Source organism: Ursus maritimus, unplaced genomic scaffold (assembly GCF_017311325.1).
Source record: "Ursus maritimus isolate PB19 unplaced genomic scaffold, ASM1731132v1 scaffold_1, whole genome shotgun sequence".
NCBI classification, from domain to species: Eukaryota; Metazoa; Chordata; class Mammalia; order Carnivora; family Ursidae; genus Ursus; species Ursus maritimus.
Window position 1 is genome coordinate 38,548,711 of NW_024423343.1, and position 72,089 is coordinate 38,620,799.

At 39.1% G+C, this 72,089-nt stretch overlaps 1 long non-coding RNA gene across 1 annotated transcript; it reads right to left on the minus strand.

Moving 5' to 3' along the window:
• Positions 1-10,348: 10,348 nt before the first annotated feature.
• Positions 10,349-36,095, minus strand: LOC121105447. The gene is made up of 2 exons (XR_005837976.1): positions 35,977-36,095; positions 10,349-10,969 (listed from the first exon to the last, which is right to left on the minus strand). It is a non-coding gene; the product is annotated as an uncharacterized LOC121105447 (long non-coding RNA).
• Between the last annotated feature and the right edge of the window lie 35,994 nt (positions 36,096-72,089).

Sequence of the window (72,089 nt, forward strand, 5' to 3'; positions counted from 1 at the left end):
GGGATTGTAAATTCAAGCCCCATGTTGGGTATGGAGACTTCATACTTTGATACTTTAAGTATAAAAGTTAAAATATTTTAAAAAATACATTAAGTTTACGGAAAAAAAATACAAATGCCTCTTAAACATATCAAAAGATGTTTAACTTCACTCATAATAAGAAAGTTCTAAATTAAAACTATTAAGATATCTTTATTTGCACCTAGTAGAGCTAAACAAGTATCCAAAAAGTTGATAACACACTATTGAGGATGCAGGAGAGAAAGGGGCTTTCGTGTATTTCCAATGAGAATGTAAAATGATAAAATACTTTTGGAAGGTGGGTCGCCTGTGTGGCTCAGTCGGTTAAAGCATCTGCTTTCCCCTCAGGTCATGATCCCAGGGTCCTGGGATAGAGCCCCGCATCGGGCTCCCTGATCAGTAGGGAGCTGGCTTCTCCCTCTCCCTCTACCTCTCCCCCTGCTGGTGCTCTCTCTCTCTCTCAAATACATAAATAAATAAAATCTTTAAAAAAAATACTTTTGGAAGGCAATCTAACAATATCTCTCAAAATTACAAATGCATATGCTCGTAATTCAGCAATTTTTCTCCTGGAAAATGATCTTAAAGATATACTTTCAGGGGCGCCTGGGCGGCGCAGTGGTTAAGCGTCTGCCTTCGGCTCAGGGCGTGATCCCGACGTTATGGGATCAAGCCCCACATCAGGCTCCTCCGCTAGGAGCCTGCTTCTTCCTCTCCCACTCCCCCTGCTTGTGTTCCCTCTCTCACTGGCTGTCTCTCTCTCTGTCAAATAAATAAATAAAATCTTTAAAAAAAAAAAAGATATACTTTCATATGTGAAAAACGTCTAAAGTTCAAAATTATTCATTGTGGCATTGTTTGCAACAGCTGCCCAACTACTGGGGACACACTAGCTAATACAGCTACGTAACAGAATAATGTTCAGCTGTAAAAGAAGTTTTTCTTCACGAAAAAGAAAAGATATCTCTGTAATGAAAAGAAATAAAGAATAAATTATTAAGGGGGAAAAAAGCATAGTTCAGAGGTGAAAATTCAGTGCTTAGTATGCGTTTGCTTGAACATGCTTTAAGAGTCTGAAAGGATACACAAGAAATAGTCATTGTTGGCACCTCGCTGGAGACCTGAGTAGATGGAGCATAGAGGTAGGAAGATTTCTGATTGAAAAAAAATTATTTTTTTTCTAAAATTATTATATATATATATATCATTATGTATTCTTCAGATCTCAATCCTTTGCTCAAAAAAGACTTTCCTTCCAATCTGGAAGAGTTTCGATTCTGTCTCATCTTGAAGTCTTACGTTTGTTTTTGTAAATCATTTGTGCATATCGGTCTCCCTTATTTGACTGTTAAGCTCCTGGAGGGGGTAGGGAACATTATCTGGCTTGCCTCACCAGAGCCTGGCCTGCCTGGCACACAGCTCTGGGTGAATGCTTGCTGAATGAAGAAATGCATGCTCAGGGCACTGTGTGGGGGCACTGGTTGGGAAACCACAAAGAAAGATAAAAGAGGTGAGACAATGTCTGCCTTCAGGTAGTTTATCAACTGAGGCTAAGATAAATACACATATAATTAAAAGGCAGAATGTGGTCCTTGCCTTAGGAGTTACAAATAAAGCTGTATGGGATTCAGAGCAAGGTGAGCACTAGAAGAATTTTTAAAATGTGTTAAATATCTGAAAAAGGCTGTAGTATTTGAAAAGGGGCTTTGAAAGACTGATGTGATTTCCTCAAAAAAGGGAAGAGCATTTAATTCAGAAAAACAAGTGTCTACAGGGACCAGAGGGTTGATACATGTAAGTGAATGGTCCAAGCAGAAACTGACAAAACACAGGATCTAGAGGTTCTTAAACTTGGCTGAATAATAGCATCACTTGGGAGCTTTAAAAAGCCGCATACTCCAGCCATAACTCAAGGCCAGTTTGATGAGAAACTTAGAGCGGGACGGGGGAAGGGTGTTGGGGGATGGGATGGAGGTGAAACCCAAGGATTTGCAGTTTTAAAAAACTGCCCAGGTATAGACCGGTGATGGGTAGTAAGGAGGGCACGTATTGCATGGTGCACTGGGTGTTATACACAAAAATGAATCATCGAGCCTTACATCGGAAACCGGGGATGTACTGTATGGTGACTAACATAATATAATAAAAAATCATTAAAAAATAAATAAATAAATAAATAAAGAACTAAACAAAGAAAAAAAAAAAAAAACTGCCCAGGTGATAACATTGTAGACCAGCAGCATTCTCATCCCCTGTGACGTCTAAAAATCAGAACACTAGATCCCACCCTGGACTTACAGAACCAGAACCGCACTGTGACAGCATCTCCGGTATTCTCATATACGCCCGGAAGTTTGAGAAGGCCTCCTTGAGAGAACTTTGTCCCCTTCGGAGGGAGTGGCCACTCATTAGGCAGTATCAGCATTAGTTACCCTGAGGGAATTCAGACACCCTGGGGTCTCACTTTTCATTTGCAGTACAGGCAACAACCCAAATAGCTGAAATCAGGTAGAAGCCATCAGAAGATAGCAGGCCACTACGTTGTACACCTGAACCAATGTAACACTGTGTGTCAATTACACTTCAATTAAAAAACCCCAAATGTGGGGCTCCTGGGTGGCTCAGTCGGTTAAGCATCTGCCTTGGGCTCAGGTCATGATCCTGGGGTCCTGGGACTGAGCCCCGCAGGCTCCTTGCTCAGCGGGGAGTCTGCTTCTCCCTCTCCCTCTGCCTCTCCCCCTGCTTGTGCTCTCTCTTTCAAATAAATAAATAAAATCTCTAAAAAAAAAAAAAAAGAAAGAAAGAAAGAAAAAAAACCAAATGACTGGGGCCTAGTGGTTCACTAGAGATGGAATGGTTTATTAGTGGAGTTTGTCTAAAGCTTAGGTTGTGTTTTTTTTTTTTAAGATTTTATTTATTTATGTGACAGAGAGACAGCCAGCTAGAGAGGGAACACAGCACGGGAGTGGGAGAGGAAGAAGCAGACTCCCAGCAGAGGAGCCCGATGTGGGACTCGATCCCAGAACGCCGGGATCACGCCCTAAGCCGAAGGCAGATGCCTAACGACTGCGCCACCCAGGCGCCCAAAGCTTAGGTTGTTTTAACCAGTAATGTTAATGTGGACTTCTGGTATTTATTTTTAAAATGTTTTTTGAGCAGCGAATGCATCCCTGACAACAATACTATATGGCAAAGTTCAACATACAACCTTGCTCTTCCTTAGAGGTATAGAGGTCCTGGAGACCCATCGGCTCAGTGTCGTGCCTTGCCATCTCCCATAAGCAAAATTTAAAGGGTATGTTGGAAATACAGCTACAAAGGTTTGGAGGGCTTGAAATGATTAAGTAAATTAAGTCAAGCTTATTTACTTAATTTTGGCAATGTCCATTCACTCAATATTTTACAAGTCCGAATTATAACTGCAACACAAACAAAAAAGCGAGCTTGCCCCCTCATGATCTGATTGGAGATATAATTGGCATGAAGGAAACAGTTGATGACTTTTATCCAACAAATATTTATCGAGCCCCTGCTGTGTACCACTGCTATTTCAAGTCCTTTAACTTCATCCCTTCTGTGGTATCCCTAGCCAGCCAGCCTGCCTCCTGGAAAATTAATGTCATTACGCCTAGAATGAATGATCTCACAGGATAGACGTGCGGGTGACTCAGCGCAGCCCATCGCTCCAGCGGGAGACTGCCAGCAGCCTGAGCATTGTCGTTGAATAGGAAGGACCTCTGAGATTGTGGACAGAACAGAGGAGGAAAGCAAGTTCAGAGGAGGTAAAGAGCCACACTAGAAAGTCCCTTCCTCCATTGCTGAGGAGTCGGACAACAGTTACAAAATCTCAAATAGCAATGCTAGGACATAGCTTTCAAAATATCAGCAACCATTTTCTCTTGCTCCCACAATTCTCATCTGTTACTCTTTTTTCAAGTTAAGTTGTTGCACTGAGTCATGTTTGTATCTACCTCTGCAGAAAGATTACTTAAAAAACATCACTTCTCTGGATAAATATCTAAAATTAATTGCAAATGAAAAATCAGTCTAAAGCTTTAACTTGTTGAACTTTCACAGCACTGAAACATGCACAGGTATTTCTGAAACACACTAGGTATTTTTGTAAACCACCCATAAAAGCAAAAATCAAAAACTTTACAAAATGGGTTTCTGTAAGAAGTTTTTCGATAGCTTTTGTTAAAAAGAAATTTCTAAGCACTTTCAAAATTTTAGATGCTCAAAGAATATAACCACTGAGGACAGCTCTACCCTTCCTTTATAATTTTAGAGAGCATGCACTTATTTTGTTTTGATACAAAGCTCAGGTTTGTTTTTAAGATGTGAAGTAGTAACAAAGGAGAAGAAAAACAATGTAATGTATTAGAAAAGGCACACAGACGTGACAAAAAAGGGAAAAAATCTCCTTTAGACCTAAAAAGAAAGAGAAAAAAAAGCTATCAACAAGGAAGAAGAAAGTCATCTCTGAACAAGAAAGGAGTATTTCCCCAGCCTTGAGCTAGGGGGGCTTTGCGGGTGGGGTGGAGAAAGAGAAGGTACCAGGTGAGAAAGTATTGTTTATGGTCCCTGCGAACAGAACTTTGATTTACATAACAAATCAATCCACTTACAGGACGTGCTTAACTTCACCTGTTGGGAGGTAAGTTCAGTCCCTTTCTCCTCCTTTGAATGAATGGGGAAGGCTTTCTGTTCACCCTCCGCCTCACCACAGGAATGAGCGCTATCTACAGCCTTCTTGTGAAATCCACAGCGCTTAAAGGAGCTGTATCAACAGGTTTCTTCTTCTCCCTAACATTGAGCCAATTGTAAAGGCTGAGTAAGAATCTTGAACACATTAAACACTATCCTAGGAATTCAAAACCAGCTCTAGCTAGAGTGTTGTTTTTTTTAAACAGAATCATAATTTATATTTTTTATCACTTCAGCCTTTTTTGAGCCCAGAACCATAGAGCTAAACAAAGGGCTATTTCCTGACAGCTTAATACAAAAAGCACCTTTTAAGGAAAGCCTGAACGTTGGCCTTGGAATGTGGGTTAGGGCAGAGAACTCTTCCTCAGATGGAGCTGCTAATGTGGTTTTCAAGAAAACTCAGGAGACTCCAAAATATCCTTCCAAGCAATGTAATAAATGCCAAACCTTTTATATACTTACTGTCTAATGCATTTCTATGGCCACCGCCCTACAACGCAAATATTTATCTTTTCTCTCTCAACTTTGGCCTATATACTTTGCATTCTGCCTTAAAATAAAACTACTTCCAGCCTGTGAGTGGGAAGGTCAAACAACCATCGTAGAAGCTTCACTCATCTCAGCCCTAACTGCTACAGGGGAAAAAAAAAATCACAGACAAATATTTCAAACTTCTACCTATGATGGTTAAAAACAGTAAAGTGAGAAGTCATTCGCATTTTCTTCTTTAAAACTCTTTTTGATTAAAGGGTTGTCCAGAACTTGGCTTGCCATGTTTGCACGGTTCACTATTTTTTTTTAAAAAAAAGATTTTATTTATTCATTTGACAGAGACAGAGAGAAAGAGCACAGCAGGTGGACCAGCAGGCAGAGGGAGAGGGAGAAGCAGGCTCCCAGATAAGCAGGGAGCTGGACATGGGGCTCGATTCCAGGACCCTGGGATCATGAACTGGGTGAAGGTAGCCGCTTAACTGACTGAGCCACCCGGGTGCTCCCATGTGTCACTATTTTAATATCATTTCCAATTTATTCCACAATACCAAGTGGCTACTTGTAAGAAGTTCTAAGAGCTGATATAATTTATCATGAAGCCTCTCAAAGTTCATTTGGCATGAACTTAATTGAAAACGATTATAATCTGATTTCAAATATTAATCAATTATGTTATAAAGAATGTGTATATTTCCCCATAACTAAACAAAAATACAATTAAAAATAAGCCAGCATTCCCAAAACGAAAAAACACACCCAAAAAAAGTACTTTTTTTTTTTTTTTAAGATTTTAATCTCTACACCCAACATGTGGCTCAAACTCATGACCCCAAGATCAAGAGTCACGTGTCCACTGACTGAGCCAGACAAGCCCCTAAAAAACTAAATTTTTTTTTTTAAGGGAGAGAGAGAGAGAGAGGGATGAGCATGCAGGGGAGGGGCAGAGGGAGAGAAAGAATCTGAAGCAGGTTCCATGCCCAGCTTGGAGCACCACGTGGGGCTCAGTCTCATGACCCTGAGATCAGGACCTGAAATGAAATCAAGAGTCTGACACTTAACCCACTGAGCCACCCAGGCGCCCCATCCTAAAAAACTATTCCTAATCTTGATGATAGAAATTAAAATCTCTGTAATAAACTGCTGAGTAAATAATTTGCTAATTACCATGCCCTGATGATTTTAACTGACCAGTTTCTTAGTGATCTATGTATCAAAATTTTTGAAAAGGGACAGGTTAGGTAATTGTCTAGGTAATTTATTAATGTAGATTCTAGGGCTTAAAGGAACAAACTTGAATGTCTGATGGCTTTCCACATTTGAGGAAGCAAATTACGTAACAACGAATGCAGAGAAATCTAGGGGAAGTGGGATCAGGAATCAAAGGATCCGAGTCAGCAATAAAGACGGCTAGCAACAGTGCCCAAAACAGTGAAAACTTAAAGATGCATTTCATTGTTTTCCTCAGTCTCCCTGGGTTTTGTTCAAGAGCGTGGATTCTTGGGGCACCTGGGTGCCTGGGTGGCTTAGATGGTTAGGCGTCTGCCTTTGGCTCAGGTCAGGATCCCAGAGTCTTGGGATTGAGCCCCTTGCAGGCAGCCTGCTTCTCCCTCTCCCTCTGCCCTACCCCCTGCTTGTGCTCTGTCAGATAATAACAGCTTAAAAAAAAAAAAAAAAAGACCGTGGATTCTTCATGAAGTTTAAAAAAGAAAAACAACTTTTAGGAAAAATACTCAAAAGTCAACTGCACTTCTCAGTGAAGATGGCTGAAACTGGCACTCGACGCTGTGATTTCATCACTACTTAAAGGGATGTGACAACGCTCTTAAAATATTTCCAGAGGACATGGAGTATTTCCAAGAGTGAAGTAAAGAATCATGTAATCATATAAGCATTACTTATTTAGTTATTGCAAATTAAGATGATCAGATACCCCATTATAAAATAAGAATTATGAATTAAAAGTCACACCTATACATTTTCTCCCTCCCTTCCTTTTCTTTCCTTCCTCCCATCCTCCTGCCTTCCCTTTAGGTCTGTCTGTTTCTGTCCCTCTCTCTCTCTCTCAAATTTAGGCAACAGAGGATTTTTATCTTCCTTTGAATTCTGGTGCCAAAATAACTTGAAAAACTAACATGAGGCAGAATTAACTGGTCTTGGAAACACTCTCCACAGTTCTATTCACCATTTCCACAGAGAGGCCTGGAGAAACTGGAGAATGCATAATGGGAGGGGCCCCTGGCTGGCTCAGTCTGTAGAGCATGCGACTCATCTTGGGGTTTCAAGTTCGAGTCTCGTGTTGGGTGTAGCAATTACTTAAAAAAAAAAAAAAAAAAAAAAAAAGAACACACAGTGGGATCAAGCAGATTTACTTAAATAGCCAAACAATGAAAACAATTATTCATCAACAGGGAAGAATAAATTGTGTTATATTCATGCAATAGAACACTTTGTAACTAAAACCACAGGGGTGCCCGGCTGGCTCAGTCAGAGAAACATGTGGCTCTTGATCTTGGGGTCATGAGATAGAACCCCAAGTGTAGAGATTACTTACATAAATAAGCTTTTTTTAAAAAGTGAGACAGTATGAAAAAAAAAAGATGGGAAAATGACCAACCTGTTTTCCTTTCAACCTTGCCTCCCTCATCATGCATGGAATGTGGAGAGAGGAGGGGAACTGAAGAATAAGAAAAACCAAATCGCTTGTAGGGTTTGGGGACTTCAGTTAAGTTTTAGAATTTCTTGATTAGGGAGACCCTTCAGTCTCCTCATTCTTTTAGGAAATACCGTGATCATTTTTTGAGGGAGACACTGTGGCAAGGAGTGATCAGGTGGACAGTGTTGGTTGACTATCTGGGTTTCAGGTAGAGAATTAAAGCTTGGTCTCAAATTTACTTTATTGTTCTACACGGTTCAACAGAATGGGAAAGGAGGGAGGGCTGAAGGCAGAAGCGCTGTCTAGGAATGAAAGGTGTGCACGTGATTGGACTTGCCTTCTGTTCTCCCTGTGAAAAACCACAAAATGGATCCTGTGGATTGGAAGCAGAAGGCTGAGGAACACCAGTATCTATTCCTAGTCAAAGTCTCTCGGTATCATTTATGTGCTCTTCTTTTTTATAGAATCTTGGCAAAACAAATCGCTATCTCCTTAGCCTTTTTTTTTTTCCCCTTCCAGGCTTTTTAGAAACACCACAAATCCATTATTCCTGTTCTCCTCCCTCTGGACACTTCTCAGCCCTGGAAGATCCTTTCTAACAGCAGAGGCTGTGTGTGACTGGTGATGAATGTGTGGAAGGACCGAGGCATTCCTATATTGTCTCTTGAAAATTTTTAACAACAAAATTGCTGCCTCATTCACCACCACCCAAAGTGCTGCTAAGTAGAACCTGACGGCATTTATGAACTTATTTAAAATTTTAAATTATTTCATTATTGTAAAATAATACTAGATAAAAATGAATGGAGACAGTTATAGAAATGCTAAAGCTGACCACATCATTTAAATAATATATATGGGGTGCAGGGCTATTAAAATAAAAATTTAGGGCTTATCTATGGGATAGGCATTTTTTAGACATTATTACATTTAACCCCATGAAACCTCTGTAAGCTAAAAATTAGTATTCCTGTTTTAATAGTGAACTCTCAGACTTCAAGGATCAAGTACTAAGCCCTGATGCATCCGACTCCAAAATCATTTTATCTCACTACTGCTCAGGCAAGGTGCTTACTCAACATAAGCAGAACTTAATTATTCTTTCATCCTATGAAAAAAACAGATACAGTTAAATTACATCAGCTAAAATAGATGGTAATCTCCCTGAGGGCAAAAGCTGATGCCTTATCTTTTTGTTGGCGGAGAACTGAACCTCAGTGTGGTAGACGCATACTTCCAAATAGGTGCACAGGGAAAAATGTTGATTTTTTTTAAAAGGTTACATACATACTTTTTCAAAGCATGTGTAAGCATCTACATTGTCATTAATGGATTCAAATACCTGCAGAAAAAATACAATTTACCCATCTAAATAAAAAGTGAGGTCCGTAGAAAGGAAAGCTGAAAATGCCAAATAATAACATAACCCAAAAAATTAAAAACTTGGGTACTGAATTATATTTACAGATCTTTTAAGCTTTAAGGGCACATCAGCTAATATTTCTGTTATTCCAGGAATAACAAGCAAGCATAAGAACTTTTATGGTACAACTGACCTAAACATGAAATCACTTTTGAAAAACATACGAATGCAAGCTGTTCTCCTTATATAACACGGAACCCAAAGGAGCAGAGTGAAATCCGACTGTTAGTAGAATTACACTCTGCTGACCAGTCCTTTATACCAAAGAATTCAAAACCTGACTGAACACTTTTTCTTTACTGGGCTTTTCTTCTCCCTTCTCATTTTAGTTTCTCTATGCGGAAGAAAAGCCCAGAACAAGATTTTAAATTCTTAATTCCTCATTTTTTTCTGAAATTAGTTTATTTACTTTCAAATTAAGTCAGAATTTGTTTCTGAAAGAACTATACTGTATCTTTAGTTGCTGCATTGTTAATGATTCTTTGCAGTTAAAGACATGCGGAATTCCAAGGTGGGGTGCTTTGTTATTTACTTTTTACAAGTAACTCAGTTGGCCGGATGTTGAGTACTTCGGAACTTAAAAGTTTTTTTTCATAGAATAAAAGGACTTCTTTCAATAATGGAGGTCCTTTTGGCTTTCAGGTAGAATTATTCAGGTTTTCAGGTTTGTGAGTGCTGTTATTTCTGCTTCAGAATTTTCTAGGAAGAGTTTATTTGTGAGCCTAAACATACCCATAAATAATCTCTCTTAACTCTCAACATGTCTGGTTGGGTCCATGTCTGAGATTATTAAAAAAAAAAAAAAATTATTTCTTTCTTTCTAGATTTGTCTCCCTAATTTTGTTCATGTTACTTGTTACAGTAAATGGACATTCCTGACATTTTAATAATGTATACCTATGCACTGTAAATTTCTTCATTACTCCAAAATGTTTACTGTTTACTTTTGTGGTTCTGCACATTTTTTTTGAGCAGTCATTACCTGCACAAGAAATGTCTACATTGGCTCCTTTTTTTTTTTTTTTTTTTAGCCAAATACCTCATTTCCATCATTTTGGGTTATTTTTGAGAACGATCTCCAACTCATTCCTGCATAAAATCCCTTGTCCACATTATGGTCCTTAAGGTAATGTCTTTACAAATAAATCTCCCTATACCTGCTTCTCTGCTTTCAATGCTTTCCATAGTCTCGGCATTCTTTTGACTTTAATTCACACTTTTTTATTCCTTTGTATGAATTTACATATTTCTTCCTTTTGACTGGTATCTACCTCATTCTATTTTAAAGTCTTTAGTTTTTACTTTTGGTCCCCATGAAGTTCCCTGGTGATGCCAATTCATGAAATGGCATCACAGGTTTGTTGCATGGCACCCTCCCTGAATGTGAGACTTCCTGGTATTGGGGGGAGGGGAGCACACCTGTCACTCATTGTACTGATGATCCCTGCACTACTGACGACACTGTTACCCAAAAATGAAATCTTTAAACATCCAACTGTTTAGCCAATAGCATATACTTTACTAAGTAACTGTACCATTTTTTAAAAAATGGTAAATAAATGAAACTTACCCTTTAAAGAAGATTTCAATAGATGATTTGGGATCCTTCCCTCTTTATTTCAGCTTAATCCAATTCAGGGAAATTATAGAAGCCTGTCACGTCCGTCCAGAGGCTGTGGAGACCACAAATGCAAGGATAAAACAAGTCCCTCCTCCTAAATTTACATTCATTTAGATCAGCTGCAGCTAGAGTTTTCAGATCCCAAGCTTTATGTAAGGTGTTTTCCTTGATGAGTGAGTAGTAACTGTTTTCCCCAGCCTGTGAGGATCTTAGGTTTCCCCCTTTTAAAGCTTCAGGTTGTTCTTCAACTCTTCTTTTTATATTGCATAACCCTCAGGGCTTTATATCCGACTTGCATATTTAATGTATTTTAATTCAGCCTCGTGATGATCTGTATACACATTCATGAGCTCATCTTTCCCTTAGGACTTACACAGGTAGCATTCTTCACTACTTCCTGGCAACTCCAAGTCTGACTTCATGAATACCTTTATTTCTGCTCTTGCCATCCAAAAGTGTCGGAGAGAGTGTGATTACTTGATTAAATAAATAAAACAAGGTCTTTTGGACCGGTCCTTTCCTAACACCGTAACTACAGTAACTGGCAACACACACATCCTGTCTTTGCCTCTTCTTCATATGCTCCCCCTCGTGTTTTCATTCCTGTGAATGCTTCCCTTCACAATCTGGGAAGTTTTGTCTCACTTTCTCACTGTGCATTATGCCTCATCCTACAAGTATATTCCTCTACCATACCCACCCAGGACAGAACAATACAGTTTGCATTTGAAGAGGAAGAAAATTATTTTCCTTCTGTTTCTTTCTTCTTTGGGCAAGGGCAGGGAGGTGGAAGAGAAAGGTGTGAGTGGGAGAGAAGTAATGGCCAAAACAGAAACCGGTGAGGCTTGATCCAGCTGTATGGGTCACCTTGGAGGTGGTCATGGTCTAGAGTAATTTTTATTTATCTTTTTTATTTTTTATTTTTTTAAGATTATTTATTTATTTATTCGACAGAGATAGAGACAGACAGCGAGAGAGGGAACACAAGAGGGGGAGTGGGAGAGGAAGAAGCAGGCTCATAGTGGAAGAGCCTGATGTGGGGCTCGATACCAGAACGCTGGGATCACGCCCTGAGCCGAAGGCAGACGCTTAACCGCTGTGCCACCCAGGCGCCCCTAGAGTAATTTTTAATTGAAATGATATCATACACCACCTCCTGTCACCAAATATTTCCCATAATACCCCTCCCCTAGCTGCAAATCTCCTCATTTAATAATTGCCCTACTCTATAACACTGTCATTTCTGTATTGTCTCGGCTCCCCACAAGGATCCCGCTACTTTTTGTACTCTGCCTATAGCACCTAGCCTGGTCCTAGGCTTTTGATAAATGCTTGCTGGACTGAAATAAATTGCTTGGCCTTGCTCAGATTTCCTATTTCTAGCATGGAGAAGAACCTTGTCTCGATGAACACGTTCATCTTTACTGCACACTAAGGTAGAGTGACCAAAAACAACATAAAGAAAAGTAACATGGTGGACTTTTAAATTGCAGCATAAAACATTTTAATACTTTTTTTTTTTCCTGAAAGAGCTCATGATGAACCATTCTTAATGTTTGTTGGTACAAATCTCAAGATGCAGGCAGAAATGTTTCTGTGATTTTAAATACTTTCCACCTAGCATAGATAATAATCAAGGATAATTAAAATACATTAATGTTTTTGTGCAATTTTCACAAGTTCACAAAATAAAATGCAGCTTAAACTTGAGCCTGACTTCAGTCGTATCTACACAGTATACAGGATCATAAAATATTTGGACAATCACCAGATCGTAGGTCTCCATGTTACCCCACATTTAGATCTGGAAAAGCCACAGATTAACTTGCCCAATTTTTTTTTTTTTCATCTGCAAAACTGAGCTGGGCCAGGGGAGGGAGAGACAGAGGAGGGGAAGAGGGGAATTAATAACTGTGCAGCATTTATCTGTATCCTATTCTGTTCTTGCATATGCAAGGTGTGAGCTAGCAAACCATCAGCAGCAGGGGCAAGGAAATGAAAGCACATGTCTTAGGGGTAGGAGGCTGCTGTGTTAGATTAGTTGAGGATGGGATGTTAGGATTTTTTTTTTTTAAAGATTTTATTTATTTATTTGACAGAGAGAGAGACAGCCAGGGAGAGAGGGAACACAAGCAGGGGGAGTGGGAGAGGAAGAAGCAGGCTCATAGCGGAGGAGCCTGATGTGGGGCTCGATCCCATAACGCCAGGATCACTCCCTGGGCCGAAGGCAGATGCTTAACCGCTGTGCCACCCAGGCGCCCCAGGATGTTAGGATTTAAAAAAGAAGACCAAGATATCCCACTGTATCTGTGTCTTGCTCTAAATAATTACAATTAGATTTTTAACCTCTTGGAGTCAACTTATGCATCTTTTTTTCTTCCCTTTCCCTCGGCTTTGAACACGTATGTTTAAATGAGGAATTTTAAGTTATAATGCAACTTGCATGTATTGAAATACCACACATATCTTAAATAATTACCATAATGTTCTACCCAGCAAGTAAATCTGTAACATAGATGTTATAAAATTGGTTATGAAAATTTTTTGATCACGTGGGGTGAGAAAATTTAATAACCATTTTCTTTAAACATTTCTGATTATTAGGTTCAGGGAGCAGTTGCTTATGCTTTTTTCTGGGAGTGGCTGATAGTCCCAAGCTGACAGGGCTCTGGGACACCAAGGACAACAGTCTCAAAGCTGAAAAAGGTAGGGGGCCTGGGTGGTTCAGTGGGTTAATTGTCTGCCTTCTGCTCAGGTCATGATCTCGGGTCCTGGGATCCAGGCCTGTGTCAGGCTCCCTGCTCAGGTGGGGAGTCTGCTTCTCCCTCTCCCTCTGCCTCTCCCCCTGCTTGTGCTCTCTCTCTCTCTCAAATAAATAAATAAAATCTTAAAAAAACAAAAACAAAAACAAAAACTGAAAAAAGGCTCAGAAGGTTACCATTTTAAGGCGTCATTAAAACTTTGGGGGGAAAAAACTCCACCAGAGACTGAGCATTCTTGCTGCTGAGCTAAATGACGAGCCCTCTCCTCCCTTGCTGAGGGTGAGTGACAGCCTTACCTAGCCAGGGATGCGGAAACCATGAGGCAGACCGCTGTCTGCCCACAGTGTGGAGTGTGAGCCCCAAGGAAGCAAAATGAGATAATGGAATATGGAGACTGTGATTTACTAGATGAGGACACAGGTAGAATTGGAAATCCTCCACTGTCTGGAAAGACCAGATGAAGACTGGGCCAGGAGACCAAGGCTAGGGGAGTTTTAACAGGTGCTCGCACTTTGCACCTCTTTCCACCTTACTGTGTGCAGGATAAAGGCGTATTTAATAATGTTTATTAAGAATGGAGAAAAAACACCGTGTCAAGAGTTGGATAGTCGGGGTCAAAGAGACCTGAGTTCAAGTCCTGACTCTGTCATTGATTATGTTATATAACTAATGCCATCAGCCCCATACGTAATCTCAGTTTGCTTATTTGTGAAATGGAATAATAATCACACCGACTTCATAGAGGACTTGTTGTACAGGTTGGATGACATAATGTGTGTAAACAAAACACTTAGCACAGTGCCTGGCATTCTCAGTGAATGTTAGCTAAAAACAAACAATGAAACATCAAAAACATCAATTGCCCGGCCTCTCTTTATCTGTAAAAAGGTGAGAGTGAAGGAAAGCTGCAGGATGGGAAATCAAATCGACTGTCCCTCTGATCAAGGGCTGCTGTCCACCCTGTCTTCTTCCTATTTTGGATGGCCTTCATACCTCTCATCCTTGCCACTGTCAGAGGTTGCTAAAGACATTCCTTCCTTCCAATGTTTATCAGGTGCCAACGCTGTGTCAAGTAGTAGCTATGTGATGGGGGTGTATTGGTGAACACCTCACAAAGACTGTTGAAAAGATAGGTAATAAACGAAATAAACACACAAATACTTGTCACCTGGAAGGAGAAAAAAATGGGACTCCACTCCCGAGGGGTTGGCAAAGGAAGCCCCCCCTCTCTAAGGAAGCAAATTTAAGCTAAGGGACCAAAGATAAACAGCAGACATGGTTTCTGTCCACACCTTATGGCCTCTCTCTGCAGCACCTGTGACAATTGCCAGGCTTATGTGTCTTGTAACTCCCCAGTAGTTCTAGCTATCATAATCCAGAAGTGATCTCAAGGGACATTCGGGACAGACTATTTCCTGCCAAGAGGGATGCTAGGGGCATGGTCATAGATGGAGCAGCCAGGCAACCACACACGGACTTGTGCGGGCTGCGAGTACATGAGGACACTGGGACAGCAGGGTCCTGGCACAGGGCTGCATTCCCCTGCTTCTGAGGAAGGGGTGCCTTTTCTACTCTACACAACCAGCTAATGGCCCTATGCAGCCTCAAAATAAAAGCACACTTATAAATCAGTGAAAGGTTCTTTAAAAGCAGGCTGGCATCAGGGACTCCAGGTACCATCCAGGAACAGCTCAACTTAATCCTGAAGTATAGGTGACATAGAGGACTCATCACTATAAACCTGCACCATGATTTATAACCACTTTTTAAGAGAAACGTACATTTCCTCCTCTTGGCATCAGAAGGATCATGGTTTGGGGGCACCTGGGTGGTTCAGTCGGTTAAGTGTCTTGAGTCTTGATTTCGGCTCAGGTCATGATCTCAGGGTCTGAGACCGAGCCTCGTATCAGGCTCCATGCTCAGCGGGGAGTCTGCTAGAGATTCTTTCTCTCCCTCTCCCTCTGCCCCTTTCCCTGCACACCAGGGGAACAGCAGCTCAGGAACCCCTGCCTGAGGCCTCACACAAGCCACTTCTTCTAGTAACTGCTCCCACAGGGCAGTGCTGGTCCCCAAAACTGTGATAATGGCCTCCTCAGGCTCTCAAATCTAAGCAGTTCTTTTTGTATTCAGAATGATTCTCCTTCATACCAGAGTGGAATCATTCTTCCTGAATATCTAAAAATAAGCCACAAAGAATCCCTTTGTGGGAGTAATATGAGAAAAAAATAGTCAAAGGGAAAATGTAGGAGACCATGAGCTAAAAACAAGAATATGTCAAGTTAATGTTTGCATACTCAGAGCACTATCTAATTAAAATATTTCAGAGGGTAGAGGGAAGTTTTTATAGCGAATTGTGTTAAATTGGTTTCAATAGGTTTAACCCAAAAAATCCACATCTAATATTCTTTTGGCTAGCTTTCTTACATATTAAAACTTAAAATTATGTAGAGAAATTCTCAGGCTAAGACATGTTTTGGCCTAATTAGCAGCACTTGAGACTAGCAAGCAGAATTCTGATTTTAAAGATAGCACTTATACTTGAGGGAAGAACTAACAAAACTGGCCAGACTTGATTTCCATCAAGGTTTCCTTGGAGGGAGTTAAAGAAAAAGAAGAAAAAGGACTGAAATGACAGGAAGCAGAGTGGTCATTAATAGTGCACAAATTTTATGTGGACTTAGATGCATTAATTTAGGAAAATACAATGCTCTCACCACTTCTGGAGATGATACAAATTATAACTCTAGTTAATAGTTTCACAGTTATAAAACAGTTACAAACCCAATCCAGAAATCCTGGTTTTCTGACATGCAGTGTATCCATAGTAATTTCAAAGGGTTTTGTAAAAGTCTCAAAATAAAATTAATGTTTATTTGCCTGGAACTTGAAAAGAAATAAACATGAAATATAACTTCTGGTGGGGGGAACTGTGAGGCTATCCTAAAAAGACTGATAATCTTGATTGTAAGGACTGCCATTTTTATTCCTGGGCCACAGACATGACTGACATCTCTTGTAAAAGACTCATGCAAAGAAACAAACTTTTTGTAAAGAGAAAGTACATTAAATAATTGTCATCACTGGGTGCTTGGGTGGCTCAGTCAGTTAAGCATCTGCCTTCGCCTAGGGTCGAGTCCCTCATCAGTCTTCCTGCTCTGCCGAGAGCCTGCTTCTCCCTCTGCCCCCCTCCCTCTCTCTCTCTCTCAATTTGTCTGTCCTGAGTAAATGAATAAAATCTTTTAAAACATTGCAATCACTTATGTTCTAAAAATTTCGGTGCCACAATTGCCCTTTCCTCTGGCCCTTCCCTTACCCGTCCTCAGCGGTCCCACCTCGAAATCAAATTTGGGCTGACTCTCCTTATATGTATAAGTTCCTTTCCTCTGGATGTTTTCTTTCAGAACATTAATGAAAGGCAGTTTCCATGCACAAAGCAATGATCAGCAATGTCTTGAAGTTTGAGTAACCAGGAATACTGTACACGGCAAATCTTGCAATGATAGCGCTAGAACTGACGTAAGGGAAGCCGTGCAGTCTGAATGGCCTTTCACCCTACTGCTCCAATGTGATTGTCTGGATGCTAGGGAGATAGACGCACTGATTAGTTTTGAGATTATCCTCCAGCCAGGCCACTGTGCAGAATTCCAAGCGGGGGATAAAAACAACAGTCATAGTCACGATACAGGTCATGTATTCATTCATTCACTCAACAAATATTTATAGAGAACTGACAGTTCTAGGCACTTGGGATGCAATAGTAAACAAACTATTAGTACCATCAGCCAGCTTGACCTAATTGACATATACAGAGCACACTGTCCAGAAACAGCAGAATTCACATTTTTGTCACTTTACATGGAACGTTCCAAGACGCATCAAATTTTAGATTTAAAATAAATCTCAATAAATTTAATAGGATTGAAAATTTAAAAAAAAACTGTCTCTGACCAAAAGGGAAGGATACAAGAAAGCAGTTAATTTTCTAGATACATAGAAAATTCTCAAATAAAAAGAAAATATTTTGAAATCAATAAAAATAAAAACACAAGGTAGCAAAATGTATGTAACGCGGCTAAGGTAGAGTTTGACGAGAAATTTACAATACTAAATGCTCATATTAGAAGAGAAGAAAGATCTAAAATGAACAAGGACTGGCTCAGTTGTTAGAGCATATGACTCTTAATCTCCAGGTCGTGAATTCAAGCCCTACACTGGGCACAGAGATTACTTTAAAAAAAATAAATATATAAATAATATGAATGATGTAAGAGCTTGCACATTAAGCAACCAAATTAAGAATTAAGGATTGATGCCTACATTATCCATAAAAAAACAAAGAAAATAAAACAGAATTAATAATAAGATCAAAATAAACCAAAGTAAAACAGAAAAAAGAATAAAGAGTAGAAATCAGTGAATCAGAAAATGGACAGCAGAAAAGAAAAACAAATGAAACCAACGGTTTTTTCAGACAAAGTAAACATCATTATTCATTTGGTTAATACAAATTAAAGTCACGTAAGTCACCACTACAAGAACTAAAATTTAAAATATTGATAATATAGGGGCCGCTGGGTGGCTCAGTTGGTTAAGCGACTGCCTTCAGCTCAGGTCATGATCCTTGAGTCCCAGTATGGAGTCCCAGATCCGCTCCCTGCTCAGCAGGGAGTCTGCTTCTCCCTCTAACCCTCCCCACCCCACCCCCGTTGCGTGCACTCTCTCTCATTCTCTCTCAAATAAATAAATAAAATCTTTAAAAATAAAAATTTAAAAAAATAAAATATTGAAAACATAGTATTAAGTTTTAGCAATTATGTGAAACAACCAAAACCCTTATACACTGCTAGTGGGAATGCAAGTGGTCAAGTCCCTTTGAAAAACTATTTGTAGTTCCTTAAAAAAATTAAAAATACATAGGGGGTCCTGGGTGGCTCAGTTGGTTAAGCATCTGCCTTCAGTTTAGGTCATGATCCCGGGCTCCTGGGATGGAGGCCCGCATCAGGCTCTCTGCTCAGTGGGGAGCCCGCTTCTCCCTCCCTCTGCCTGCTGTTCCCCTCCTTGTGCTGTCAAATAGATGAATAAAGTCTTTATAAAAAAAAAAAATCAAACATACATTTACCATATGATCCAGCAATCCCTCTCCTAGGTATCTACCCAAAGAAAACAAAAACTTATATTCACACAAAGATTTCTCTGAGATGTTTGTAGAAGCTTATTTGTAACATCCAACAAATGAAAACAGCCCAAATGTCCATCAGCTAGGATAAACTGATAAACAACTTGCGGTAGATTGATAACAATGGAAAACTATTTAACAATAAAGCAATAAATACGGATACACGTGACAACGAAAAGAAACAAGTTCACTGGCCACGGACAAATCTTGAAAGCATTTTCCTGAGTGAAAGAAGCCAAAGACAAAAGAATGCACACAACACGACTCCATTTATATGAAATTCTAAAAAGGGAGCTGTAGTGACAGAAAGATGAGTGGGCCTTCCAGGGGGCTGAGGGGGTGGGGGAAGGAGAGGATTAACAGCAGAGGGGCAGGAAGGAAGCCCTGGGGGATGGAAGTGTTCTGTATGTTGATTTTGGTTAGTGGTTACAGGGCATTATACATTTGTTAGAACTCTTCCAAATGTATGCTTAAAATTATTAAATTTTATGTAGATTATGCCTCAATAAAGCTGAAAGAAATAGAAGCTATAAGAATGACATGAAAAAATCCAGTATAATCAAAGGAAGATTTAAAAAAAAAAAAAAACATGTTGCTAAGTCAGTTTCTGACATGCTAAGGAAATCCATCAAATCCTATCACTTTTGAAAAAGAGTGTTTGAAAACATGAGCATATTCATATTTAAAATTGAAGTTATATAATTACCAAGGAAAATAAAATGGGAAAAGCAAACAAAAAATTTAAAAATGAAAAATGAAAACAACTTTGGTATAAAGCATTTAAGACAGTAAGAAAAAATACCCCCCCCCCTCAAAAAAAGGAGAGAAAGAAAAGAAACCAAGAGAAAGACTGTTGTTCAAAAGTCATGATGGGGGGGCGCCTGGGTGGCTCAGTGGGTTGAGGGGCTGACTTCAGCTGGGGTCATGGTCTCAGGATCCTGGGATAGAGCCCCAGCCCAGAGCCCCAGCATCCTCGTAGGTCTGGGCTGCCAGCTCAGTGGGGAGTCTATTTTTCTCTCTCCCCCTGCCCCACCCCAGGCTTATGCTCTCTCTCTCTCTCTCTCAAATAAATAAATAAATAAGATCTTAAAAAAAACCATGATGGAAGAACTGTTTATAGAGAGAAAGAAAAAGCTTGATCTCTTGATCAAGAAGCAGAATAGAAGAGAAAAGTCCAACCAGATCGACAGGACTCTGAACAGCCTCAGTGTCAGGTTTGTGGCTGACAAAGAGTATAGGCCACTTCCAGAAAGTAAGTTCTGTATTATATGAGATGTATTATCTAGAGATCATGGATATTAATTAAATTTCGGTTTTTGCAACAAACCTTGAGTTCAGAGCAGACTTCTTATTTACACAGAACAGCCAGCCACCAAAATCATATTCAAGGGAAGTTGTCTTCTACTTGAGGACTAGAACTGTGTTCCCCTTTTTGGCAGTTAAACCTACAAACTCTCTGGGGAACGAAGATTCATTCCCTGGGGATTCCCAACAATGACCCTGACTTGCCTAGCACCACATCGCCACTGTCTGACACTCCCCAGCTGATTGGATGGGTGCATCAGCTCTGCTACTCAGGTCTGATGAGACCATAAGCCGTTATGAGAGAGAAGGAATCCAAAAGACAGTGTGTTGCAGACTTAGGAAATTTCGTTTTCTCCTTAAATGTAGGTATTCTTTTTTCTCTTTAATAAAACTTACTTATTTGAGAGAGAGAGAAAGTGCGAGAGAGAGTGAGAGGAAGAATCTGAAACAGACTCCACTGAGCATGGAGCCCAATGTGGGGCTGGATCCCAGGACCCTGAGATCATGACCTGAGTCAAAACCAAGAGTCAGCTGCCTAACTGACTGGGCCACTCAGGTTTCCCAAAATATAGGTATTCTTTTAACCTAGATCCACTGTACCAGAACTTTTCCTTCTATTTCTTAGACTGGTTAAAAGGAGGCACTGTATATCAATTTTTTTTCCCTAAAACACAATGATTTTGAAGAATGCTTATTCCTGAAATACCTGCTGTCCTAAATCCTTGAGGGCAAAAGATTCTGAGACAGTCTGATCCATGTCCAGCGAAAACGAGCACATTCTTGACAAAACTACAGAGCATGCAGGGAAATAAGTAATCCTGATGCCACAAAATTCCAGCTGTTCATGAGCTTCCTGAGAACCCTCAGCAGCTTGTGGGGAATGACATCCAGAGGAGGCAGATCCCTTCCCTAAACCTGAGTCCAGTGGGACTGAACAGCCCACTGCACTGATGGGCAATGGATTCCAAAGGGGCAAAGTGTGTCAGAAGTGGAGTCAAATGTGAGGCTGTAAGAAGCTGTTAACGTTGAACTTCCAGGAGCCTCTTTGACAGAAGTACCATGACAGTCAAATTCACGGCTACTCAGGCTGCTGCCCAGAGAATGCTCTCCAGAGGCTAAAGGGCCAATGCATCCAACGTTTTGGCTATGTAACCCAAATTAAATGTGTTCTCAGGCCATAGCTCCTGTTCAGCTGAAGTCTTGTGACTAGTTGTCTGAGATGTGTCACAACCAACTAGTTGTTCTTAAGTCCTGAAATGGGCATAAATGTACTGAAGTTTACTTAAAATATTCACAAGAGTGGATTCATAGTTCTATTTACTTGCAGTCTACAAGCCAGAGTGTGGTTGCATTGTAGTCAGTGGATTCTGGGATTATGTTCAACCTTGGGCACACCCCATGCGAACATCACCCAATAGGTACATCAGCAGAAAGATGGAGAAGGACTGTGATAAGGCAATGGTACAATTGTAAATCCATTTGTTCTACTTTTTAAAAAGATTGGCTAAGACCCAAGAAAAAGTACCACACTCTCCAGACTTGAACAGTGAGACAAGAGACTTGGCTAAATTAGAATCACAACTAGACTTTTAATTCAAAAAAACACCTTTCCTCTGTTTAAAGCAAGCCCAAAAAGTATTCTTATAGCTTTTTCATTAATTCAAGAGGAATGAAGTCTCAGAAGAAACATATCTGAATGCTTCCTTCTTTTCGCCATTTTCCCAGCACATTAAGCCACAGACAGTTTGACAAATAAGGTCAGAATTTGAATTTGCACACACTGATCATTAATTTCTCTGAAAGAAAATTGCTGATCAAGTGGGAGTGTCTAGTTCCCATGGGGTTGAAACCAGGGCATTTCCATTTGTGTTATGTAAAAGGAAATCTAACAGCAAATATCATTGAAAAGTTTTCCGTTTTCTTGGGAAGAGATTAGTTCTAAGTATCACAATAACCCTTGTTTTTCTTTGTGTATCTTTGTCTTTTTGTTAGTCCTAACATTAAGAAATCTGGTCTCTGGGGTACCTGGGTGGCTCAGGTCATGATCCCAACGTCCTGGGATTGAGCCCCTAGTCGGGCTCCCTGCTCAGCGGGGAGTCTGCTTCTCTCCCTCCTTCTGCCCCTCCTCCCCACGGTTGTGCACGCTTGCTCTTTCTCTCAAATAAATAAATAAAATCTTTTAAAAAATAAATTAAAATAATAATAATAAAAAAGAAATCTGGTCTCTGCATTTTTATGCACCTATGGCAGAACAATGAACTCTTATTAGAACACTCCCATTAGTGAAGTATTAATATGATTCATGTTTTAAATTTAGATAACCCAGGCTGCCATTACAGTGGGGATCATGGCTACAGTTCTCTGTGAAGAACCAAGTAGTAAATAATTTAGGCCATATGGTCTCTGTAACACCTACTTAACTCTGCTCTTAACAGCGAGAAAGCAGTCCCAAACAATGCAGAAACAAATGCATGGCAGTGTCCCAATAAAACTTTATTTGCAGCTGAAATTGCATTTCATTTAATTTTCATGTCATGAATATTCTTCTTTTGATCTTTTCCAACCATTGGAAAATGTAAAAATCATTCTTAGCTTGAAGACTATAGAAAAACAGGTGGTGAACCTGATTTGGCACATGGAGAGTAGAGTGTTGACCTCTGACTTAGAGTCACACTGGCCCACACAGCACCTTATAATTATTGTAAAAAGACAAGTCACAATGCCTCAAACCATGTGTAAATAATTAAATAGTAATTTGGGGGTACTTGGGCATTGCATGTTTGGATTCATCCTCAGGAATCCCCAGGAGACTGCTGGAATCACAGCTTCTCTGTTTTCCAATAAGTCTTAATAGTGAAAATCACAGGGGGTGGGGGAGTTCAGCACAGGTTGGCACGAAGGTGTCCCGTCCCAAACAGGATAGGTCTTTTTAGTTTTATTTTGTCTCAAATGTTATTTTGAATTTGGCAGTCTATTCTAATAATCTCTTTTCACCAAAAATTTCTGGGGAAGCTAAACCTTTGGGAAGGAGTGCCTGTTTGTACAGAGCCCTGTTCCTCCAAGGATACCGTACTTCAATCTGAAAAGACAGAGGCAGGTTTAGGGATTGCCACAAAGGAAAAAACAGATAAAAATTTATATCATATTTACTTATTTGAGAGACAGAGTGTGAGAGCAGGGGGAGGAGCAGAGGGAGAGGGTGACAGCAGACTCCTCTCTGAGCTCAGAACCTGCCGTGGGGCTGGATCCCACGACCTTGACATCATGACCTGAGAGGATACCAAGAGCCCGATGTTCAACCGACTGAGCCACCCAGGTGCCCCAATAAATAAATGTTAAAAAAATAATAAACTGCTACAGTGAAACCAACTTATTTCATTTAAACTTTTCTGTAAGAAGGGTAAAAGCTGTATAAGATTGTTAACATATAGGAAGAATGATTTCAGAATGAAAATAGTGGAAAACTGCAGGATCAAATCCATTGACACGGAGCCTTCCATCCCTAATACCAAGATAACAAGAGAGAAGCTAACAGCTGAGGGCAATTTCTCTAATTCTTAAACAAATGTGTATATTTAAATTACCGAATGGCTCCCGTTGTTTTTCACTTTCAGATTCTTTTAGTTTTGCTATCTGGTATGAATCTCTGCTTCTGAGTCCCAACCCCCACCGAACCCCTTGATGTAGGAAGATTTACCAACTGACATGTTTCTGTTGTTTTCTCCCAAGACACCCACTCTCTCAAAGGTCCAAACCAAAATCTTAAGTCAGTCCAATCCACTTCCAAAAGATTCTTCTGTTAACTCTTAATGCAAGCACCGATGCCCTCTTTTAAGAATGTAACCCAAAATTATACCCTGAAGCTACAACAGTCTATACCCTTGTGAGTTACCATGACAACCCTCAGATTAGCTTCAGGAAAACAGTAACGAGTTTCATCCTATTTCCATCACTGTGTTACACAGCCCCATATTGCCCTTTGGGTCCTATCAGGGGAAAGATCAGGACTAATTCTTCTCCTTCGATTTGCTTCTTCAAAAAGATGAGATTGGAGAAAAAGGCTCCCCTCTCTTTGAAATGATTGCAGTCAAGGAAAGAAAACTTGCCAAAATTCTGCGGTCAGATTTTGCTTTGCAGCCTAGTTTTTGTTTGGCTTTTCTGTTTTTTGTACATTTTCTTTTCTTTTTTTTTTTTTTTTTTAACATTATGGGTATGGCTACAAATCTCAAGTTATGTCTTACAATACTGGATGTCCCACCTTCATAGCTTTACAAATGCAGCCAATGACTCACTTTGGAAGGTCGCTGGTTTACCTTGAGAAGAGTTTGGATCTGACTAGGTACAGCAGCTCAATACTTTCGTTTTATTTTTAACACAAACCAGATTTCCAGTCAAAAGCAAAACAATGCCCTTTTCCCCCCTCCTCTCCCCCGTGCTCCAAATCTTCAGTTAGCATATCTAGAAATGTCTGGCAACTAAGCTGTCAGGGCATTGGGCCAAAAAGATGGTAAGGCAGAAATTGTTTATCTCTGGGCCAGGGTTCAGCCTTAATTTATTATTATTATTATTATTATCATTATTATTATTATTAGAAAAAAGGAATGAATTGCTAAGGCGGTTCTATTGGAAGGCGTTTAGAATCACATACTAAATACAATAAGCTCTGGGCAGATTTCAGATATTTTATTTTAGAGCTCTATAGAAGTGTTTAAAATTTAGGGATTCGAACAGTGCAAAATACAGCTTCGCCCACTGAAGTACTGCAGTTGTAATCAGGGACCTGCTGACAAGTGTCCGGAATATTTCTGTCCATTGTTGTCCTTTGGGCACTGCGTACAGGGAGCGCTGTCTGTGGTTCACCTGTTACACACCCACCCTTCAGTCCTTGAAACCTCAATCAATCGTTTGAGTTTCACAGCCAACAATGGGCTATTTACTTATAGCAGCGTAATGATTCTCCTACCCGAAGTGCCCTTATGAGAAAATCTATTACACACACAGCTTTATTTATGGATACTATTTCCTAAAGCATGAACATTTCGGTGTTGGACTTGGAGAACTGAAAAGTACTTCTGTTTGGGGTAATTAAAAAGAGAAGGACATGGGGGTTGTGAATAGAAACCCGACTCGAAGAGGACCGCACATTAGGAAAAAGAAAGGAGGTTGAAGCGGTAGAAGAAATTCCAAGCCCCCAGGGCACATTTGGATGGTGTTCTCAGTAAAAAGGCAATTGAGACTTGACTAAAAATCTCAGGGACTGAGCTTCAGCGTGAAGTTATCAGTAAAGAGTTTAAGACTAGATCAGGTTTTGGAGAAAATGAAGATACAGCTCCTTGGCTTTATGGAGTAGGTTACATGAAGATAATTCAGAACTTAAATTTGTATTAATTATTACAATTATTGTACGTTAAAAGAGGATTGGGATCCAGAATCAAAGATGCAAGAACAAACCTACCACCCATGTCAACAGAAGAAAAATAAAACTCAAGATTCACATAATCTGGAACAAGAGAGCCAATCTCACTGAAGCTCTGTAGAGCTGAGACCTCAAATAGTTTCAAGCATACAGCAAGGTACAATAAAAAAAAATGAATCCTACAAACGCCCTTTACTACTGATGTGTCACAGATACTCGGTTTATTTAGCGCGCTCATGACATTGCTTTATTTTAGTGAGTGGCAAAGCAATCATAACGGCTTCTACATAGATACTTCTGACCTCCGTTTCCTGAACACTGTTTCTCCTTAAGGTTTTAATCTTCTAGGGGCGCCTGGGTGGCTCAGTTGGTTAAGCATCTGCCTTGGGCTCAGGTCATGATCCCAGGGTCCTGGGATCGAGTCCCAGGTGGGGCTCTCAGCTCAGCAGGGAGCCTGATTCTCCCTCTTCCTCAGCTGCTCCCCCTGCTTGTGCTCTCTCGCTCTGTCAAATAAATAAATAAAATCTTAAAAAACAAACAAACAAAAAAACAAAAAAACCTCCGCTATTTCTCAAGGTTTTAATCTTCTAAATCACATACGTTCTAAGAGAGAAGTTTCCAGAAATCTAAACTTGGCTTGGGCCTCCTACATTGGGGAGTTGAGAGTATTTCAAACTGGAAGAGGGTTTGCACCAACAGAGTTAATTCACACATCAGGCCTTCCTATAGCCTGGATTCTGAGCTTCTATCCCAGGGAGTGGACACCCTCCAGTACACTTCCAAGTTGGCACTGACCCTACTTGGCATTGGCCTACTGATCTGTCTGGGCCTGTGAGTAATTTTCTTTTATGTTTAAAATTGTACCCTTGGCACAGGTAATCTAAAGGTGCAACATATTAGAAAAAAATTAAGATCACGAAGCAATTCCAGCAGAGAATATATAACATAAGGCAGGACTTGCAAAGTCGTTACACATCTTCTAAGTTCAATATTAGGTCCCAGGAAACACATCCACTGTTTCATCACCTCATCTTAGTCTTTGTATTATACGACTTGTATAGTAAGATATAACTTATCTTTGATTCTTCCACTTCCCCTTTTCCAATGTGGTCAGCGTTATAAAAACGGCACATGCTTTTTAAATGTCTGAAGGTGCCTATTTACACTATATGGAAATTTACCTGCATTTATTTTCATTGTTTACTGTCCCCCTAACTTCCTTTCACATTTCATTTACTATTCCATTTAATCATTTCCTAAAAGTGTTTTGCAATTCGAATCAGTCCTTCTAATTGACTGGTTTAGCATAGTTACTTTTTTTTAGCGTTCAGTTTGCCCCTTGATTTTTCCGAATATATTCCCTCATCACATCATTCAAGTATTTTGGAATTAATGATCCATTCAAAGAGATAAGGTCATGCTAGCTATGTATCTTTTCCATTACAATGTTATGTATCTAACTGATTTAACAATTTACTAGTTCAATTTTCTGATCAGCCTGAAAATCTTTGCTGATCAAATTGCTTATTTTCTGACTAAATTACACACAAGCCTCAGACTATTTATCTGGCTGTTAACTGAAGGACTAAAGTGTGTTTACTCTGCAAATTACCGAGACGTTATGAACAATCCGCATACCTATGCACAGCTATCTGTGGCTACAAAATTATTTCACAGTAGGAATTAAAAGATTTCTGTTGTTGAAAGTTTCCTTTTTTCTAGTTTGGAAAAGTTTATCAGGTGAAGGGATTAAGAACATGCCACCCCAAAATATACCTCTTTGGCATACTGATTATTTTGAACTGAAGGCACTTGAGAAATAGAAGATGCAGGAAGGACTGTTGAGCCTCCCTCTTTCTATCTAAAAGCAGGTATTGAATGTTCAAGGTGAAAAGCACCCTCCCTCCAGCAGCAAGAACAGTCTTATCATTAGAGACTGGGAGTCATTGTGGAACGGACCTTACTAAAATAGCCCTTATCTTCCATTAGTCTCCCCTCTCATAGAATCCTAATCACTGTCCCACAATTCACCACCCCAGCCCATTCCCCTTTTTGTCTTTTCCTATGCTCACAACTTATGGTTTGTGTAAAAACCATATATAAGCTTTCGGGCCTGATGGCTTATAAGCTTTCCGGCCTGATGGCTTCTTCAGGTCTTCGTTTTCTATCCGAAGACTCTCATGCATTTGTAAAAAAAAAAAAAAAGAGAGAGAGAGAGAGAGAAAGAAAAATTTAAAAATTTGCATGTTATTTTCCCATTAATCTGTCTTATGTCGGATTGATTCTTAGGCCAGCCCCAGAATTTAAGAGGGTAAAAGAAACGTTCCTCCCTGACACAGCAAATCACACACACACTTTCACGTTTTTGCCTATTACTTTATATAACGTTGCCTGACAATTGTGTCATATATCCAACATTCTACATCGTCCTAGAAACTAGCTGCTCAGAATTGAATCTTGAATCTTGAGAGGATCACATCAAACATGTAATCTCTGTCTTATTGGTTCTTCACAATTATAATTATGTGGACCACACTATTGACTCCTAAGACCTTAGATGAAGGGTTAACCTTGCTTAGAAATATGGCAAAGAGCCAGTCACCTGACTTTTTCTTCTTATGACTTCCTTTGAAAAGCGCAGACCTAACAATTTAAAGCTTCAAATGCATGATTCCCTGTGTATACAACAAACATTAATAATTTAATTTTCTATGTGCCAAACACTTACATTCTTCATTACAGTCAGCAGTTGCTACGTCTGTTAATTCTGGTAAGAACATGAGAGGTCTGGAGGGGGGAAAGGGACAAAGTACATGAATCTCAAGCTTAAAGGCAGCAGAATTTCTCCTTGGAGGGTCAGTTTCTAGTATGTAGAAATTCAAGTTAATGTCTTCAAGAAAATATTCCACTAATACCCCAGAAGCACTCTGCCATTCTTGATTCTTGGTCCACTGACATTCCCCATGATATCAGTTCAGATGCTTAAATAATAAGGAAATACGCACTACCACACTAAATATCCTTTCCATGGCCGCAAAAGTCATTTGTCTTAATCCTAGGTTGGATTGAACATAAGACTTACCCCAGCAACAGCTTTCAGGGTGCGCCGGGTTGAAAGAAAAAGGATGCAGTTTTGCTCTCCCTTCAATGATTCTATCTTCGCCGGAGGCTGGGGTGAGGAAGTCAAAGGGTCTCACCCTGCCTCAGTCTAAAGTATTCCTGCCAGGCTCTTTGGGAGGGGTTTGCTGTTCTAATTATCATCACAATGGCTCCCCATCTAATCCTAATCCATTGCGTATTTCTAGCTTTTGTGATTTTTATAGACTGCTAATTCTCTTTGTTTTTCTTAGTATAGATCTGCTGAACTTCCAAACTTCACTTCTTAAGTGTATGGAATTCTTTAGGACAGTAGTTGCACATTTGATATATAACTGACTTCAAGATTTCCAGCTTTGAAGTGATGACTTTCAAGACTTTGCCCTGTAGTGTTGACTGTAAAGTGAACACATCTCAGAGAAAACAGTGCTGGCATTGTGGGTTCTCTCCCTTCAAATGTGGCTCCCACAAACTCAGGGCTGGCTTTTTCCTTCTTGGAGTCTACATAGTTCCTTAGAACTACTGAGATGTGAAAGTGTCAGGAATGGGAGAGTGTAATGCTAACATTTTACTTCTGTATAGATACTGAGTTCTCAGGAAGAACATGAAAGAGGGGTGGTGCTTCCCTTCTAGTCCCAGATAAAACTAAACTCTCAGGAGGAAGTTTAAAACGCTGAATAGGCATTGTCATTTGCACCAACGTCAATAACAACATTATTGCAACTGGTAATTTCTAGCATGACTGCTGTGTCTCAGACATTGCACTATGCATGAATTATCTCATTTAATGCTCTGAACAACACTGTGAAGAAGGGGCTGTTACCATTTCCATTTATAAAGGAGAAAATTGGGTGGCTCGGTCAGCTAAGTCTCCGACTCTTGGTTTCGGCTCAGGTCATGATCTCATGGGTCATGGGATCAAGCCCCCCATCCCGCTCTGCGCTCAATGGGGAGTCTGCTTAAAGATTCTTTCTCTGCCCCTCCCTCCATTCACGCCTGCACACTCTCTCTCTAAAATAAATAAATAGATAGATAGACAGACAGACAGACAGATAGATAGATAGATAGATAGATAGGGGCCCCTGGGTAGCACAGTTGGTTAAGATACCCACCCTTGATTTTGGCTCAGGTCATGATCTCAGGGTTGTGAGATCAAGCCCCGTGTCAATCTCAGCACTCAGCAAGAAGTTTGCTTGAGATTCTTCCTCACTCTCCCTCTGCCCCTCCCATTCCTACTCCCTCTAAAATAAATAAATCTTAACCAATAATTTTAATAAAAATAAATTTTAAAAAAATAAAGAAGAGGGGTGCCTGGGTGGCTCAGTTGGTTAAGCGTCTGCCTTCTGCTGGTGTCATGATCCCAGGGTCCTGAGATCAGAGTCCCTTATCAGGCTCCTTGCTCAGCGGGGAGACTGCTTCTCCCTCTTCTCCCCACCTGTGCTCACTCTCACTATTTTTTGTCTCTCTCTTTCAAATAAATAAAATAAATTTAAAATATTTTTAAAAAATAAAGGAGAAAACTACAGTTTACTAGAATAAATTGGCCTAACTTACTAGAGATAGTAACGAGTGGTACTACTATACTATAATCTAAATACAGACTAACTGGTTCAGCAGTTCCTGCTCTTTACGCATTCACCATCTACAACGGGACCTGCTGAGCAATTGACTTTTAGAGATAAGAGCGGTCTTAGATGTTGAGTATCTCCTTGAATTTGAAGGATTATCATGGCCACATATTTTATTTATAAAGGCTTTTTAAAAATTATTTATCTGTTATCTAATTCTTTGCCCGGACTGCTATTGATAGTGAATCAAGAGTATCAGATAATTTATCAATTCTTTACTTGTGGAAAATATATTTAAAAAAAACATAAATCAAAAATTAAGGAGAGGATGTACTGGTGATCATTTTTACAGCAAAATTATTTTGCAAAGTGTTTGTTGTTTTATGGAAGAAGGAGAAAACATTCCTTTTCGATAGTTACCCATTTTTATTTCAGTTTTATAAATTTATAGAAGTATCAGTCAAGAAAACCTAATCATTTTAGCTATTGTGCCAGAAAATCTCCTGCATTTAAAACTTATTTTTGCCCTAGAATGCATTCTAAAAATTGACTTTTCTAATTATCGTTGGTCTTCTCAGATATCCCATTAATATCTTTGATGCATTTGCTCATCAAATTACACAGATTTCCAAGTGGGATTACCAGTCTTAACAATTTTGGTATTAGCCCCACCAACAGCAACCTTGGAAGATATTTTGCTTATCTTTCGCTTTAGCAAATGTTTTATTGTTTTGGTATCATTTGGTATGAGTAACAATCTGGAATTTGCCTCTGAAACGTATAAATTTCTTACTTTTAAAAAAGGCATACATAAATCGTTAATGATAATAATAAATGCTTGAAGGAATTTATTTTTACAATATTTATCCCAATTACTGAAATGTTTTTTTAAAAAAGCAGTCACATCTTCCTTAAACATTTATATCTATGCATATATAATTTAAATTGTGTATATATATAGATATATTAAATGATATACACATTTATATTTAAGGAAGATTTTATAGAATCTGAGAAAGAAAGCCAACACATTTCTTTTTTACAGATATAGAAATATATAACTTCTTTCAAGAATTGAAGGACAAATTCCAAGATAAGGTTTGTCTTTTCTTGGTGAGAAAATATATTCTCATTTCTAATAAACTGTCCTTCTCACAATAATACAGAAAACAGAATTGTTGCTGAAATTTTTTTCCACTTTAAATAGTGCCCTCTTTCAATATACAGTATTACTTAAAAAAAAAAAAAAACTTTGAGTACATTACCTTTAAAAATGCTTTTGTTATTTATTTTGAGATCATACTTACATCTTTAGCATTCCATTAATCTGTACCTACTTTTCAAAAACTAACGTGAGTTACTTTTTATACTAAGTGATTTGCTTAAAAACAATTTTTTTTTCTGGTTTCAGGAAGCAACAGGTATTCAGATTATTGACTCTTCCAAGTAGTTTTTTCTTACTTTTGAGGCAGGAGGGAAGGGAGCCTTGGGAGACAAGTTGACCAAGGTAAAGCCATTTGGGTTTTAGGGTAACCCTTATTCCAAAAGTCAGCAGGTCATAAAAAGAGTCACAGGATCCGACTCATGGAAGACCACAAGACCGCACTTCCAACCAACTGAGCCAGCCGGGTACCCCTATGGTTACCTAATTAAAAAAACAAAAACAAAAATACCTTATAAAACCCCTTGTTAGAGGCAAAGGGAAAATCCCTCTTCCTCACCTGGGAGGAGAGACTACTACTTTGTCTATGAAGTAGCTTCTTTCTGACTCTAATACTTAATAAATCTTTGCCCCTTCTCTAAACGACTTGCTCTTGAATTCTTTCTTCCTCAAAGCCAAGAACCCACTTGGTGAGGAGCCTGAGGCCCTCCCGTTTGGAGCCTTGGCCAGTCTGGCATCACTTGGTAGTGATGGCCTTCTCGCTCTACTCCAATTTTTCTTTCTTTCCTTCCTTCCTCTCTTCCTCCTACATTTTCTCTTTTCTTTTCTGTTTCCTTCCTTCCTTCCTTCCTTCCTTCCTTCCCTCCTTCTTTCCCTCCTTAGTTTTTCACTTTTTCTCTTTTTTGAAGGAAGGTGTCTTAAAGGAGGCATTACAGAGTCCTGACTCTGTTAAGAGCTGTTAATAACTTTTAGTAAAACGCTGGGGCCATTTAAAGGCAACATGTAGCTTTTTACTTGTATTTGAGATGAGGAATATTCTCTTGACATCAATACCAGGCTCCTGGCTAGGTAACTGAAGTTTTGAAAATCCCAACCTTTGTCGGAGACCATAGATCAATGTAAAGGACCTTAGGGAAATTGAGCTTTGATAATCCTACTCTAAACACACATGGTGGGAGGGAGTAAAAATGTTCTTCACCGTGTCAAAAGGAGAAGTCCATCATCTTACTTTTTGAGAGCCTAGCATGGTTAGAGGTCAAAACAGGAAGTGCCATTGTTTAGAGGCAGAAACATGAAAGTTCTGTTCTTAAAAACACCTTCAACCTTCTTCCCCATGAGGACATTTTGAATGCAGGAACTCTGGGTGGGACCATATGGCTTCCTGTATTCTCTTTAATCAAAGTGGTAAAGTTTGTTTTTGTTTAAAAATGCAGTTAAAGGAAAGATATTTTGCCGTGTCAGAAGAGAACAACATTCAGTTCCTTTTAGATTTTTATGAGCATCTGTGATCATTTGTCATATGTGGCTAAAAAATGACCAGTGCTGATGAAATGCCATTTTATTTTTAGAGAAAAGCTTCAGCACACTTTCCCAAAATAATTTTTTAAAAAATCTCTGCTGCTTTCCAGGGACGTTTTGTCCATGGCTAAATGTAGGTGCATACACTTTTATAAAAACCATCTTTTAACCCAAATATACTGATGGCAAAAGACTTAAATGCCATGGTCTCTGGAACTGATGATACAGAATTCCACTTTCTAGGTTTCTGCACAAATACTAATAAGTCATTCTTAAGACACTTGTTGGCTTGAGTTAATATTTTAAAAAAGCGGAAAATGTTACAAACCTAAAAAATGAAGGGGAAGCCAGAAAACAAATAATATGGTAAATAGATATATCGGTCTCTAACCTTTTATTTCCAACCTTTAAAGTTTTCTCCCAACCCATGTTTGATGGCAAATGAATATTCTAGAACCAAACTAATCATTCAAAGTAAGGATAGGCATAATTTTCTACAGGGAGAATGAACCCAAATAATATTTTTCTCTTTTCCTAATGAAATAAGACTATTTCAAACAAGGATATACTGATATATTGAGGGAATATTTTCAGCCCAAATGCTTAATTTGAAGTTTATCTTTATTGGTAAGCTGTCATGACACCAAAAAGGCAACTTAGTAGAGTAACAAAATAAAAGACAAAGTCCTCAGATAATAAACTAAGAAATTAAGATAAACACCTCTCTACTCATCCAGATCCAGTCAAGGACTTGATAAAGGACACCATTTTGTGTGTTCTTCATTGTGGTCTTAAATATATATGAATTTGGAATTCCTTCCATATTGATTTCTGCATACAATCTCTGGAAAAAGAAGTTTTCTGACTTCCCTATCAGAGAATATGAAATGACTGGCCATAATGAAAAGTAAGAAGCATTTTGCAAAATTATCAAATAAGTCTAAGAATAGGTGGTGTTATACTGAATCTCCTAATCCAACCAGCAACTACGTCTTTTTTTTTTCTACCAGCAGAGTGTAAAAGAGGTAAAGTTATAGGACCAGAATGAAACTTTCTAGAGGTCTCTTTATCCCACATGTGTTATTGTAACAGAATGTGCTTGAGATTCCATTTCTCATCTGCAAAAACCAAAGGAAGCAGCAAGAATTAGCAGAGTAGAAGATGGGAAAGTGATCATCCCAGCGTCTTAATGTTTCAGAGTGTGATGTGATCACAGGGCTATTCAGTTTAGCCTCCTACATTTTCACTCTCCAAGATCATGGTGTTTCTGGCTTGTTTTACAAGGTGAGTTGGAAATTTAATGGGGTTTATTTATGCAGTTGGAATTTTGAAATAGAGGGTAAATTAAAAGGAAGTAAGACTTGATTGCAGGATCAAAGTTCTATTTGAAAACTGTGGGGTTCTTACAGGAAGAAATTAGAAAGCTTTAAAAAGCTGTACATTTAAAAAGTATTTTACAGTTTACAAAACACTTTTATATAAAATTATTTCATTTACACATACAATGAGGGAGCTCCGAGTCTACTAGCAGAGCAGTGACCATAACAGCGCATCTCTTTGCCTCATCTAAGACTCTGCATTTTCTCTTTTTCTTTCTCTTTCCCGCTCTCCTTCTCTCCTTCCTCCCACTACCCCCAATGATTGAGTCTGAAACTTACTATATGGATGCTTAACAACACAAAACTTTTTGAGGCCAAATTTAGTGCCCTATTTATTTTTGCATCTCTAGTATCTAATCCAACATAGGTATTCAGCTAATATTTGTTCAATGAATGAATAGAATAAGATAAAAAGACAAATTGAAATACATCTGTCTTTCCAGATAGTAAATAAGTAAATGAAAATAGAAAATTAATATTATAGATTTTAAACAATTATTTAGAATATCAAGTACTAAATTAGATGCTATCTATCAACTGATCTGTTCTCTATCTTGTTAGCCTCACTCCAAATAATACATTTTGTCATCTATTATGGTTTACAAATTTTCAGGTCATTAAGTCATAATTAAAATTTAGAAAGATTTGTCTTATTTTACTGATAGCATAAGAGTTAGACCCCATTCTTCAGTAACATAAGGTTCATTGAAATACAACAAATAAAAATGGTCATTGACAATTATTTCTCAATAAAACTGGGGAACAATGGTCATCATTACTTGTCACATCTGGGAAAGTATTAAGACTGTGACCATTAAGCCAGGCTGTTGGAATAATATAAAAATGATCATTTGATGCTTTTGGAAAACTGTGAAATTTATAAAAGAAATATAATAACAATAAATAAGGAAACCTGCCATAAATAGAATAAGAGTTAATGGTCACAGTCTTATACTTTCCCAGATGTGACAGGTAATGATGACCATTTTTTCCTGAGTTTTATTATATTATTCTATCAATCTGGCTTATCCATGAGTAGATTTCAACTGGCAACTGGCCATACTTAGAGAAAACAAGATTTCACACATATATTTTGTTCTGCCTGCATGTCTAGGTAAAGATCCTGGATGTGTTGAGCTTTATTTTATCTCTGCAAAGTCTCTCTAAGTAAATATTTGTGTGTGTGACTTGGAAGAAAATTTAGAGGAAGAACTAATTTATTATTTATTTAAGATTCAGAATCATTGAGGTCCCATCCTAGCAAGACATACCGAGAAGAAGAATCTCAAAGAATATACATATTTTACAAAACCAAACCCATCAAGCAAATAAAGATGAAACATCCAGTATCCAATTTAGATTCTCTAGATCCATACCAAAGAAGAAAATACGGAAAAAAATGGCCCACGCTGTAATTTTGCCAACTCAGTTAACTGCTGTTAAGAAACACTACATGATGCCATCTAGTGACAGGTGACCAACATATGATTAATCACATAGAAATGATGGGGTGAGGAGGTGAATTTCCCAGGGTTTTGTATGTAAGGAGAAAATCCTTCTGAGAGAATTACATTGGATAGATTCGTTTTATTTCTCTGGGTACACGGAGTGTATGAAAATTTATCAGAGAGCTGCAGCGTGGGGATTTTTATTTTGAAAGACTGCATTGCCACCTACCTCCAAATCTGCACCTCCACCTCCTTCTGCCGCTGCCCTTCACCATCCAGTCCGCAGCTGAGCTCAGAACTGGTGCGTGTCCTCAAGTCGTAGCCCCCCGTAGAGTGACAGGTGGTGGAGGTGGAGCACTTTAGAAACCAGTCTCAAAAAAAAAAACAAAACAAAACAAAACCCAACTTCAAAAAAGGAACCAAGATGATTCCTAAAACAATCTGTACCCAATTAAAAATAACAACAACAATAATAAATAAACTGCTGGAAGTTCAAAGAGTAAAACTAAAATAAGGACTAGAGGAAATCATCTTTGTTTTTCTCAGTCAACGACTGTGCAGACCTGATGCTGTCTTGTTCTTCTACCAAAGCCTCTCGGAAAATGCCAGAGACCTCTCTCTAAATGGCTGTAGCATTATGCCCTAAGGGAAATAATTTTCTCCAACATTTCTCATCTTTTGTAAACAGATGGCATAGTTTTTTTTTTTTTTAAGCGAAAGACCAACAATCTGTCAACTGTGGAATTCTCATAGTCCAATAGTTTCTTTTTGGTTAATTTTTCACAACTAGATTAACCAGTGCTGCTGCCATAGATACATTTAAGAAAATGAGACGCTTCCCTGTATTCACCTATATCCTATTAAAGCTCAATAGGACGATCTCAGTTGCCTCAGAAAAATATCACGTTAAAAACCCTTGTGAAATGAAAAGAAACGCTTATCAAAATCTCCAGCTTCAAGTGCATCTCGTTGTTTTCTTTTTATTGTTGCCTACATGCTGTGATTGGAGCACAATGTGTGGAAATTGCATAACCATTATTTCCACAAATCAAAGCTATTGAGAAATGGGAAGGCCGCGCAGGAGCTGCTGCATGAAATGCTGATTAAAAAAAAAAAATTCAGCCTTTATGTCAAAAGTCTTCCCTTCTTTCTTTTAACTATTGGTTAGTTTTAACCATCACCGGGCTTCGATTTGTTTTTTAACTAAAATCAGAATTAGCTACAGGCCAAATAACATTTTTTGATAAGTGTTGTCTCTCTGTTTCTTATATTTCTCTTTTGTACGACTTCATTTTATTATTTTTTGATATCTGGACTAGTCTAGGCAAAAGGTTCTGAATTCAAGTATTGGAACCATCAAGATAAACTTCAGTGCAATTTCCATGCCTCCGGGGGAAGTTTTGGTGCCCTCAGCCCAACCCGCTCCAGGTTTGGGGGTCAGGGTGGGGTTAAAAGAGTCCTTTTTCTATTTCCTTCACATTTAAAATAGTAATCAGTTAGGTGGTCATTTGGGTCTGACCCAAGTGACCTAAACACAAGTGAGCCTGAACGCATTACTAGCAAGTAAAGCAAAACAGGTCTCATTCGTCTCCTCCCAGCCCTCTCTACCTCTTGTCCATCAGAATTCTTGTTGTACTACTCTGATTGATGTCCACACACTTCTTTCCTCAGAGCCACAGGTACTGCTGAAAACTTAAAAACTTCCCTTTTCCAGCAAATATATCAGGAGTTAGGCTGGGTATGGGGTGGGAACTTCTAACACCTTTTTGGAAATCTGGAGGAGCAAATGCGTAATTTACCTAAGAATGAAATGCACTGTTGTTGCGAGAAGTTCTACTGGAGTTATTCTATTAGCTCTGTCCCTTTTAAACTCATTTTGAGGAAACAATAGTCTGCAAAAAGGCATAAAATTTAGCGATGTGTTAACACTTTCCAACACCTGGGATATAATGAGCATAGATACCTTTTTAGGTTCTAGATTATGATCAAAGATTGTTTTCTTCTGTGGTATTTCTCCTTGAAGTAGTATTTTGGTGTTTTTAAAAGCAAATTCCAGAGATTATAAGGTTAAAATGTGAGTAAAGCAAACATCTATGGTCAGTCACACAACCTAATTTTGAATCAAGCTTTTCTTTTATCTTTACATTTGGGGCCTTTTTTTTCTATCCTTTTCACCCCTGGGATTTTTCTGGTTAGAGAAGTATATAATTGCCTTTCTGCCCACATTCCCTTCTAAAAGAATCTGTTTCCACCCACAAACCCTGCTGAACAGATGGGCCTAGTCATCCATGATTATATCAGATGACCCTGCTCCTCTGGCTATACGAGATGGGGACCAGCGTGTGGAGACCCACAATGCAAGTCAATCCATGGGTTAGGCCAAGCCAATTATATTTGAGACTTTTGAACTAAAGCACAAAAATCACAGGTGGATGATGGGAATTGGATTTGCAGAGTCACAGATACTTGGCTTTAGAGTTGTCCCATGGCGAACCTCAGCCATGTGTAAATCAAATTTATGAGGGAACCCAAAGTGAAAACCTTATACATGGAGCCAGCCCAAGAGAGCAACATAGAATTGACATGCAGAGAGAAGGAGTAGCAAGAGCTCTAGTTGATATTTGTGAGGTCCCTCCTCACCATCCAGGCCTCTTTTTACTTTCTAAGTAAACATTATGTTTCCCAGCATGGTTTGGGTTAGATCGCCCAGCTCCAGGGCTAATTGCTGATTGGCTTAAGTCATTATCCCCCAGTTAGGGACAATGAGGTTGAGAAGACAGTAGCAGGAGCTTGGGGAAAGAAAATTTCACTCTAACCCATGGGAGTTAACTCAAAAGTACCCTCTACTTTTGTAGATATGAACTAGGAAGCTTTGGTTGTTTCTGACTACCTCCTTGAGACCACTAGAAGAGACAAGATTTAGGTGAAAACAACATCATGGAAAAAAGAGTGCAGCAATGGAAAAAAAAAGTAGGTCTTGATATTATAGAGCCATTGGTTTTTTGCTTTATTTTTTTTCATTTGAAGTAGGCTCTACACCCAGTGTGGGGCTCAAACTCATGACCCCGAGAGCAAGAGTTGATTGCCCTACCTATGCAGCCAACCAGGTGCCCTTAGAGCCATCAGTTTTTTAAAGCCTGCCTGATTTTTTGATTTCTCAGTCCTATGAACAATACATACCTGTAATTCTTTAAATTGTTTAGTTGGATCTTTTTTTTTTCACTGATAACTGAAATCTTAAATTTGAGGGAGACTAATGACTTTCTAGGTCTCAGAAGACCCAGCAGTCCCTTGAATTTCACCAATCCCTAAGGAGAGCAGTCCTTTCACCATTTTCTCCATTGTGTTTTGCCTGGTCTGTCACTTAACAAAGTGCCTGCTACATGCTAATTGCATCATGCCTACCTCTCTTACTCTTTCAATAATTTTTTCTGCATATAGTCTTTGAAAGTAGTGCATTTCGAGGAGGCATCTGATTTTCAGGTTGTGTAAAGTGGTCTTGGAGAAGATTAAAGACACCTACTAGTGAAATGAGGAAGAGGCCAGTCAACTTCTTCCAGGCTGGGAAAAGTAAGTGACAGAGCTGTGAAAACAGACATCATGACACATACTTTCTTATTGTATGTATTCTGTAGACGTCTTCATTTCTACTGTGGTAACAGTTTGTCTTCTGCGTTTGAAATGAAAATAGATAGGAAAAAAAGATGATATTTTTCCACAGTCAGTATCAAGGGGTGTGTCTGAAACTTCAGTACATTACCTTACTTAATCCTGACAATCCTGCCCAGCAGGGATCATCAGTTCTACCACATGAATGGAGAAAATGAGGAAGAAAGATTAATTAACTTGTCCATGATAGTAAGTGCAGAGCTGATAGATACTGGAATTGGAAGATTCACTCACTACTTTATGATCATTATCCAATTGTGATTAATTTACGAGCTCTCTGGTCTTGCCAGGTCTGGAGTTCTTGCTGAAAGGATGTCATAGCATATATAAAATATCTCTGGAAAAATCATAAGAAGCTGGTAGCAATGGTTCCCCCAGGGATGCTAACTGGGTAACTGGGAAATATTTATTTTCCACTGCCCAATATTTTGTGCCTTTTGACATTTGAACCATATGCTTATCTTACTTTATCCAAAAAAAGTGGTATGTTTTGAGAAAAAAAATCATATCATGAAAATTTTTTACCTGATAAAATGACAGGCCTGGAGTAGATGAGTTGGAGATCCCTTCCAGCTCTAAAGTGATGTTATGGTGTAGTTCCAGGAGAGGCCTTCCAGTTTTAGCTAATACAGAGACTCCTGCACTGAACGTTCTCTCAAACCACAGAAACTTCCTGAAATGATCTTAGAAAGGTTACCTATATTTTTGGCAGTTATCAATGGCTTTAAAAAAAATCAAACGCATTGACTTACATTTTGGAAGTGAACCTTCAGATTCAGATTAGGCCAAGTATCTCTAGGGCCTAATAAAACCTGAAGGGACCTGCCAGCATTTTCACTTGAAAGAATAACTTTGTTGTGATTAACACCAAACTACCTAAGGAGTAGAGAGAAGAGCAGTTAGGAGTCCAGCAATTAATCACCCCACATACCTCCCCCTGGGGGAGGACAAGCTGAAGGCTAGCATGTTTAGCACATTTTATTTTCTTAGGAACACAGCAGGTATCTTGTAAAATCACTAGGATAGGCCCCACAACCAAAACAAAAGAGGACAAAGAAAATTCATGCACACAGGCACTGGCAATTTGCCTTCATTCTCTAATGGCAAACCCTACAGGAGACAGGAACCCTTTGGAGCTGACCTTGTCTCTTCTTACCAAAGACAGTTTGGTATGTGATTGTGTGTTTGTGTAAACTAAATGCTTTACATTTATGAAATCTTTCAAGTGTCAGATCCCAAATGAATGTTATCATAAGAAGCTTTTTGGTCAAACATGACTCAATATTTCAGTACACCTACTTAAAGTATTGGTGTTTTTGAGTGGTCTTAAGTAATAAAAACAACGAAAAACCTTTTCTTGCACCAAAATTAACATAAATCTGAGCCACACAGCTAAGCTCCACTGTTCTTAGCGTTGGAGTTAGTCACATCTAGTTTTGCTGCTATAGAAAGCAAATCAGTTCTGCTAACTACAGCCCACAGTATTTTGCACATTATTTTTCTGAATTTCTTCTATCTATTTTAGTATCCGAAATGCTAAAAAATTCTGCCCCAGCACTTTTTTTCTGGAAAAGTTTGTGCACTGCCTTTGATCTCTGCTGTTGGTTCACAAGTCATCCTTGGTGGAAGTTACAAGGCAAGAGAAGGGATTTTATTTATGGAATTTTGTATTATTTTTTCTATTCACCATACTGCATTTCCTCCTCTGCGGCCAAAAAAAATTCTGCTATAAATTGCAACAGGAAGAGACAGTGATAGCCTTTGTTCAGACCTCAGAACGGTAGGAAGAGGATCCCTGAGTGAAATCCCAGCTTGAAAGGTATTTCTGCCTTCTTGTATAAGACATTATCCACAGAATCTTAACTTTTATGAGAGAAGAATAGAAATGCACCAAAAGAAAAATCCATTGTATACTTGCAGCTGACAATCCCATGAGCCTGAAGGAAATGCCAGAGTCATGTCTCTGTTTCTACTTGCCCACAAGGAGCTTCTTTAGATAACCTTCCCAAGTCAGACCAAGAATTCTGTGCAGCTAGCATGAGATTTCACAATAATGGTGCTGCATGAAAGGCACTGAATGAACCACTTGGTATTATCGTCAGACATTGATCTGCCAATGTGGTATCAGGCCTCCCATGGCAATGTCAACTGGCCAGTCTAAGAGACTTCCCCCCAAACTCTTATTCTTGTCTATCAAGTCAAACGTAACTTTTAGTTCATCTCCCTCCATTCCAATTTGATCATAACTTGAGAGTGTTTTGGAAAGTTTTGCAGATTTGGTTGTCTCATTTCAATCAACACCATGAGAATCCCCTGGTACGTTGTTACAAACTTTTATCTACCGTATGGTTTCTTCTCCACCTGTGGCCTGTCTTCTATTCTGTTTAATGGAAGAAGGCAACCTCTTTTGAGAAAAGTAGTTCACAATCTTCTCTGTCTTATCTGGAGACCTCTGTTCCATTTTCTTGTTATAGTTTTATAAAAGTATTGAGACTTTCCTTAATGAAGATAACTCAGAGAGCCTCTGTCATGAACTTTGCTGAACTCAAATCAGGAGACCAGAATACATAAAACCCATTAGTTCATGAAGACCTGTAAGGGAAATCCTTACACTTTGTTGCTCAAGCTCTATGTAATTTTAAAATACAGATGAAAATGCCTTTCTTAAAGGGATGTTTTTATGATTAATGAGATAATTTGCATAATGTGTTCTGAGTTCCTGGAGCAAAAGTCCCATGTAAGGGAGCTGTTATTATTTATTATTACCATCCAGATGCTGGAACGATATATTTCCCAAGGACAAAATGAAATGTAGGACAGATGCAAAAATTCCAGATTATTAGCAAGCTCTAGGGAAACTAGCATATGGTGGGTATCCTTTGATAAATATGCTAAATACATATTTATATGATACACTGACAAGTGGAATTAGAGAGATGCCTTTGAGTGCCCTCATCAGAGTTGAGTGAATTCCCTGGTGCACTGATAAGTGGAGAAACTCTACACGGTGGTAGGTGGGTTCCTGCCAGTTTTTGCAATAGGCCCCTTTCCTCTTACTGTGCCTGGAAGCAATGATTAAGCAAAGAACCAGTGCTAGGGAGGCTCTTTTATTCTCTGTTAATGGCAACAGAAGCACAACCCTTTTAAGAGGACAATTTGGCACTATCTGTCAAAATTTCAAATTCATATTCCCTTTGACCCAGTAATTCTACAACTAAAAATTGGCCCTATGGATATACTTGCATTGTAGCATTGTTTATAAAAAACAAAAACTGAAGACCAGCTAAATGTTTATTAACAGGAGGATGATTGCATAACTCACTGTACACACATTCGGTGGTATACTATACAAGTAAAAAAAAAGAAGAATGAGGAAGATTTGTATCTGCAGTTATGGGAAGATCTCCAAGATATGTTTTTCAACAAGATGTAAAGCAATATGTGTGGTACAACTACACTTGTGTAAATAAGAAAAAATAAATATATATAAGCTGAGATACACACACACACACACACACACACACACAAAGCAGTGATTAATTGTGGTTGATTTGGAGGAGAGAAACTCAGTGTATTATGAGAGGGAGAAACCATTTCCCCTTTTATCTTAAACTTTTTAAAACCATATTTACATATTACCTGAATGTTAAAAATAGATTGTTTTTAAAGAAAAAAGGAATCTTCTTTTTCTTCTACTGAAGCTTAGAAGAAAGCAACTTGAAAAGCTATTGTTACAAGGCAGCTCACACTCTGGCCCATATTTCCTCCATAGAAACACTTTGAGCCCCCACAGTGATCTAGAAATCTCATTGCCATCCCAGAGTGATTTGATCAGAACCACCTGGTTTGCATCTAACACATCTGTGAGGCCAAAACTTTCTTATTCTCCAAGCCAGGGTGAGAGTATAGGGATAAGATGGTATTTATTTTAATTTCATCACCTGTGATTTTGTTAAAAAAAAATCTGTTTGCCTCACATTCACCTTAAATACACCTGTGACTATATAATTGATGGTAACAGATTTTCATTTCTTCTTATAATAAATGCACTGAAGACTGTAAATGTTCTCTCTCTCTCATAAAACATCTTTTCTTTTCATAATTAACAATTTTATTTTTTACTTATTATTTATTTTTTATTATTTTTTTAGAGAGGGAGGGGGAGAGGCTGAGGAGAGGGAAAGAGAAAATCTTAAGCAGGCTCCACACTCAGCACAGAGCCCTATGCGGGGCTTGATCTCACGACCCTGAGATCATGACCTGAGCCAAAACCAAGAGTCCGATGCTTAACCAACTGAGTCACCCAGGCGCCCCCATAATTAACAATTTTAGACTGAACATGTACATTTAAAGTAATATGTTTCCAAAAATATGAAAGCCTACCAGGTATTATTTCAAATGATAACCTTTCTTATACGAAAGTCAGCACATAATATATATTTATGGAAAAGTATTTACGAATATACAATTGTGTACAAATGTCCAACTATACATTTAGAAAAGATAGGCGATTATGGAGGAACTTTGCACTTCAGTTTGTTACAATAAATGCATCATACAAAAACTATTTCAGGTTTCTCATGTTAAAGAAATTTAAAACTAGTTGCTAAAAAAAACGACAGTATGTACAGTCATATTGGACACACACTATGCAAGTATGTAAGTATGAATCATAGTTAGAAAATAAGTCATTTACAAGCATAGTAAGTTGGTCTTAATCTTTATTTGGTATTCTTACACAACATTCCAGAGTTAGTAAGGAGAAATAATCCTCAAACTATTTCTCACTTGAAGTATGCTCAAATGGAAACCAGTTTTTTGGTAAGGGCTGAACCCAGCACCTTTACATATGTCACTTACAACTCCCCAGGGAAGTTTTGGGATGTGTCTGCAAGACCACTGTGATGTTATCGAAGGAACACAATATTGCTCGTTTCTACCCTGATCCACTTGGGATGGCCTTGAGACCATGTAGTATAATGAATGTGTTTCCTCCTTTAGCATATAAGCCTGACACCCCACCATAGTTTCATTTTTTTTAACTTTTAATTTTTTTAATTTAAATTCAATAAATTAACATATAATGTATTATTAGTTTTAGAGGTAGAGTTCAGTGATTCGTCAGTCTTATATAACACTCAGTACTCATTGCATCCTGTGCCCTCCTTAATGTCATTCACCCAGTTACCCCATCCCCGCACCCCCCCATAGTTGCATTCTTTATTCTTTTTTTTTTTTTTATAATGAGTTTGTTTTGCTTCATGTTTCTGACAAAGGATAGCAAAGTATTTTCATTTCACGAAGCTGAAGAGCAGTAGTGCTCGGCATGCAGTTCCTGCATTAGCAAAATTCAGTCACCTGGGAGCTTGTTAGAAGGACTCATTCTTGGACCTTGCCCCAGACCTACTCAGTCAGAAGCTCTGGGTCTGAGGCCCAATAATCTGCATTTAACAATCCCCAAAGCTTGACAACTGCCTCTCTGTAGGAATTCTCACAGTGTGGGACCCTATCCTACAAAATATCTTGGCCTGCTTTTGTGATAGTAAAAGAATATCTACTCCCAATTCATCTCCACGATCCACAGCATTTATTCTGAAAAGTCACATACTCGGGCTGCTTGATCAGAGTCACGTGAGGGAAGTGTTAAAATGCAGATTCCTGGACCTCTCTGAAGGCAGCCCTGACAATCTGCATTTTAAATACATCCTAACCAACATGTGAAAACCAAACCGACCTTCTACCTCTACTACTGGCTGGAGTGTTTCTTGAGACAAATTCTTACTTAATTCTTATTTTACCTCCTTACATTTGGCTGTGTCCCAGGACTCTGAGACCGTGACCCGAGCTGAAGGCAGACACTTAACTGACTGAGCAGCCCAGATGCCCCCATTTGTGGCGTGTTCTTGTGCCCTGCTGGGGACATCGACCTCTCTGTCATCATCACTAGTTCTATCTTTGGAAAAGGGCAGGAGATACTGAGCGACAGGGGTAAAATTGGGGAAGGTGATACAAATAGACATTTTAAAGAATTTGTGCTATTTAAATGCTTCCCCCAAGCTGATATGTATGAATAACTAGTGTTGTCTACGTTGGAAGAAAATGCTAAGTCTTCATGTTGCATCTTCATGTCAAGGACAATCACTTGCACTTATTAAGAGCACAGAAGGCTAAAACAGCAGAGGGCCGATGAGAAGGGCTGGCCACCGGCCACCTCTCCTGCTCTCCCTGCTTCTGTGCCTTCAGTGCACCATCTGAGAGCTTCCAGTTGACCCAACTGACAAACCGCTGGTCTCTTCATCCATTTGTATCTTTTGAATTCTCTGAAGATTCAACTTTTGAACACTGTTTGTCATCATGTCTGCTGGCCCCTTCCCAGCCTTTCTTGGAGCCTCCTTTTCTTTGTCCATTGCTTATGTGCTGCTTTTCCTTGGCTCCCTTCCCTTGACGTGCTCTCTCTTGCTCTCTTTTTCTTGTGCTTCCCTTTCCTCTCTTGTAATATTATTGAATATTTACTATGGGTCAAGCTCTCTTCTAAGCTCTTTTCTTTTACATGAAATAACTCAGTTAGTTTTTCTAACATTTCACATTCACTGGAATGGAAACAGAGAAGTGGGGTTAATTTGCCCAAGGTCACCTAGTGAGTTAGGGGTGGGAACTATGACTCGAACCCTGGCATTCTGGCTCCAGAGCCTATGCTATATCTACTCTGTCATATACCTTTTTTTTTTTTTTTTTTTGAGAAAGAGAGAGAGAGAAAGAGTACACATGACTGGGGGTTAGAGGGTGGGGGAGGGGCAGAGGGAGAGGGCAAGAGAATCTTAAGCAGACCCTATGCTGGGTGTGGAGCCTGATGTGGGGCTCGGTCTCCTGACCCTGAGATCACAACCTGAGTGGAAACCAAGAGTTAGACACACAACCAACAGAGTCACCCAGGAGCCCTGACACATATACTTTTAAATCTTAATACCTATTGCTCTTATTTACTTAGATATTTCTGGCCCTTCTGAAGTATAATCTCTGAAGAAGACTATATCTTCTTATCTCTCTGTGGTCAGTGGCCTAATATAGACTCCACACTCAGAAGTGGCTCATGAAATAATTCTGGAAATAATAATAGTCATCCTTACTGAGCCACTACCATGTGACAATGACAGGCCACACTTTAGTAACATCTAAATGAAAACTGCATATATCACTATTTCTATATTTTGGAGATTTTTATAATTTTGTAATACTTTTTAATCATGTAAAAGCCCTATTTCTGTGCAATAGCAATAGTAAAACCCTTCAAAACAAGTATGTATTAGACACTGGTTCCAAGAAGGGGGGAAGTTGGGGCAAACCACATCCTGCTCTCAGAGGAATTGATGAAGGCAGTGAGAATGGCCCAAGAAAGGTGGGGGTAAGGGGCTTGGGGTGGTGATGTGGACGTCACCCTGTGAGGGTTTATCAGCAATAAAGTGACAAATTCTCTGTATTTTCACATTGCCAAGCCGGTATTTCTAGGCTTGTTTGTGGGAAGGGAATCCAAGAGAGCAGGAAATTGCTTTGGTGCTCCCAGCTGATGGTTTTTAGGGCTGCCGGAACAAGGTACCACGAACTCAATGAATTAAACAACAAAAATTTGTTCCCTCACATTTCTGGAGGCAAGGAGTCTGAAATCAAGGTGTCAGCAGGGTTGGTTCCTTCTGAAGGCTCAGAGGAACCCTCAGTTTCCCTGAGGAAGAACCTATTTCTCTCCTATCTCCTGATGGTTGCTTGGAATCCCTGGCATTCCTTGGCTCGTAGCTACCTCGCTCTAATAACTGCCTCCATCATTACAAGAACTTTTCTGCGTGTCTAATTTTTCCTCTTTTTAAAAGGATACCCTAATCTAGTATGACCTCATTTTAACTTGATTACATCACAAAGACTGTATTTCTGTAAGTTCACATTCCAGGGGTTTGGCCTTGAGTATCTATTCTTGGCGGGCATAATTCGACCCAGAGTACCCCTTCAGATTCCCTCAGATAGGCTCAGCCTATAGACCTTTCCACTGCTTCCAGGGTGGTGGTGTTGAGGGTAGTTAAGAAGTGAACATGGCCTGGAAATCCTGGGATTCTCTGTCGCAAATCCCCCATCACTTCATCCATTTGGTGGGTGAGGCTCAAAAGCATGCATATTTAGTTTTACTGTTTCAGGTTCTGAAACTGTATTTGAAATACATTTTGAGTTTAATTAAAATAATTCTGAAATGTGTATTTGCTATAAAGCATTAGAGTCAAGAGTGTAATGATATATTTTTTAGATTTTAAAAACATTTTATTGTGGAAATTTTTGAACATACACAGAAGTTGAGAAGATTGAATAATGAACCCCCGTATATTAATTGTTCAGCTTCAACCATTATCAGCGTTTTGGTACCTTGCTTCATCTACACTCTACTCCCAGGTTGCTTTTTTCCCTAAAGTATTTTAAAGCAAAACCTAGAGATCATGTTGTTTCACTTGGAAAGACTTCAGAATATATCTCCCACAGAGAAGGTTAGTGGCATTATATTAAAAAAAAAAAAAAGCCCTCAGTGTCCGCCAGAATCTCACTCATAGAGGACAGATTCCTCTTCCATGCAGATAGTTTAATCAGACTCTTTTCTCATACTTAGCATCTGATATCAATCATTCCCCCCCACCCCACTCCACTTTTCCTGAGGGTGTTCACTTTTTTACTTCAATGGATCACTGCTTTAGTTATATATTGCTTTATAACCAATTACCCCAAAACTTAGCAGCTTAAAACAACAAATATTTGTCACTTCAAGTTTCTGTGGATCAGGAATTCAGAAACATATTAGTTGTGTGATTCTAGCTAAAGGTCTCTCATGAGGTTGAGTCAGGATGTTGGTGGGACCTGCAGTCATCTGAAGGCTTAACTTGGCCTGGAGGATCTATTTCTAGGATGGCTCATCACTTGGCTATTAGCAGGAGGCCTCTGTTCTATTAGCTGTTGGCAGGAGGCCACATGCAACTCTGCAGAGGGTTCCTTGAGTATCTTTAGAAGATGGCAGCTGGTTGCCCCACAGAGTTATTCAGAGAGATCAAGGAGGAAATCACAGTGCCTTTTATGATCTGGTCTCGGTAGTCATGCCCCATCACTTCTATCATGATCTATTTATTAGAAGCTGGTCATCAAGTCCAGCCTACACTCAAAAAAGGAAGACTAAGTCTCACCTCTTCATGGAAGGAGAATTTAAAAATTTGTGGTCATATTTTTAAATTGCCATAATCTGGCACCCAGCTGGCTCAGTCAGAAGAGCATGAGACTCTTGATCTTGGGGTTGTGAGTTCCTGCCCCACACTGGGAATAGAGATTACTTTAATTAATAACTAACTAACTAACTTAAAAAAAAATCACCACAGTCATCAACATGTGGGACACCATGCAAAAATGGAGAGGGAGCTAACCCATAGTAAATGACTTTAATGAATGACTGATTTGGCCTCCAGGTGAAGATGATGGGGTAAACTATATCTAAAGAAATTCTGGAAATTTCCCTTTATGCTCCTTCTCTTAATTGTTTTTTGTTTTTTGTGTTTGTTTGTTTGTTTGTTTGTTTGTGTTTTTTAAAAATAATCTCTACACCTAACATGGGTCTCAAACTCACAATCCCAAATCAAGAGTCAGATGCTCTACCACCTGAGCCAGCCAGGGACCCTTCCTTCTCTGAACTTTTGACTTCCTCTCTTCTCCTTGCTGCTGGATCTTAGAGAACCTAAACATTTTTCTAGCTGCCCCAATGCTGCAGTGTCCTATCCAGATTTATCTTCCTCCTCGAAAGTCCTCTATACTTACAAATTATTGTTTAGTCATTTTCTTCAGATTACATCTAGTCATGATTTTTCACATTCTTAGTAGAGACTATAGCAGACCTATACTTTCAAGTCCAATTACATTTTTAGGGTTGGATGGAAGAGATCTCAGAAGTCATTTAACCATTGGAAAATTAAATCAATGAACCAGAATTCACATTCTAACAAATAATTAAAATAAAGGAGAAAGAACATTAAATAAACTGAAGAATGGTAAAATAGCAGAGCTGGAAGTGCTCTTAAGATTTTCTAGTTGAAGTCAATGGCTCTCTTCAGGGGGTAAAGTAAGGCCCATTTAAACATTTTGTTCCAAAGTCACCTGGCTAGTAAGGGGGCATAATTTAGACTATATTTCAGCTTTGTTAACTTCCTTTTTAATATTCTTTTTACTATACTACAGTTTATTTTGGTCTTCTTTATTAGATGTTTAATAGATTACTTCCAGATTTTGTTTTAGCTTTACTTAGAGTCAATTTGCAATAGGATAGCCTCCTTATGTTCTGGTATATAGTTAGGTCAGTAGTTAGAGGTAAGCATCTATTTTGGTCCCAAGCAGGACTTCTTGGGCATAAAAGAGGGTGTTATTAATAATTATGTTAGGCTGACAGGTATAATTAGGAAGGCTTTGTGCAAACTGTTTTAAGCGGCAACCAGTTAGTAGGTGTCATGATGAATAGAGATGAAGGCAGAGGCAAGATGTTCTTCAATTGTTTATTTCTAAATATGTTCAATGTGTATGTCAATTTGACCACAAGACATAACATTATAATAATAAAAAAGAGAGATTTTTAAAATTGTCTTCTGAACAGTCCTATAGTTTCTTTGAAAATGGCAGGGAAGAGCGCTCCAAATTTCTGAGTGAGAGTAATTCATTCATTCGACAGATACTTATTGTTTATTTTGTACCAGACATTTTCTAGGAGCCAGACATATGATAGAAAACAGACAAAAACCTCTATGTTCTTGTAGACTATTTTTTTAAAGTAAGCTCTATGCCCAACATGGGGCTTGAACTCGTGACCCCGAGATCAAGAGTCACATGCTCTACAACTGAGCCAGCCAGTCATCCCCAAAACTTCTGTGTTCTTTTTTTTTTTTTTAAGATTTTATTTATTTATTTGACAGAGAGAGAGACAGCCAGTGAGAGAGGGAGCATAAGCGGGGGGAGTGGGAGAGGAAGAAGGAGGCTCCCAGCAGAGCAGGGAGCCTGATGCGGGGCTGGATCCCAGGACCTGGGGACCACGCCCTGAGCAGAAGGCAGACGCTTAATGACTGAGCCACCCAGGCGCCCCACTGAGCCACCCAGGTGCCCCCAAAACTTCTATGTTCTTGAGGCCTACTTTTTAGTAATGAAACAAAAGTGGTCTTACTAACTTAAACAATTAGCAAGATTTGAGTATTGCATTATTTATTTCAGTAGTGGGGATAGAGATATTACTGAGGTATCTACATTCTTAGGACAGATTCCTTGGTGACCTATGCCATTTACTATAGAGCAATAGATGAAGATGTGATCAGGGATGCAAATGAAGTCATGGCTCAGACCATTTTTTTGTTTGTGAAAGTATCTGAGCAATATGGGAGCTACTCTTATGACCTTGAACTCTCTAGTCCTGTAGTCTGATCCAATGAGCAGATTTGCTTCAACAAAGTAAACTCATTTGTCTAGCCCAAGGGAAACATTTTGCCAATTTTACAGTTGGATAGTTCCTTTAAAAAAAATACATTAGTAGTTATTTCTGCATTAAGATTTGCCATAAATTAAATCTGTGCAGATTTCCAGCTGAGTTAGAATTTTACCAAAATAATAGAGTCCTACTAATTACTATGTTAAGTAAATCCTCATTCTCTCTGTACATAATGTAGGTGGTAATTTACTCTTCTGTAGATGTATAAATTAAGTCACCAGGAGGTTAACTAATTTGCTCAAGGTCACAGTATGTGGTGGGGTTGAAACGGAATCTACAAACCTTGATTCCTAATTTTAAACTCATAATCTCTTTCTCTGGATTTAGCTATCTATATCTATACTATATCTATATCTATATCTATATCTATATCTATATCTATATCTATATCTATATCTATATCTATATCATCTATATCTATCTACATCTATATCATCTATATCTAATCTACGTATCTATATTTAGAAGTAAAAACTTATAAATGTAAGTAATAGCCTATATATACAAATAATAGCCTATTTCTAGAAATAGTTTATCTATCTATATATCCTAACACCAAAATGAATGTAGTATTAACAGTGTTGGGGTTCATCCAACAAGATCTATTGAGTGATTATTTTATTCTAATGATCTTTAAGAATAAAAGATAGGGATGGGTTTTAGGTGAAAAAACATTTACATTCTGAAACTTAACCAGCTGTTAGTGTGACTTAGTGTAGGAAAAATTTAATTGAACTTTCCTTTCTAAGTTTTATTCTCCTTCTAGGCCTGCACTGGGCAAGAATGGTCTGTGAGTAGTTTTTCTGGGCAATACAGAATGCCTGGCAGCTACTTTATGACACTTGAGGAAGTCCCAGAATTTCGGAATTAGGTGTATAGGACAAGTTCTTACTTTCTATATTTTGCAAAAAAATACCACCCTTAACCCAGTTATGCGAGAGAAAGTCCAGTTGCATATTTACTATGACTGTAATCACCATCATCACCATTATCGTCTAAATGTAGTTAAGCACCCATCTGTATGTCAATGTCTATGTCATTGATAATGAGAAATGAAAATGAAACAAGACAAAGACCCTGAAATGCTTCTCTAAATCTTGCAAGAGAAAGATGAGAGGGCTTGTTCTCATTCTCTTGTACCCTATAATAATGAATAAAAATCAATTTCTTCCAATTATTCATCCTAACATATTTTCTTTAATAAAAAGACAAACAAGTTTAAGAATGTCAATGGGTAAAAATTGTATATAAATCATGACTTCTAAAGAGAAAATTTACAATGGCTTTTCTTAAAACCATAGCCCCCGAACAACAGTGTGCAAATATATCTCAGACCAACAAAAAAGTTCCAAAAACCAAGCTAAACAAAATCCACAAGGCACTGTTTTTATTCCACATATAATTTATATAAATGAAAGAAAAAAAAACCACATTTAAGATTCACATTGCTCAATATATTTCTGTCAACATAAATTAATTCTATTCAGTTGAAAACTTATTAGTCTTTTAGGATGGTCTGGTCATGCAGCTGATCCATGAACACAGATTTCATTGATTTCTTTGAAAAATCTGCACAGGAAGTGACTAGGATCAAATCTTAGAAATTATGCATGTCTAAAGTTAATTTTGGAGGGTGTTAATTTGGAAAGATCAAGGAGATTAAGGGGAATAAATTATTGCGTGCAAGAGGAAACTTTAATCTAATTTTCTGGGTGAACTGTTCTCCTGCTTGATCAATTTCTTTTTTAGAAGTTTGGCCAAAATGGATTACAAATATCAAATTTTAAGTAATATACAGTTTGCTTTCCAACTCCCTGTCTCTGTCTCTCTCTCCCACATATATACACACACACAGAGCACATCTCTAATTTTCAGGTCTTAATTGATGATTCCAGAGCAGACAACATATTAAAAGGTTTAGAAAAGACCAGTAGGAAAGTAGTTTCTTATGAAGTACAAAATCTGTAAGCCAATAGAATACTAAGAGATGAATGAGTCACGTCAGCACAGCAAAGGAATTCTGAAAACACAGGCAAATTCATCTGAATCTATGTTGTTACTGAAGAGTTCTAGTTTGTGATTTGTAATGATCAAATAGGCAAACAAGTTATAATTTCTCCTACTTACAAAATGAGCCAAAAACCTCTCTTGACCCTGTATCTCCCTTTTGATATTGCCTTATTCTTTTATAGCAAACCTCTTTGAAAATGTCTCTGATTCTTATTCTTCCCTTTCATGCTTGAGCTTGCTCCATGGCATTCACATGCTCCATGGCACTCACAAAGTTCTTGTCAGTATCACTACTGAGCCCCTTCTTGTCAAATTAAATGGTTAATTCTCAGTCCTCCACTTACTTGGTGACTGGATATAGTTGATCTCTCCCTGTTTCTTGAAGCTCCTCACTTTCTTCACTTTGGAGCACAACCACTCTCTTGGTTCTTCTATTACCAGATTTGTTGTTCCTTCAGGAATCTCCAATGACTTCTATCTCACTAAGAATAAAAGCCACGGTTCTTACAATGGCCCACAAGGCACTTTGTGTTTGTCTCCAGCTCCCTCTCTGTCTTACAACTTTTGTCTTACTACTCTTTCTGTCACTTCCTTCCCTCCTGCCATATTGGCATTTCTCGGCTTCTCTGAGTGGGCAGGATATACTCCTACCTCAGAGCTTTTCCACTGGCTGTTCCTTCTTGTGGAATATCTACATGAATTGCTCTGTTATTCCCTTTAGGTTTTTATTCATGTGTTGTTGTATCTGTATCTGTATCTGATGTTGTATTTGTGAGACCCCAGCCCCCTCTATGCTTCTTGTCATGCCTTACTTTTTTACCTTAGGGCTTACCACCATATGGCATTACATATTTACTTTTTTTTTTTTTTAAGATTTATTGATTTATTTATTTGACAGAGAGAGACAGCCAGCGAGAGAGGGAACACAAGCAGGGGGAGTGGGAGAGGAAGAAGCAGGCTCATAGCAGAGGAGCCTGATGTGGGGCTCGATCCCAGAGCACCAGGATCATGCCCTGAGCCGAAGGCAGACGCTTAACGACTGCGCCACCCAGGCACCCCTACATATTTACTTTTTAATTTGGCTATTATTTATCTCTCTCACTAGAATATAAGTTCCATGGTCAACCATCATTTTGTTCCATGCCATAGCCTCAGCACTTAGAACATTTGGCACAAAATTGGCCCTCAATAAAAAGTTATTGAAAAAATGAGTAAATGAAAGAATGATTGACTAAATAAATACATAACAACAACATTGTTTTTCAAAAGTACCTGGTGGCAACGATTATTACTAATTACTTTTTTTAAAAAGCATCAATTATGGTAAATTAGGATCGCTTTATTTAACCAACTTTCTTGATACTCTGGCCCATTTAGAATTTCTTTTGCTGGGATGCCTGGGTGGTGTAGTTGGTTAAGACCCAGACTCTTGGTTTCTGCTCAGGTCATGATCTCAGGGCTGTGGGATTGAGCCCCGTGTTGGGCTCCACGCTTAGTGCAGAGTCTGCTTAAAATTCTCTCTTCCTCTGTTCTCTCTCTCTCAAATAAATAAATAAATCTTAAAAAAAAAAAAAAGAATTTCCTTTTACACAATTAAAAAAGCATGGTTTGTGGGGTGCCAGGGTGGCTGTCAGTTAAACGTCCAGTTCTTGATTTTGGCTCAGGTCATGATCTCAGGGTCATGGGATTGAGCCCAGCATCAGGATTTGTGCTGGTGTGGAGTCCGCTTAAAAGTCGCTCTCTCCCTTTCCCTCTGCCCCTCCTCCCTCTCATGCTCTCTCTCTTAAAAAAAAAAGTATACTTTGTGATCTGAATTATAATAATTCATTCTGTGTCTTAACGGGCATAGTTTTCTCTTCATTGTTTATTTTATAGACTATTCACCCTAAGGAGGAAAACCAGCAGACCTGGAGAAGAAAATTGCATACAAATTTTTCTACACTGAAACTTAGAGCAATTTTAATGAACTGATTGGTATTATTATTAATAGAGACTGAACATTCAATTTGGATACTCTGCCAGCAGTTTGGGTACTTGCTGAGGATTAAGTACTTCCAGGTTTGAGTACATTGGTTCAATAGTTAGACTTTTCCAAGTGTCAAGAAAAATGTAGGTGAAATAAAGCTCACAAGTAATTTAAAAAACTCTCCTGAAAAGTAAAGTAACAGTAGTTTTTTATCTACTCCTTTATTACCACTATTTGCATGCTTTAAATCAAATCCAGAAATCTATATAAAAAAGCTGAAAAGATATAAAAACATCAAGATGCAGTTTTATGCACTTTTCCTCATACTTACTTTTGCTTACACTCTTACTGCATTTATTCTCATTCTTCTGTTCTTCCAGCTAATGTATAACTTAGTGTTAATTTTTTTCTCGAGATCAAAAACTTTCAGGATATGAATCATTTCCTTCTCTGTACTACCCTACATTCCTGTGACATACTTTTTGACTTTATTGCCTTTTCTTTTTTTATTGCCTTAAAAAAGTCTCTCTCTCCCATCAGGTTATGAGCTCTTTGGAAAGGACCAAGACTAACCTTTGTAACCCTAGTGCCTAGTGCAGTGCCTGGCACATGGTAGTCACTCTATAAATATTTGTTGAAATAAATTGATTAGGCATACTTACAGTTACTACAGGAGGGTAAACAACTGGTACTATCTTGCCTCTAGAAGGAAATACATTAATTAGCAGCTGAGTTGAATTATTTAAGGTAAATTCTTATACAGTAATTTATAATTCTGTGATTCAATCCTAACATTTTCAGCTATGTGCCCTTTGGGCTTAAGATTTTCATATAAAATGACCATAACAATAATTTCTTACCCATAGAATTATGATAAGGAGGAGTAAGTGGGACAATACAAATAAAGTGTTTTGCATGATGCCCAGAACATAGTAAACATTCAGTTTATGTTAGATATTATTGCTGCTTCTGCTTTTGTTATTGTTGTTATTATTATTAATTTTGGCTTGGTTTTGGTAACTTGTGCATCTATATCAGGTGAAGAACAAAATAAGATTCAGTTCATATTAATTGCTATTATTTTTATTTTATTTTATTTAAAGATTATTTATTTGAGAGAGAGAGCAAGAGCAGGGGGATGGGCAGAGGGAGAGAATCTCAAGCAGACTCCCCTGAGCGTGGAGTCCAACTTGGGGTTCGATCTCACAACCCTGAGATCATGACCTGAGCCAAAATCAAGAGTCGGACGCTCAACTGATTGTGCCACCCAGATGCCCCATTAGTTGCTATCATTATTATCAATTTGGTTCTAGTATTAAGGCATTATAACCTGTTATAGAAAGAGTATGTATTTGCATACCTCTTCTTTTCATGATTAATGAGGACCTGAAGGATTTTCAAGCACAGAAGGTTGCCCTTTTCCAAACCAGATTTGGGGTTTGTGTGTGTGTGTGTGTGTGTGTGTGTGTGTGTGTGTGTGTGTGTTGTCAAACACTTTAGCCTCTCTTAAGAAGGGAACTGACCTCTGAATTAGCCCTTTGTGAGGTGTGGGCAACAAGTTCTCTGGAAACACTAAGGTTAACCACTCTGAGGACTGAAGAGGAGGTCTGGTGACACTATTGTTTGGATCAGGAGGTGGCACTGGAAATATTTTATTTGGAAGATGGTAAAGGAGCATCTGCCTGACCCCTGGTGGGTGGGTCTGCAGGAGGAGGGACAGTGGACTGTGATTTTGATCTTTAAGGAGCAATATACTGTTTTTGAGAAACCAAGATCTTAAGGGGACAGGAGGGGCACCTATTCTGAAAGAACTGAGCTTTAAGATTTATGATCCAGGAGTCCAGTTCTGGCCTTAGCTGAGTTTAGCACGGTCAAAGGAACACATTGCCCCTTGCTGTGATGTAGATGAATAAGCATCACAGAATGTGATGTTAGAAGGAAAAAAATTAGGGGTCCCTGGGTAGCTCAGTCTGTCGAGCGTCTGACTCTTGATTTTGGCTCAGTTCATTGACTTAGGGTCCTGGGATTGAGCCCCACATCAGGCTCTGCGCTCAGCACAGTCTGGTTGTCCCTCTCCCTCTGCTCTTCCTCCATCTCTCTCTCCCTCTCAAATAAATAAATAAAATCTTTAAAAAAAGAAGGAAAAAGTTATTTCTGTAAATCGAAAGATAAACCACTTCAAAGAGTAACTGAGGATTAAAACCATAAGTAAGGCAAAATCCATACGATTGAAATGAATGACTTTTAATTGGTTTTTATACCATTTTTTCCCTTATTTTCCATATTTTTCATGGTGGTAAAATATACATAACATAAATCTTACCATTTTAACCTTTTTTTTTTTTTTTGAAGATTTTATTTATTTATTTGACAGAGGGACAGCCAGCCAGATAGGGAACACAAGCAGGGGGAGTGGGAGAGAAAGAAGCAGGCTTCCAGCGGAGGAGCCCGATGTGGGGCTTGATCCCAGATCGCTGGGATCATGCCCTGAGCCGAAGGCAGACGCCCAATGACTGCGCCACCCAGGCGCCCCAACCATTTTAACCATTTTTTAAAGTAATCTCTACTCCCTACTCCCAACATAGCTTGAATTCATGACCCTGAGATCAAAAGTCACATGCTCTACTGACTGCAGCCAAGAGCCCCATTTTTTTAAACCATTTTTAAGTGTACAATGCAGTGTGGCATTAAGTATATGCACAGTGTTGGGCAACCATCATCATGATCCATTTCCAGAACTTTTTTCATCATCTCTTAACAAAAAATGTACCAGTTAAGCAATAACTTCCCATGCCCCTGTCTCCCCAGCCCCTGGCAAAGTCTATTCTACTTTTCTGTCTCTGCAAAGTTGCCTATTCTCGGTATCTCATATAAATGGAATCATACAGTATTTACCCTTTTGTTTCTGGATCATCTCACTTCCTAATATTTTCAAGGTTCATCCATGTTATAACATGTATCAGAATTTTATTCCTTTTTAAGGCTGAATAATATTCTATTGTATGTATATGCGACAATTTGTTTATCCATTCATCTATTGGTAACAGGTGGGTTGTTTCCATCTTTTGGCTATTGTGAATAATGCTGCTTTGAACATTGGAAGACAAGTACTATGATAACATTTTATTTTCTTTGTTGCTGTATTAGCTACAACTTGTTTTGTTATTTTAGTGTTTGCTATAGGGTTTGTGGGGCTTATACTTCTTTAGCTTATTATAGTTTAATTTCAAGTGATATTATACTAAGTCAAGCATAGTTTAAGGATCTAACAATAGTGTCCTTCCTTTTCTGCTAGCCTTTGTTATTAGTTTCATGTGTTTCAATTTTTTACATGTTAGAAGCCCCACAACACATTGTTACTATTGTTTGAACAAGCAACTATCTTTTAACAGATATAAACCATAGGAAAAATGCCTTATATATTTACTCATGTAAATACACTTTTGGTGCTCTTCATTAATTGTGCAGATCTGTATTTCTAGTTGGTGTCATTTTCCTTCTGCAGGAAAGACTTCTTTTAACATTTGTTGTAGATTTGCTGGTGAAAATTCTTTCAACTTTGTATGTCTGAAAAAATCTTTATTTGGTCTTTGTTTATGAAAGATAGTCCCACTGAGTGTAAAATTCTAGACTGACAGCTTTTTTTCCTTTCAGTATCTAAAAAACAAAACAAAACATTGTTTATATATTCTGTATTGTATAATTCCTGAGGAGAAATCTGGTGTCATCTTTATTTTGCTTTTCAGTACATAATGTATCTTTTCTCTCTCTCTCTTTTTAAGATTTTTCTCTTTATCACTTGTTTTGAGCAATTTGACTATGATGTACTTTGGTACAGTTTTCTTCATGTTTCTTATGCTTGAATTTTGTCAAGATTTTTGCATCTGTGGGGTTTTTTGTTTCATCAAATTTGAAAAATTTCAGTCATTATTTCCTTTTCCAAATATCTTATATTTGGAATAATTCCAAATTATTTTCAAATATTTTTCACAGACCCTTATTTCAGGGACTCCAGTAATATGTTTATTAGTCTTCTTGATGTTGTCCCATAGCTCACTGATTCTATTTTCATTTTTAAAAAATCTTTTTTAAAAAGAATTCTTTGTTACTTTTTGGATACTTTAGTCTTCAAGTTCAATAATATGTTTTTTCTGCAATGTCTAATCTACTCTTAACCTCATTCAGTTTATGTTTTAAAAATCTCAGATAGCATAGTTTCTTTTTTTTTTTTTTTAAGATTTTATTTACTTATTTGACAGAGATAGAGATAGCCAGCAACAGAGGGAACACAAGTAGGGGGAGTGGGAGAGGAAGAAGCAGGCTCATAGTGGAGGAGCCTGATGTGGGGCTCGATCCCATAACTATGGGATCACGCCCTGAGCTGAAGGCAGACACTTAACAACTGCGCCACCCAGGCGCCCCTAGATAGCATAGTTTCTATCTCTAAAAGTTTGATTTGATTATTTTTTGTATCTTCCATATTTCTACTTAACTTTTTCAACACCTGGAACATAGTAATAATAATTGTTTCATTGTGTTTGTCTGCTAATTCTAGCATCTGTGGCAGTTCTGGGTTGGTGTCAATTGGTTAATTTTCTACTTATTATCGATTGTGCTTTCCTACTGTTTTGCTTGCTTGCTTCTCTGGATAACTGGATGGTGGACATTGTGGAAGTTATTGTGTTGGTATTGTATGTCATTGTATTTCTAGAAGTATTCTTGAGCTTTATTCTAGAATCCAGTTAAATCACTTGAAAATGATTTGATCCTTTCGGGTCTTGTTTTTAGGATTTGTTTATGAGATCCGTATAGTGTTTAGGTATAATTATTCCTCACTGAGGTAAGGCTACCCGATGAGTAATCTACCTAAAACCTCACAGGTTATGAGGTTTATCCAGTCTGGTTGGAAATATATGCTAGTCTTGGTCTTGTGTGGTTGCTGGATACTTCTCTTTAATCCCCTTAAGTGGCTCCTACCTGCCAGGAATAATTTTTTTCACATGCCTGCACTGATCAGTACCCTCCTAAATTCTCTAGGGGCCCCTCTGCAAATCTCTGGAGTTCTCTGTGTAGCTCTCTCCTCTCTGGCACACTGCCCTGTAAACCCTACCAGCCTTGATTCTCCTTGGACTGTCCACTCTATTTTTTCAACTCAGGTCATTCACTGGGTTGTGCCTGGATACCCTCTCTTTGTGCCATGGTTTGGAAATTCTCTCAAAGTAGTAAGTCAGGGCAGTTGTAGGACTCACATCATTTGTTTCCCATTACTCGGGGATCACTATACTTCATTGCCTGATGCTCAGTATCTGGAAAACTGTAGTTTAATATTTTTATATATTTTACCTTTTTTTACTTTTTTTTTTGTTTGTTTTTTTCAGGCAGGAGGGTAAATTAGTTCCCTATTATTCCATCTTTGCTGGAAGCAAAAGTTCCAAATTAGTTCTAAATTAAAAAAAAAAAAGTGTGTCAATGGGAGAAGAGGGGATAGTGTTAGCGGTGCTAGAATGATAGAAATGTTTGTTGCTAGAATGCTATTCATTATGGCTGTAGAATGCTATTTTTGCCAATGGTAACCAGCCTGATCAAATGAAAAAAATATGGGCTTTGCAGTTAGTGGTTTGAATTCCAGCTCTGTCACCAGCTGCATGAACAAGTTACTTAGTGTTTCTGAGCCCCAGTTTCTCTATCTATCTACAAAAGAAGGAGAATGTAAGTATCCAACTCTAGTGATATTGTAAGGATTAGATGAGATGACATGTGCAAATTACCTGCTCTGGTGTTTGACACAAGGTAGCCTCTAAACAAATGTTTATTCCTTTTTTAATATTCATCGCTCTTATTCCCCATGCTCCCCATTTCTTCTATAAAATAATCGTTCCTTTTTCCCTATTGAGGTTTTAAATAGTTTGGGAGAAGAGCAAAAGTTTTCATTACAATTTTCTTCAGGATATAGGACATACAGTTTTTGTTCCTTTCTTCCTCTATTTCTTCATACATCAAACGCCCACTATATAAAAGGCAGTGTGCTGCAAACTATGAAATAAAAATATGCATAACAGAGTCCTTGCTTTCCAAGAGCTCACAGACCAGCAAGCACAGTGGGCAAGTAACCCACAATGTGATAAGATGGCACGGCAGAAACACCATGTCTGTCTGTTTGCAAAAGAGAAAGTTGGCGGCTTGCTGGCTGACAGATAAAAGCACCACGTCTGTATCCAATCTGTCTACAGCTCCTTTTGTTGTTTACTTCTTCAATATCTGATTTATTTCAAGGCTCAGGCTCTGATCCAGCTGACCCTGTCACTGTAGAAACCTTTTGATTCTTCCTACTTAGTGTGTTCAAAAGTCACTTTGTGGTAGACCGTATCCTTAATGAGCTGACAAAGTTGGGGCCAGAGTTCCCTGAGTCACGGCATCTCATCTGGGGGACTCATTGCCTCTGGAAAAGAAGTGATTACCTGAGGCACTGACTTTAGGAAAAGATGAAAGGCATCTCTTTATAAGCTCCCTTGATCTTGACACAGAAGGCCTAGATGGCATTCTCATCAAGCTTTTACCAGCTCATCGCCAACCAATCAATAGGAATTTGGCAGAGAGGAAGAAAGAAGGACAAGATTCTTCTCCTTCAGGCAGGGAATTAAAACTAGCAAGTTAAAGAAGGGCACAGAACTGGGAGTGAGGATCCCTGACTTCCAATCTAGCCCTTCATGTAAAATCGCATTAGACAACTACTTTGGAGTTTTGAAATCTGGGCTCTAACTGCAAGCAATTAATACAGTAGTACGACGCCTATCAGTAAGAAAGCCTGATAAAGATATATGATCATTTTTGTACTCTAAGAAATGTTTTAACTCTTTGCAGTGTGGCATTAGGTCTGTCTGTACAAGACCAGGAAAATGCAATTTTCCTTCTGACTAAAGAAAATTAAGTAAATAAATGTTTTCTTCTTTAATGCTACGTAATGGAAACAGAGGGGGTGGTGCTAACAAACCAGAAAAGTTGCAGGTTTTGCTGAGACAGATCACTATCTCTAGCCCCACCTGAATGTGGGTGACTCAGGCTGCCAGTGTGTCTCTTATGGTATCATATCCTGTCAGGAAATTACCCCACTGGCTGGAGACCCAGGGTTCAGTTAAGACTTCTGAGGTGGATGCAAATGGCAATTTTGACCCTGCACATCTCTCAACTATGGTTTTGGAGATAAACTCCTTGAGGCGGGAACTGGTCCTTAATGGATGCCTACTGATTGAGCGCTCGGCATCCCAATGCTCTTCAGTTTCCGAGAGGCAGCTCAGAATAAGAACTTGGCACATGGGCTTTGAAGTTGGAGTCCCTCTCTGCCACTAACCCAGGTGTGTAAGTTAATTAACCTCCCAGAGTTTCAGTTCTCTCATCTATAAAATGGGAATCACAGTTATCTCATTAGGTCGATGTAAGGATTACATGAGGTAACACAAATTAATACCTGACACAGGCCGAGGAACCACTCATTAAGCTTAAACAATATGGGTGGAGCCAGGGCAGAGCAATGATGGTAACAATCAATAACTTACTAGGGTAGGAAGAACAAGAATTGTTTTCATTTCACAGATGAGGAAACTGGGGTTCAGTGGGCTCCAGTACTCTGTCTCAGGTCACACAGCTAGGAAGAGGGGGCCATTCATGCCAGATCCTATGATTTTAGACCCTCCCGTCAGTCCAGAACTCTCTCCACCATGGGCTACTTAAGGTGGAGAAAGGTCATGACTTACCCAGTGGGCCAAACTTGAGTTCAGAATATGGGGATAGTCTCATTGGTGCTGTCCTCCCTGTTGTTCTGGACTAAATGTTGTGTGCCATATTTAAACGGACTCCCTACTGATTTTCTTTTTTTTTTTTTTTTAAGATTTTCTTTCTTTCTTTCTTTCTTTCTTTCTTTCTTTCTTTCTTTTTTTTTTTTTAAAGATTTTATTTATTTATTTGACAGAGATAGAGACAGCCAGCGAGAGAGGGAACACAAGCAGGGGGAGTGGGAGAGGAAGAAACAGGCTCATAGCAGAGGAGCCTGATGTGGGGCTCGATCCCATAATGCCGGGATAACGCCCTGAGCTGAAGGCAGACGCTTAACCGCTGTGCCACCCAGGCACCCCCCCTACTGATTTTCTATGGTAGTAAAATAGGGCATCGATATTTCTGTGAGTTATCATTGGCATCCGAGCCTCAGGCACTGTCAAGAACTTTCTTTTTTACACTGCAACTGACATTCAGTTTCCAAACAGGAGAAACTTCTTACAGAGACCCCTGACAGTAGCCATTATCTGTTCTTAGATAAGAGCTTAGAAAAGTGACAGATGCTGACCTTTTAATCCTCATTGCATAGAGCCATAAAGCTATACTTTATGACTTAAAATAGTTAGCTGTCATTGAACCAAACATGTTAGATGATTTACATATTTATCTAACAACATCCCTGAGAGATAGTTTATTATCTCTGTTTTATGATTTTTCCCAAGGTTATATACTGTTAAGGAACAAAAATTCAACCGAGTAAATTTAGAAATCTAATTGGCTTTATCCATGATTCATGAGTCAGACAGCATCCCATCTAACAAATAGAAGGGCGCTCCAGAGGAGTTGTACAGAATGGAAGGCTTTTATAGGCAGAAAGAGGAGGCGCAAGGAGGTTATTAGCAAAAGAAATAAAAGGAATGTTTCAAGTCAAGGTCACCTTCCCTTACGGGGAAGGGCAAGGGTCTTGCAGATTACCTTCCTAGCCTTGATCAGGAAATTCCGGACTGATTGGTTAAAATTCCACACTTGATAGAGGCTGAACCTACAGTTCATTAGATATTAAGGCTTGGTGGAGCTTAACAAAAGTGACTCCATTTTGGGCCTGTTGTTCCTTTATTTTCTTATTTATTTATTATTTATTTAAATTCATGTTAGTTAACACACAGTTCAGCACTGGTTTCAGGAGCAGAATCCAGTGATTCATCAACTACATATAACACCCAGTGCTCATCCCAACAAGTGCCCTCCTTAATCCCCATCACCCATTTAGCCCATGCCTCCATCCACCTCCCCTCCAGCAATCCTCAGTTTGTTCTCCTAGAGTCTCTTAACGGTTTGCCTCCCTCTCTGTTTTTATCTTTTTTCTTTTCTTTCTTTCTTTCTTTCTTTCTTTCTTTCTTTCTTTCTTTCTTTCTTTCTTTCCTTCTTCTTTCTTTTTTAGATGGAGGCAGGGGAGGGGCAGTGGGAGAGGGAGAGAGAGAATCTTAGACCATGGAGCAGGACATGGGGCTCAATCTCATGACCCTGAGATCATGACTTGAGCCAAAAGCGAGAGTTGGATGTTTAACCGACTGAGCCACCCAGGCACACCTCCTCTTTCCTTTTTAACAACACTTTGCAAAGAATAGGTAGGATTGGAATCTATGACTTCTTCAAAGAAGCTTCTCTCAAGATTCTTCAAGTATATGACCCTGCTTTGCTCTTAACAAACTGACAAACAGATATTTCATTTCAGTCATCAAAATTCAACTCAGTCTAGCCCTGTGCTACATTTCTTAGCATCTTAAAACCTGGTTATGAAATCTCAATATTTTTTTGTGTTGTCAACTGTGCTGTTTTAGGGGAAGTCATAATTTACATTGTTTAGCTACTGCCTGGCATATCTATTACACTTAATAATTATTTTGTGGAGGTGGGAGATGTAAAGATTAAAAAAAAATTCATACCAAAGAAAGACCTCCACGTATAAGATCATTAGCTCTGTATAAATGGTATGAAACAGAACATGAAATGACATGTTTCTTATTAGGATAACACATTTAAGGTGTAATACCAAGTTCTGAGCCAAAACCAGGTAGTGTAACTTTTGGACATTCTTATATCACTGTGAAATAATTTAGGGCTAGAGCAGGGGTGGCTAAATATGCCTGCAGGCCAGATTAGGCCTACAAAGGTATTTCATCTATACTTGGCTCCCACTGAGAGCAAGCAACAACATTCAGCTGTGGGCGGATGCTGACTCCGCTGGTGTTCAGAGCCCTGGCAGTACCCACTAGCTGCAGAGAGATGAGAGAGCCAGTGCGAATCTGGCCTCCCAGGCCCCTGCTGGCTAGCATCCCACAGATCCTGGCCTGGCGAAACTCACCCACGGAGACAGGCATGCGGGGATGGCAGGTAGCAGTAGCAGAGAGGGTAGAGTGGTATACGGGCTGCCATAGAGAGATGATTCCCCTCCTGCTTGTGCAGGACTCTGGTCCCTCCAAAATGACCCCTCAGTGTGTGTTTGAGTCCCCAGGAAGGACTCACGTGCACTTGGCACCAGTTCATGTCTGCCGATGCTGCCCTTCTCAGAAATCTGCCGTCAGTCATTCACCAAGAACCGCTGTGCTCCACTGTCTGCTGAGTCAGGAGTCTCCTGAGACCACAGCTGCATCTTGCTCTGCTGCATGGTGGGAAAGAATGTCATTCTTCTGTTTGAGTTATGCTTCGTTTTTCTTTGTGGAATCTTTTCCCCCTGGACCTCAGACTTGAAACCTTGGGGAGCGAGCCCGGAGACAAAATAGAGCAACAGACATGACTCTGGACTCAGCAACACTGCTCTTCTCTGATGGCCAAAGCTTTGTGCCTTATTCCTCCTCTATTAGCATGAGCTTTTTCCTAAGCCACTTGGGGGTCCCTCATGTAAACAGGCGTCTGGAGTGCCAAGCTACTATCTTGCCAGATATATCCTTGCTGTTTGAACCCCAGTAGTGGGCACAATCTAGGTCACAAGGAGACCCTAATACACACATGTCTTAGTTCGGGCTGCTATGACAAAAAAGCCATAGACTGAGTGGCTTACAAACAACAGACATTTATTTCTCATAGTTCCGGCTGCTGGGAAGTTCAAGATCAAGGCATGAGTGGTTTTGGGGTTTGGTGAGAGCCTGGTTCCCGGTTCACAGAAGGTCGTCTTCTCACTGTCCTCACATTGTGGAAGTGGGGAGAGAATTCCCTGGGGTCTCTTTTTTATGACGGCACTACTCCCGTTCTTGAGTGCTTTGTGGTTTCAAAACGAGCTGACAAGCTTTTAATAGTGTTTATCTCTGCTGAAGTGTGATAACCTTGAAAATGAAAGCTCAGAAAGACTGATACAATTAGGTACATGGTCTTCTCCATTCTGACCCTTGTTTTAATCACCTATCAAAGGCCCCACCTTCTTTTTTTTTTTTTTTAAGATTTTATTTATTTATTAGAGATAGAGACGGCCAGCAAGAGAGGGAACACAAGCAGGGGGAGTGGGAGAGGAAGAAGCAGGCTCATAGCGGAGGAGCCTGACGTGGGGCTCGATCCCATAACGCCGGGATCACGCCCTGAGCCGAAGGCAGACACTCAACCGCTGTGCCACCCAGGTGCCCCAGAGGCCCCACCTTCTAATACCATCACGCTGGGGTTGAGGATTGCAACATATGAATTTTGAGGGGACAAGAACATTCAATCTGTGCAAAAAGTTATTAATGAAATTATCAAATCCACCTGTTATCGTCCTTGACTTGACACAATGCAAATAATTAGAATTCTAAGGTTTTGCCCACGTTCAGGAAAATTATTTTCGAGTAATTTCAAGACTGTAAATATGACATAATATGGGGTCCAGAAATGCAAAAGAAGAAAATAAAAAGGCCTGGGTAATATGGGAAGAGTGGTGGATAGGATGGAAAATATTAAAAGGATTATATTTTGGGGGCTCCTGGCTGGCTCAGTTGGTAGAGCATGCAACTCGATCCCAGGGTCATGAGTTCAAGCCCCACGTTGGGTGCAGAGCTTACATTAAAGAAAAATTAAAAGGATTATATTTGCAACCCATTTTAGGCTTCGAACAGGAATTACGTTTTTGCAAAAGAGTCACAACATGATGCGCTTGTATTTTATAAATAAATGTAACTTTACATTTAGTCTAAAAAAAAATCAATGTGGATAATGAAAAGCTTCCACATGGTAAACTATACAAGAAAACCAATTGGGATACAGAATGGAGAAGACCATGTACCTAATTGTATCAGTCTTTTTTAACTTTCATTTTCAAGGTTATCACCCTTCAGTGAAGATAAACACTACTAAAAGCTTGTCAGCTCTTTTTGAGACAGGAAAAAGGATTCGTTCCTCTGCCTGTCTCAAGGAGATAGATGTGGACATTGGTGTCCTTCTACAAAGCAGTCGATGAGTCTAAACAAGATGAAGTGGCAGCACGTTGATGGAGTATATTCAGAGGTGACAAGCAGTCTTGCGGACAGCGATGTTTTCTTCATTATTCTGCAAACAAGACTTTGGAGAGCTTTTACAATAGGAAAAGAAAAAGGAAGTGCCAGGCCAAGGCTAGAAGTTAGGGAGGCATTGTGCCTTGAAGAGGGCCAGCTAAAGGATTAGGACAGAGTTTTATTTTGCCTGAAGGGCAAGAAGCACTTTCTTTAAAAAAAAAAAAAAAGAAAAGAAAAGAAAAAGGAATATCTTAAACATTAATTTAGATCGTTCAGAGAATGAAATGTGCTTTAGACTGAATCAGAGTTCTTTTAAGAGATATGCTACAATTCCCCTGGCAAAGAGTGAACTGGGTAGTTCTTTGAACAGTAGGGATGGTTAGAGTTGTGAAAGTTTAAAAAAATATTATCTGATCCAATTTTCTCTTTTAAAAGTGTAGGAAGATGAGGCCCAAAGAGAGTTAATTAACTTACTCGAAGTGACAGGGCAGGGCCAAGGCTAGCATTTCTATGCTATCCTGAATGTACACCGTAGCATGAAAAATTACAGGACCCACGCGCGCGTGTGTGTGGTGTGTGTGTGGGGGGGTGGGGGGTGGGAATGAGAGGGAAATAAGCCTTCAGTCACCAAGTAATGGCTGCCATTTTCTTCTTTTAAAGTTCCCTTTACTGTGTAATACTTAGGTGGGGCATTCTTTCCTGAAAAACACATGGCCACAATTTCCTCTGTGTCCTAAGTGGGACTCCTCAAGGTGCCAATGCTGTTCTGTGAAGAAGGGTACCTCTCTACTCTTCTTTTCTCTCTTTTTTTTAAAAAAGATTTTCATTTATTTATTTGTTGAGAGAGAGAGAGAACGAGAGAGAGTGAGAGGATGTGAGTGGGGGAGGGCAGGAAGAGAATCTCCAGCAGACTCCACGCTGAGCACAGAGCCTGACATGGGGCTTGATCCCACGGCCCCAGGATCACTACCCAAGCTGAAATCAAGAGTCAGATGTTTAATCAGCTGAGCCACCCAAGCGCCCTTCTTTTCTCTTTTTTGTCTTAAACTGTGTGTGATTGCCTAATGGACATTATTATTATTGTCATTATTTTTAAAAGTAAACTCTACACCCAACATGGGGCTCAAACTAACCACCCCGAGATCAAGCGTTGCATGCTCTACTAAGTGAGCCAGCTAGATGCCCTGTTTATTTTTTTAAAGTAATCTCTATATCCAGGGATGCCTCGGTGGCTCAGTCAGTTAAATGTCTGCCTTCAGATCAGGTCATGATCCCGGGGTCCTGGGATTGAGCCCCGCATTGGGCTCCCAGCTCAGTGGGGAGTCTGCTTCTCCCTCTCCTTCTGCCTGCCGCTCCCCCTGCTGGTGCTCTCTCTCTCTCTAAAATAAATACATAAAATCGTAAAAAAAAAAAAAAAAAGTAATCTCTATACCCAACATGGGGCTGAACCCACGACCCTAAGATTAAGAGTCACATGCTCCACCCACTGAACCAGCCAGGCACCCCTGTTATTTTTTTAATGTAAGATTTTTGGCATTAACTGGCATGGGACTCTGGCATCCATACATTGGACATTTGGCAGGAAATAGATTGGCAGGTGGAATGGGCTGTTGCTTGTTGCTTGAGCGGCTTTTTTTTTTTTTTTTAAGTAATGGCTACACCCAAGTGGGGCTAGCACGTACAACCCTGAGATCAAGAGTCGCAAGCTCTATTGACTGAGCCAGCAAGGGGCCCTTGAGTGGCTTTTATTAATTTCAATGGGTGCAAAAAGAAACCAAGGACTATAGCTGTACATCTTTCTTCTCTTGAGGAAACTTGAGCCCCTAAGGGAGTCAAGACTTTAGGTGAGAAATCTGCTTTGATCCGCCAGCAATACCACAGGAGTGAGTGAGAGGAAAACTCACTGTTATTTTCTTCACTTCTAGGTTCACCACTCATTTGCCATGTGACCCCTGGGAAAGTCCCTTAATTCCTCAAAAACTTCGTTTCCTCATTCGTGATGTAAGGATAAGAAGAGTACCTACTCAAAGATCCGTTTTGAATAAAAAAGGAGACAATGTGTTAAGGCACCTAGCACCATGCTGAGTCAATAAATATCAGCTTCTGCACCGCCCCCCACCCCCCAGCTCCTGGGTTTTTGCGGAGGTGGTGTCAGAAGCCAAAACAGCTGGGGCCCAGTTGGTATTGCCAGTGTAGACACATGTGAGCTTCAGTGTGTGGGTGGCTGTGGTGCCCCCCCCCACTCTTCCCCTGTGTACCTTCCCCTGCAGGAAGTAAACTGCACTCAAATGAGTCTGCAAGATTGAAAGGAGTTGGGGTGATTAGAAGTTGTAAAGGTTTCTTGAAGTCAAAATCTTTCAAAAAATCCGTGGCAGTTACGTGGTAGAGATTCAAGGAGATGAAATGACGTGAATCATTTGGGACCTGATTTAAAAAAAACTCATTTTTCCCTACGTGGAACTGTACCTGCACAGCTATGATTCAGAAATAGAGAATCATGATGCCGCCAATAACCAGGTCACCAAGGATGCTGCAGAAGCTATAAAGAAGTACAATGCAGGTGGCAAGTGTGCTACCATCACCCCCAGTGAGAAGAGGGTTGAGGAGTTCAAGTTGAAACAAATGTGGAAATCACCAAATGGCACCATCCGAAATATTCTGGGTGGCACTGTCTTCAGGGAAGCTATTATCTGCAAAAATATCCCCCGGCTTGTGAGCGGATGGATAAAACCCATCATCATAGGTCGCCATGCTTAATGGGGATCAAGTCAGCTGTGCTGGCATAGTTTGATTTTCCATACTCTTTTTTCATGACCTTTGGCTGCCCAGAAGTTCTGATTCATATGTTTTATTCTTTTGGTGTCTACTCCCTTTACATGAGGTGCAAAAATTGAGAAATGGGCATGGGTATATGTGTATATCTAGGTATATTTAGGTAGAAATAAATGTAGATAAACTTACAGATAAAAAAATAAATAGCAGCAATAATATTCCCTAGCATGGATTTTGGCAGGAAGCAATAGTTAGGGCAAAAGGACTGGCAACGATAGGGAAATTATGTATTTCCTTATATTTTTGGTTGTTGGCATAGAGGCATAGGAGTGTTTAGACTACTGATTATGTAGATCATTTGGAAAATTTTAGAGGACACAAGGAGTAAAGAAATCAGAACTGGCTTGGGAAAAGGGGACTCATGGATTCATAAAAATCCAAATTTCCCCAGACTTTACCAGTTTATTATGGAAAACAAAGTGAAATTGACAGTAATGCTCAGGTTTTGCTAGCTCAATATGCCCACCGATGGATCAAGCACTTTGATCCCTTGAAAAATCCCTTTTCCCTATGGTTTTTGGACATCTTCAGAGCTGTGTCACGTGGCTCACAAACAAATCTGCTTTTCAGGGGAGCTGCCGGGCATTGCTGTGTCTGTTGGAGTCTTGTTTATTTCTGTAGGTCATCCTGGCATCAAGGTGTCTGCTGTAGATCCCTCCGTGGCCTCTGCTTTTAGAAACCCTAAAAATAGCTCAGGTTGAGGGACTGTGCTGAGCAGCAGAGGAAATCATGTTCTCTCCATTTCACCCATTCTTGTCTCCTGGTTACCCTTGAAGAAAAACTCTTCTTCATAGTCCCTATTACCCCTATGCAAAGAAAGTTATTTAAAAAATGTTCAGAGGTCTTGGAATTAGCTCAGCAAAACTCCTCTTCCTTCACAGCACACACAGAAACATTCAGGCATCCTTGATATTTTTCATTTGCTTAGAGCTATGGGTCTTAAAAGACAACCTGTTTGTATTTACCTAAACGCAGGGCACAAGCACGCGAATTCAAGTAAACAGTTACATTATTTATGATTCTTGGATGACACAATTCTATTTAAACTGTAGCACCAATATACTGATATTCTGCGTTGGAAATAATTAAGTTTGTTGGCAGTAAAATAAATTTGGGCATGCGCTATTTCATTATCCACAAAAATTCTTACTCTAGCTCAGGTTTTCCCAATGTGTTAGCTATTTAGGAAGGCATCCCAGAATATAAATCCTTTTCGTATTCTGTTTCATTATCAGCTCATTTTTCAGATGTCTGTGTGAGGCATAACAGTTAAGGCATGAGATATGTTGATAGTGTTAAAAAATCCATTCCATAATGAATGAAACTGCAAGAGGGATTGCAACAGCTTTTATCTGATTGATATGGATATACAGAACAATGAACTTTGCTTTTCTCTGGAAGTTCCTAAACCGTTAGCTCTAGGGGTTGAAACAAATAACCAAACAGTATCATCTGGAAGAATATGACATCTGTGTGCATGAGATCAAACTTAAAATGGTCAGACTGTGCCCTGAACCACCTTCCTTTCCTTTTATGAATGGTGGATAGATATACTTGTTAGAAACTTCTAAAACCTACTTCTGTATTTAACCTTTATAGTCTATTGGAGTGATGACTTCTTTTTATACTCCTCCTTTGTTTTTATTGATTCTAAAACAAGGGTCTTAGAATCTTTTAGCTAAAAATAATTTTAAAATGCAATATCCCCGGGACACATGGGTGGCTCAGTCGGTTAAGCAACTGCCTTCAGTTCAGGTCATGATGCCAGGATCCTGGGATTGAGTCCCGCATTGGGCTGCCTGCTCAGTGGGGAGTCTGCTTCTCCCTCTCCCTCTGCCTGCTGCTTCCCCTGCTTGTGCGTGCTCTCTCTGTCAAATAAATAAATAAAATCTTAAAAAAAAATGCAAGATCCTCATTTTCCAGAAGAGGAAACTGATGTATAGATACACACAATCCCTATCAAATTCCAAGCTTTTTTTTTTTTTTTTTTTTGGTAAAAATGGACAAATTCTTCCTAAAACATATGAAATTGCAAAGGCTATAGAACAGCTAAAACATATTTGAAAAAGAACAACAAGTCAGGAAAAATTTAGACCAGCCAATAT